The sequence below is a fragment of the Grampus griseus genome (assembly GCF_964374135.1).
Source record: "Grampus griseus genome assembly, chromosome: 13".
NCBI classification, from domain to species: domain Eukaryota; kingdom Metazoa; phylum Chordata; class Mammalia; order Artiodactyla; family Delphinidae; genus Grampus; species Grampus griseus.
The window spans coordinates 14577826-14649914 of record NC_139007.1 but is presented as its reverse complement, the minus strand read 5'-3'; the positions used below and the strand labels follow the sequence as shown (position 1 = coordinate 14649914).

Below are 72089 nucleotides of genomic sequence, written 5' to 3'. Positions count from 1 at the left end.
CTGGAAAGTGAAGTGAGCCACCTGCCGCCTCTGGGCCGCATCCCCGTCGGCCGAGGCGGGCTGCAGGAAGCCCCGCGGCAGCCCCGCGCCACGCAGCCGGCGCCAGTGTCCCTCGGCCCCGGCCGCGCGGAGCCGCAGTAGCCTGCCAACCGTCACCGCCGTCGCCGCCATCCCCACACGCCGCCGAGGTTTGCAGGCTGCGCCGCGGCCCGCTGCCGGCAGGGAGGGCGGAGCGCCGAGGCGGCTTCCACACTGGGTGGACCGAAGGGGCGGCCCCGTGAAGCGAACCAATCGGAGCTCGGAATTCGGGGGTGGGAAAGGCGACGAGAAGAGCCAGCAGTGTTTGCCCGTTGTGCGCATGCGGAAAAGGGGCAGGTGAGCTCCAATGAGATTGTTCCTGGAGGCGGAGTCCTCCCAGTGTCAGCTGCCAGGGTCCGGGAGCAGAATGAGGTTCTGCAAAGTTCCACGCTCTACCTGGGTTTGTTCTTTTCCAACGTAATCTGCGTTGTGAGGTTCCGATGGCTTTTCCATTTTAAGATTTATATTTTCTTTTGAAATGTAACCCTTTTTTATCCTCTCCTGCTCTTTACCTTTATTATCCTGTAAGTAAGGGATGGAAAGGGTTACCGATTGGCATTGGTTACTGGCTTTGAGTTTCAGAACACTGCGGGAATCGCTGCTCTAAACCTGCGCTCTTTAGTCAAACCCTCCCTGAGTATTTAATAATTTTGTATAGATTTTTATTCATTTTGTTTTTCTGGACTTAAATGAGAGTGAAAGAGGTAAATTTAGATTTCATCCTGCAAATCCACTTAATACGAATTCGGATGCAGTTTTGCCCAGGTATAGTGAAAATAGCTGATTAGCTTAGAAACCTGGAGAATTTGAGAATTCATTAATTTACGTTTAAAATAATCAACTTTGTAAATTTTCCTTTTAAAAATTCAGATGTTTAAAAGGATACCTACTCTGTCCATGAATTTACAAATTATAGCAAAATACGATAGAAACAAGAGTGAAAGTGTTTCCATCAGATGAAGGTGGGAAAATACAGGCCCAAAGCAATATGAAGAAGGAAGAGGGGGAAAGATTGTCTCCCTTCTGCTATTCCTGGCCTCCCAATCCATACTTGGTTTTGCAAAGAGGCAAAGGACAAGAGAGAAGAAATGGGGTGAAAGGAGAGACAAAGAGATGCACCAGCTGCCTGTTTTCTGATTGGGATTAAGAGACAGGAATTTAAAACTGCCCAAAGGAGAATCAGAATTCTGTCGCCATTATTCCTACTCCCATGTAAGCCCCAAAATTTAACATTTCGGGGATTTTTAATCTTGTCTTTTGTTTTGTTCACCTCTTCTGTTTCATGGTGTATGTGTGTGCATGTGTACACGTGCGTGTGCATGCGTGCTGTATTATGTCTTTTATTTTTATGTGAGTGAAGGATTTTTTATTTAATTTTAATGAAGGAGGGGGTAACAAAATTAAATTACATTTACATAGTCAAAATTTAATTTTTAAAAAAGAGGATAAAGGGCTTCCTTGGTGGCGCAGTGGTTAAGAATCCGCCTGCCAATGCAGGGGCACAGGTTCAAGCCCTGGTCCAGGAAGATCCCACATGCTGCGGAGCAACCAAGCCTGTGCACCACAACTACTGAACCTGACCTCTAGAGCCCGGGAGCCACAACTACTGAACCCACGTGCCACAGCTACTGAAGCCTGTGCACCTAGAGCCTGTGCTCCGCAACAAGAGAAGCCACTGCAATGAGAAGCCTGTGCACCTCAACAAAGAGTAGCCCCCGCTCGCCACAACTAGAGAAAGCCCGTGCACAGCAACGAAGACCCAACACAGCCACAAATAAATTAATTAAATTAATTAATTTTTTTAAAAAAGAGGGTAAAAAGCAAGGATAAAAACCAATCAATCTGCATTTTCTCAGTTTGCTGATAGTCTGGGGAGCTGGGGTGCTGAGATGATTTAGGCCTGGGGGAAAAAAAGAAAAATAATAAAAGGACTGGTGAGAATTTATTGAACCTCTGCTATGTATACCAGCTGGAAACAAGCTGCCATTGAGACAAATATGTTCAAGATATAGTCTTGCCTTTAAGAATGTCCCAGGTGGCAAAGAAAGGAGACAGATTACATGACAAGTATAATCCAATGTGATGGGGCCCTAGGACAATGTAAATAAAATGAAACATATAAAGAGCAATAAACTCTGCTTTTGTTAAGTCAAGAATGCTTCCAGAAGTAACACTGAGCTGCACCCAAAAGATGAGTAGAAGTTACCAGGCAAACTAGGGAGGAGAAGGCATTCCAAACCAAGAAAAAAATGTGAACAGGCAAAAAAAACATAGTGCCTTCCAGGAAGAGAAAACAACTTGGTACTATCAGACTCAGGGTATAGGGAAAGATACAGGAATTGACAGAAGTAGGGAAAAAAGATTAGAGGGAGATTTTGGAGGTCTTCATATGCTGGTCTAAGAAGTTTGCATTTCCAGCTGTATTCAGTCAGGAACAACAAAGAGAACACCTAACAGATGTGTCTGCCAGCAAGTCACTTTTTGGGGGGTGGGGGGTGGAATTTCTCCTACCCTCCACCACACTATCTACCCAGTAACCATGGAAATGTCTATGTTATTAAAGTGGGACCCACCCTGGCCACATTTCATTGATACTAATTTGGGAAACTGACTGTTATTTTCTGGGAATTTTGGAAAAGTACTTGAGAAAGAAAGATAGGCTATCTTTCAATGCCACTGGGAGATGCAAAGACAGTTTTCAGCAATCTCGTGGACCAGAAAAGGTGAAGACTGTGACTGCATTTGAGTTCCTAACTCTGTTTGTTCTTGAAGCCTAAACACTTTCTGGTGCTGAAGTTCTGTGAGATGCCGTGATATTCTCAAAATAGATTCTTCTCTTTGCTTAAGCTACTTCCAGTTGCATTTCTGACACCGTAACCTCCCTGGACACATACAGAGCCCTGGGGAGCCAGAGTTCAAAGTTGCTGGCCGTTCTTCAGAATGACTCTTGACTTAATTTCTGTCCCTGAGCTGAACTACTTTGCAGCCTGTACCTGTTTGAACTCAGCGTGCTTTTGGACACCCATCATTTATAGCAACATAATATTTCATAGTGATACATCCTTATATCCTGGCCCCTGCTCCCATTCAAACTCAACCAGAGGCATCAGGGAGGCAAGTAGCCAAGGACTCAAACTCTCGCTTTAGAATTTTTAAATAGATTGTAATGCTGATGGCCAAAATAATCATTTGAGAAAAGAGTGTGAGGTTTAAAGACTGGTTTCTGAGTATTAAACCTCAAGAACCTGAATGACTTAGGGAACAAAATGTATGACCTAAACAAAAGATTATAAGTAGCCTGCTAATTTGAGAGCCAGTCTTTCCCACCTTCCATGGAGGTAGAGCCATAGAACGCGAAAAACTGTAGATGGGCCTGGAGGAGCATCACAGGGTCCTCAAACACCCCTCCAGGGCATGGCATTTGGAATAGCAGAATGTTTCTTCTATATGGCCAACCCAGATGCAGATATGGTCTAGGGAACTTGAAGAGCCCCAGCAGTCAGAATGATAAGGAACTTATATCTGGAATATACTTTTTAAAAACTCTTAACAATAAACTGATAAATTACCCAGCTAAAACATAGGCAAAGAATTCGCATTCATTGACAGTGGGAATGCAGAATGGTTTGGAAGACAATCGGGCAGTTTGGGGTTTTTTTAACTAGACATATTCTTACCATATAATCCAGTAATCACACTCTTTGGTATTTTCCCAAAGGAACTGGAAAATTATGCCCAACAAAAACCTGTCCACAAATTTTCATTGCAGCTTTATTCATAACTGCCAAAATTTGCATGCAACCAAGATGTCCTTCAGTAGCTTATTGGATAAATAAACTCTGGTACATCCACACAGTGGAATACTACTTAGCACTGAAAATAAATGAGCTATCAAGTCATGAAAAGATATGGAGGAAACTTAAATGCATATTACTAAGTGAAAGAAGCCAATCTGAAAAGGCTATGTACTGTATAATTCCAACCATATGACATTCTGGAAAAGGCAAAACTATGGAGGCAATAAAAAGATCTGTGGTTGCCAGGGGTTGGGAGTGGCGGAGGGATGAATAGGCAGAGCACAAAGGATTTTCAGGACAGTGAAACTGTTCTATATGATACTATAATGGGGGTAAATATCATTATACATTTGTCAAAACCCATTGTACATACCAAGAGTGAACCTTAATGCAAACTATGGACTTTGGGTGATGATGACGTGTGTAGGTTAATCAGTCATAACAAAAGCACTACTCTGGTGTGAAGTGTTGATAGTGGGGGTATCTGTGTTTGTGTGAGGGCCAGGGGTATATAGAAACTCTCTGTACTTTCCACTCAATATTGCTGTGAACTTAAGCTGCTCTAAAAATAAAGTCTATTTTTTTTTAAAAGAGGCAACGGTTTTGAATAGACATTTCTCCAAAGAAGATATACAGATGGCCAATAAACACATCAAAAGATGGTCAACATCATTATTCATTAGGGAAATGCAGACAAAACCATGAGGTTTCACTTCACATCCACTAGAATGGCTAAAATAAGACATCTATAGCAAGTATTGGTTAGGATACGGAGCAACTGGAACCCTTTTACATTGATGGAGAGAATGTAAAATGTGTAAAATGGTTCAGCTGCTATGGAAAATAGCTTAACCATCCCTCAAAATGTTAAACATGGTTTTATTATATGACCTAGCAATTCCACTCCTAAGAGAAATGAAAACGTATGTACACACAAAAACCTGTACACAAATGTTCATAGCATCATTGTTCATAATAGCCAAACAGTGGAAACAAGCCAAGTGTCCAGCAACTGGTATGAGTAAACAAAGTGTCATATATCTAGATGGCAGAATATTATTTGGCAATAAAAATAAATGAAGTACTGCTACATGGATGAACCTTGAAAACATTATGCTCAGTGAAAGAAGCCAGGCACAGAAGACCACATACTATACAATTTCATTCGTATGAAATGTCGAGAATAGACAAATCAATGGAAAGAGAAAGTTGTGGTTCCAGGGACTGGGGTAAAGGAGTAGTGGGGAAGGGCTGCTACTGAATATGGAGTTTCTTTTGGGGGAGAGGAAAATGTTCTAAAAGTAAACAACAGTGATAGTTTTCAATTATATCTCAGCAAAGCTGTTGCTTAAAAATCGAGTCATAGAAAAATACATTTGTACACCAACATATGTGGGTTAGGGGATCCATCCCCTACAGCATGTGTTCGATAACATGTATGTTAGTTCACAGACTGTTTGAAATTTGTTTCAACTCAGGACTGGGCATGCTTAGATGGAAGAGCTCCATGATTTTTCTTGCTTTGCTGATTACCACAAGGAATGATCCTATTGGGATCAATCTGAAAAGAAAGTCCAAAATATAAAGTCAATGTATTATTTTCCTAAGGCTTCTGTAACAAAGTACCACTCACGGTACAGAATTTTTCTGTGCCACAGTTCTGAGGCCAGAAGTCCAAGATAAAAGTGTTGGCAGGGGCTTCCCTGGAGGCGCGGTGGTTGAGAGTCCGCCTGCCGATGCAGGGGACACGGGTTCGTGCCCCGGTCCGGGAAGACCCCACATGCTGCGGAGAGCTGGGCCCGTGAGCCATGGCCACTGAGCCTGCGCGTCCGGAGCCTGTGCTCCGCATTGGGAGAGGCCGCAACGGTGAGAGGCCCGCGTACCGCAAAAAAAAAAAAAAAAAAGAAGAAGCAGGTCAATAAGAACAAGCAAATGGGGCCATCCACCGTGACGCTCTTCCTCATACCTATTTGGCTTCTGCCTAGACATAGCCGCCTCTGAAACAGTCATCTTAAAGAAAGAAAGGAGTGACATTCATTAGCCCCTTCCCAGCACTCATCTCTCTAGACTGATAGGAAACATTGGACACTCCTGACCAGCCATTTTCCCTCTTTTCGTCTGCCACTTCTCTTTCCCCTACCACTCTGTTACTTCCTTCAGAGGTTCCTCTTCCTCCTTTCACCCTTCTCAGTGTAAGTATCCTTCTGGGTAGAAGCTGACATCCACTTCTGACACATAGGTTGAAGCCTATTCTGTAATTTGGAGGATTAGTGTAAGTTTTTTTCGTGACTCAGAGTGAAACTCAGATTGGGGTAGCTTCTATAATCATTCATAGAGTTTGGGTTTAATTGGCATTCGTTCATGATTAAATTCAGGTTATGCATCTTCTGGGGCAAGGATGCCAAAGAAATTATATTGTGTCCTGCTCATGGGGGGGATATCAGAAGGCAAAAAGGGTATGCCCCAGTCAGCTCTCTATTTTCACCAGGAGAAGGAACAGAAGCACACCATTTGCTCAGGAGACATGGCTTCTAGACCAGGTTTTCTACTAGCTTTTGTGACCTTGGAATAGTAACTGAACACACTCCATGTTTCAGAGTCCTCATCTGTGAAATGCATAATAATTCACTTAGCCTCTCTTAGGAAAATCAAATGAAACTGTAAACACAGAAGTGCTTTGAATAATATTAAATGCCATACAAATGTAAGGTATTATTATGTCTAACAGAACGCTGAGAAAATTGCGATCTATTGGCAATGGGGCAAATTCCATGGCTCTCAGCACTCATCCCTGCCAGTAGGATACTCATGTTGACAGTCACATCATCTTACCAAGTAAATCAAACTCTAGCATCCCACAGGACTGTCATTAGCCTGGCTTTAGATGTCCCAATATCTGGGACATAGCAAGTCTGCCTCTTTATGGAAACGGCATTCAGAAACCTCTCTCAACCCTCCCACTATAGATAATCCCCTCTTTTGCTATTTATTTATGTATTTATTTGGACCCTCCAGTGTAGAGAGTTAATCCATACTCATATTCTTGTCCCATTTATGGCACAGGCTCATCGCTAATACGTGTAAATATCTTCTCTTGATTTTTGTATAAGTTGATGTATTTTTCCTTTCTCCACTACCATTGCCTTTCCCCAAATATGCACCTATTTTAATTTTTGACATGTATCATTTTATTTGTACATTTCCTTATAAAATATGTATTGTTCTGTGTGCCCTTATTTTAATTAAATGCTTTTGTGCCCAAGAGTTCTTTCTGTTTCTCACTTTCTTCGCACTGTTTTCAAGGTCTGTGCATGGTGGCCCATGGACACCTAGTCTATTGCTGCTGGCATTTACCCCTTTGATTCCATTTCCCCTGTGACAGACACCCAGATTGCCTCCAATTCCTTGCCCATAAGTGTGCTGTCATGAACATCCTTGAATGCTTCTCTGTGAATATTTGTTTAGTCTCACAAGAAGGGGCAAAGTCAAGGAATAGATGCACTATCTAATCATCAGAATCACATGATGTGGGGCAAGAAGCTCATTTGTGTATATTAAAATATACCGCGTACCGCAAAAAAAAAAAAAATAATAAACATCAATTAAAAAAGAAATGCACCCACGAGCAGTAAGACTTTGGGTAAGTCTTAGAACAGTTTTGGGCCCGTTTCCTCATTTGTACAATGAGAATATCAGTGAGATTACATCTAAATAAATATCCAGTTCTCCACTTCTTCCACTGCCCACTGCTGACTGCCCTCTGTGCCTGAGCTGTCTTCTTCAGCAGTCACAAATAAATTATGGAAAAGTTGTGTATCTACAATTTTTTTTTTTTTTTTTTTGCAATATGCAGGCCTCTCACTGTTGTGGCCTCTCCCGCTGCGGAGCACAGGCTCCAGACGTGCAGGCTCAGCGGCCATGGCTCACGGGCCCAGCCGCTCCGCGGCATGTGGGATCTTCCCGGACCCAGGCACGAACCCGTGTCCCCTGCATCGGCAGGCGGACTCTCAACCACTGCGCCACCAGGGAAGCCCAAAATAATCCACATTTATTAAGCACTTGTTAAATGTCTGACATTGTGCTAAGTGCTTTGAAGCATCATGACATTTACTGCTCAATCACGCACGGTTTTATGAGTTTCATTTCGTAGGTGGAAAAACCAAGGCTTGCAGAGATTAAACAGCTAGGGGAAAATTACACAGTACATGACACAGCTGGGGTTCAAATTCAGATCTGAATAACTTCAAAGCCAGTGCCCTTAATGATGCAAACAAAGGATATGGAGAAACTTTCAGGTGAGGATCTGAATTATACTTCAAAGTTCAGAAGAACAGACCGGCATTAAAGGCCAAGCCTATGCTAGTCAGTGTGACAATTGCTTTTACATCATTATTTCAGTTCATCTCAGTTATTAAACATTTTTTAGAATTAGGTCTCACTTCTGAAAATTTGGGATCAAGTTAGGTATTAATTATTCTCACCTAGATAAAATAAAGATTCATATAATATAGACTCTTAAAAATCAGTAGTTATTATTTTTTAAAGCTGTAGAGATTTAAAGAAAAAATAAGAGGCCTAGGATGGTCGAGTCAGAAGATCTGGATTCTAGTTTCCACTGTGAAAATAAACAGCAGTGCATCACTGGGCAAGTTGTTAACTTTCAGGGCTCAGTTTCTTCATCTACAGAGTGACACAGAGTGGCCCGAATGATACCATTCTAAGAAGGTGAACTCAGGGAGGAAGCAATTCCCCGGCTCCTGGAGGTTCACGAATGCCAGAATCACTCAGCTTACAAAGTGAGGAGTGAAAAAATAGGAGGGAATCAGGAAAGAAATCGGCACGTGGTTGGGATAGGTATGGGAAAAGCAGGGAAAAAGGGAGACAAAACTGTTTAGACTTTCAATCTGTGGACTGAAATGGCAAGGAAAAACAACAAAAAAGGAGAATGTTGGACGTAGAGCTGTCCTGATTATCAGAAGATACAAAATCAGTCTTTGTTATAAGCAGTGGCTGCTTGAATTGATCCCTTCCTGCTTGTTCCGTTGCCCCCAGTCATAGAAGATTAAGCAGCACCAGCTGATGAGGACAAAATAAACACAAAGATTTGCAAGAATGCAAGGAAAGTGGTCTGGGCAGTGACCCAGACAGATTGGGTAACCTGTGATTGCCAATGTCTTTCAACTTGACCTGACCCACTTAGCAAGCCAGTCCCTGGCTGAGCCCTACAGCATTGTTTCAAGTGAGTCATTTATGCAGACTCACACCCAAACCAGAAATTCTTGCCCAGGACCAGAACCACAACTGCTGTCGCTGCTATGCCACACTGGCCTGGGGGCTGTGAACTTTGACGCACTAAGCCTGGCTTCCAAATTTCTGGGGTGAGCGGCATCTCCACTCCTACCACAAGGGGGCCCTCTCCAGCCAGCCAAGCGCGTGGAGCAGAGCGAGCCTCAGCCTGGGGTGGGGAGAGCATCTGGGGGTGACAAGCAGTCAGTTCTGGGGAGTCTGCATGCGAGAGAGAGCCAGGGAGCCCCTCAGAGTCGGGGAACGATGGTCCCCGCCCTCACCTGCTTCCCAGAGCTGTGGGCACACACAGGCTCACTGCTTGCCCGTTGTTCCTGTCAAACTTCCAAGCGTTTGCTCTCCTGTGGCGTCAGCGCAGACTAGAAAGTCAATGCCAGGACATCTGGGCTACAGCAAAAAAAAAAAAAAAAAAATTCCCTTCATATCTTAGGAAGAGGAGAAACACAGAAATAAGCACCCAGGGGCAGAGACTTCAGTGTACTTCATTTATTTGAACACAGAAATACTGCATCTGGGACCGTGTCCTGTAACGCCTCTGTGGAAAGGCAGATCCTGATTCTGTGTGCAATCCTATCAGTCAAGGGCACACCTGGAAGAAGGGTCTGCCCCTGTGAACATCCTTGGCTCCTTGAGTACCAGTGTCGCAAACCAGGTCACGCTGAACAGGTGATCGCCATCAAGGACATCTCATCTTGTCTAGTGCTCTAGGGGTTATTACAGCCGTCTGCTGGGCTAGCCACGGTTTGCTAAAACGGCTCCTATTGTATATCCTCCGTAAGAAATGTCTTATAATTCTCCCTTTCCAGGAAGAAAAGCTTTTATTCATGTTTCCAACCAGGATGTATCAAGTGGCAACTACAGGCCAGACACTGTGTTCAGCGCTGGGGATACAGGAGTGAACAAAACCAATAAAAAGGTTTGCATTCTGGGACTGGTATTACAATGGAGGGAGATGAACAGTAAAAAATCAATTATAGAGAATGTTAGAAGGATAAATACTATTATAAGTAATAAAGAAAGTAAGGGGATTATGGAGTACAGGGAACAGGGGGATTATGATTTTAAATATGCTGTTTAAGGAGGGTCTCATTAGCAAACTGACATTTGAACAAAGATGGTGTCACGATGTTTATTTATTTGTGGATTTATATTATTAGTTATGTTTTTGGACAAACATTAACTTCCATTCTTTAAAAACAAAACAGCTTTGTTAAGGTTTATTCTGAATTATTTTACACAAAATAAAAAATAAGGAAATATGTTTGTATATTCACGTGATAGGACATTTCATAGGAATTAAAATTATATTTATGAAAGGTTTAAATGACTTAGGAAAATGCCTATGAGAAAGGTAGGTGAAAAAACAGGAGTATAAAGTTATTAACATATTATCTCAATTGTGCAGATATGCCAAATGTTATCAGTAACTAACTCAGGGTGATGGGATTAGGTGTAACTTATGCTTCTTTCTACTTACTTTTCAACTGGATTAAGATGAGACTATTTTCAAGGAAAAAAAAAAAAAAAAGGAATTCCCTGGCGGTCCAGTGGTTAGGACTCCACGCCCTCAGTGCTGAGGGCCTGGGTTCAATCCCTGGTCGGGGAACTAAGATCCCACAAACTGTGGTACACCCCCCCCAAAAAAAAAGAGGAGACCTTTTTCCTTTTATAATAACATTAAAAAACACACTAAATGGGGCTTCCCTGGTGGCGCAGTGGTTGAGAGTCCGCCTGCCGATGCAGGGGACACGGGTTCGTGCCCGGGTCCGGGAAGATCCCACATGCTGTGGAGCGGCTGGGCCCGTGAGCCATGGCCGCTGAGCCTGTGCGTCCGGAGCCTGTGCTCCGCAACAGGAGAGGCCACAACAGTGAGAGGCCCGCGTACCGCAAAAAAACAAAACAAAACAAAAAAACACACTAAATGAACAAACTAGATAGTCCACAAGGACCTACTGTAGAGCACAGGGAACTCTACTCAATACTCTATAATAACCTATATGAGAAAGGAATCTGAAAAAGAATAGATGCATGTACATGTATAACTGAATCACTGTGCTGTACACCTGAAACTAACACAGCATTGTAAATCAACTAGACTCCACTATAAAATAAAAATTAAAAAGAAAAACCAACCCACTAAATGACAGATGCACAAGGAAAAGCCTCCATCTATGACTGCTTTCCATTTATCAAAAGAAATGAACTGGAGGAGGCAACGTCCCAGGTTTATTTGGGATGATTGGTCCCATGGAAGAGAAGAGAGGCAGCATGCTCGAGCCTCCCCAGATATGGCTCCTAACCCTTCTCCAAAGAATCTCACTCCTCTCCCTGCTTTCAATACCCCCCACCCAGCCCCACCATCACCACAGACTCCACTAGACTTTTCTCCCGGCTAGAGTTAGCTAGCCCACCATTGCTCTGTGACTAGTTATCATTTTTCTTCACTGGCACATGCTTTGAAAAAAGCATATTGTACCTCCGACATATTAGATATCCTATAAGGACATAACATATAGTAGCCTTAAACTAAGTGGAGACTTTGTAACAGAGTTTGGGCTGGGCCCTCTGCTTCACTTGCTCCAGTGCCAAGGAGACTTTGTAACAGAGTGTGGGCTGGGCGCTGTGCTTCACTTGCTTGAGTGCCAACTGTGTCAGAATGTGAACGGCCATCCACAGTCACCTCCTCCTTACCCTATCTGTGCCTATAGAGGCCTTTCTGACCTTATTCTCTCAAATGCACTAATTTTGTATATTTCTAATAACATAGCATACAGATTATGTATATATTATATGTATTCTATACATAATTTTTACATTATTATAGCTCTACAAACATTGTAACCCAATAAAGGTTATTTCTTACTTTAACTATTAAGCAACTAAGTAGTGTAATTACTCATACATTTTCCTCTTCGGTACAATACACTTTCTCCAAAGGTAAAAGTGGAGCAGTAGAGGAGAGAGGAAGGAAGGAAGAGAAAGGAGAAGATTCATGGAGAGCATCCCCAAGTTGTTTGTAACTACTTCGGGAAAGTAGCATAAAATAAAACCCCTCCAAAGTGACGTAAGAAAATAGAATACTTCCATTCTCTTTGTGCCACTCAATACCCAGTAGTCCTGGGAGGCCCTGAACTACAGGGTAGGAACCCTTGATTGAAGCAAAATAAAAGAGTATTGCTATATCTTCTGATAAATTTTAATTAGTGCTGTTCATCATATATTTCTAGCTCTTTTTTTCTTTTTCTTTTGAACACATGGTTATTACATTTAACCATGTAAATTCTTTAGCCAATGAATTGTGAGTGGAAGTAAAGGGTGTCACTTTCAAGGGGTAATTTTAAGAGAGAATGTATAAAAAAATGATAAACCACAACCAAGTGGGATTTATCCCAGATATGCAAGACTGGTTCAACATTCAAAAATCAATTAATGTAATTGCTAGAGGACGGAAGAAATGAAAAGTGCCCACTGAGCTGGAAAGGCATCTTGAGACGGACAAACTGATCCATACAATCAGCGGACCAGTTTATTTTATGGTAATTTAATCATAGGGTGGGATTGGGATTGGACAGATAATGACCCGGAAGCATTCACAGCTGCACTCGGCACGCCGAGGGGCCACTGGGACAATTTTATAGTTAACTTAGGGTATGGGGGGTAGGTGCTTGGAAACAAGACAGAGTGCAATCCTGTGCAGGGTCAGCAGCAGGACAGGAGAAACTAGAAGGGCCCAAGATGGTGTCAGTTATAATAACACACAATAACACATCACATCAACAGGCTAAGAAAAGATAAATCACATGACCATTATTGATCGATGCGGAAAAAGCATCTGACAAAATCCAACACCCATTCACGATAAAAACTTTCAGCAAGCTAGAAACAGAGAACTTTCTTAATTTGATAAAGAATATCTATAAAAAACATACAGCAAACATCATACTTAATAAAAACTTGAGGTTTTCCCACTAAGACCAAAAACAAGGCAAAGACTTGGCGTCACTCCTTCCAACATCATACTGGAAGTATTACCTACTGCAATAAGAAGAAATAAAAGGTATACAGATTGGGAAGGAAGAAATAAAACTGTCCTGTTTGCAGATGACGTTATCATGTACGTAGAAAATCCAAAAGAATCCATAAAACCACTCCTGGAACAAATAAGCAACTATAGCAACACTGCAGGATACAAGGTTAATATATAAATGTCAATCATTTTCCTATATAGCAGCAAAGAAGAAGTGGAATTTGAAATGAAAAACACAATGCCATTTACATTAGCAGGCCCCAAAATGAAATATTCATGTACAAATCTAACAATGTATGTACAAGGTCTATATGAGGAAAACTACAAAACTCTGAAGAATGAAATCAAGGAAGAACTAAATAAATGGAGAAATAGTCCATGTTCTTGGACAGGAAGACTCAATACCGTCAAGATGTCAGTTCTTCCCAATTTGATCTACAATTGGGATTCAATATAATCCCAATCAAAATTCCAGCAAGTTACTTGGGGATACTGACAAACAGATTTTAACTCTATGTGAAATGGCAAAACCCCCCAGAACAGCCAACACACTACTGAAGGAGAAGAACAAAGTTGGAGGATTGACACCACCTGACTTCAAGACTTACTGTAAAGTGACAGTAATCAAGACAGCATGGTATTGGTGAAGGAAAAGCTAAATTGATCAATGGAACAGAATGGACGGCCCAGAAATAGAACCCCATAAATATAGTTAATAGATCTTTGACAAAGAAGCAAAGATCTCACTAAAGAAGGTATCAGGTGGATGGCACGTAAGTATATGAAACAATGCTCCACACATCAGCTGTCATCAGGGAAATGCAAATTAAAACAACAATGAGGGGGCTTCCCTGGTGGCGCAGTGGTTGAGAGTCCGCCTGCCGATGCAGGGGACATGGGTTCGTGCCCTGGTCCGGGAAGATCCCACATGCCGCGGAGCGGCTGGGCCCGTGAGCCATGGCCGCTGAGCCTGCACCTCTGGAGCCTGTGCTCCGCAACGGAGGAGGCCACAACAGTGAGAGGCCCATGTACTGCAAAACAAAACAAACAAAAAAAAACAATGAGATACCACAACACATCTACTAGAGTGACCCAGATCTGGAACACTGACAACACCAAATGCTGGCGAGGATGTGGAGCAACAGGAACGCTCACTCACTGCAGGAGACAATGCACAACGGCACAGCCACTGTGCAAGACCGTTTGGCACTTTGTTACAGAACTAGACATACTCTTACCATATAATCCATCAGTCATGCTCCTTGGTAGTCAACTCCTCTGAAGCTGAACACCACACAAAGCCCTGCACACAGATGTTTACAGCAGCTTTATTCATAATTGCCAAAAACTGGAAGCAACCAAGACGTCCTTCAGGAGGTGAATGGATAAACTGTGGTCCATCCAGACAATGGAATACTACTAGGCACTAAAAAGAAATGAGCTCTCAAGCCATGAAAAGACATGGAGGTGCATGTTACTAAGTGCACATTGCTAAGTGAAAGAAGCTAATCTGAAAGGCTATGTACTGTATAATTCCAGCTATATGACATTCTAGAAAGGGCAAAACTATGGAAACAGTAAAAAGATCAGTGGTTCCCAGGGGTTGGGGGTAGGGGAGGGATGAATAGGTGGAGCACAGTGAATTTTTCAGGCACTGAAAATATTTTTACAATAGTATAATGATAGATGCATGCTATTATACATTTGTCCGAATCCCTAGAACATGCACCACCAAGAGTGAACTAGGTATATGTATACTATAGACTTCGGGTGATTATTACAGGGCGTCAACGTAGGTTCCTTAAATGTAACAAAAGTACCACTCTGGTGGGGATGTTGGTAATGGGGGAGGCTGTGCATGTGTGGGGCAGGGGTTAAATGGGAAATCTCTGCACCTTCCCCTCAATTTTGCTGAGAATCTAAAACTGTTTTAAAAGCTAAAGAAAAATTTGGGGAAAAGAATACTACATGGTAATATCCTTAAGTAATCTGTTCGATTCAGACTCAGAAATTCTGGGACCACATTTGTAATTACTCATTACCAAGCAAGTCGTACAACTGAGGTCATGCCCTATACAGACTACATCTTAGAATCCAGCATGATACTCTGAACACCCAAAACGACAGATACTATGAAGAATGAAACGGAGAATTAAGAAAGCCAAGTGAAGCCCTAAAATGCTGGAGTATTATCAGTGCCATAAAACAACTGGAAATCTATTTTAGAATTTGAACACGCTGGAATTTTTTTTCCCCCAAAGTTAATTTACTAAGGTCTACTCTCATGTTTCCCCTTAATCCATTTTTATTAAGAATTCTGTTGCCTCACCAGCAATATATTTGCTTGAAGAAAACAGTTCTACAACTTTGACATTTTAGTGTCATTTTATACTATACAAAGCCTATTTACATAGTTCCTCAGAAAATATTTCCACTTTTCACCCACTATTCCAAGTGTGAAAATGATGTCAAATAGATTAGATTTACAGGGAAGCACAAAAGAGAAAACAATTCTACAATTTAGTACATACAGTGTCATTAGTGGTTTTTACAGTTTTCTTTTGAGGCTAATCCACTGAATTTTTCTGCCAATGACATTTCAGAGTGAAGTTGTCTTCAGGAGTAGATTTCCACACAGAATCAAGAGTATAACAGTCCAATATATTTTACAGGTGATACCTGACAGTTTATGAGTAGGTGCAAATCATTTTTTTCCCCATTTTTTTTCCAAAGTCTTGGATGATGAACAGGAATCATGGCTCTCACCACCACTATAGTGCTCATATAAAGTCTGAAATTAAAAACACACATCTGATTTATAACTTTTAAAATTCAATGTATTACCATATCAGATTAACAATGGTTTAACTCCACATCTTCTAATATGTAACAAATTTCTCCCTTGTTCTTATAATTAGGAAATTATTTTATACACTATTGGAGATAATGAAAAATTTTTAAACAGCTAGCTTGGCCTAAGAATCAGCGATCATGCAATGCAGATCAATCTTTCTGTAAGAAAAATGTAACATAGCTATTTATAAGCATATATATGCATCCTCAAGGCCTTCTTAATCTCCCTTACTTTTTCTTTTTCTTTTCTGTTTCAACAAACCTCTTTTTAAATTGTTTATTTTTATTGAAGTATAGTTGATGTACAATATTGCATAGCAAAACTTTTTTTAAAAATTGAAGTACAGCTGATTTATAATATTGTGTTAGTGTCTGGTGTACAGCTAAGTGATTCAGATTGTATCTATATCTGTATCTATCTATCCCTCTCTCTATATATTGTTTTTCATATGCTTTTTCATTATAGGTTATTACAAGATACCTTACTTTTTCTTAAATAAAGCCAGTCTTAGATAAATTCCTATACTGTAAAATACGCTCATCAGGAAATATACTTTCAGCTGATATTTAAACTAAAGAATGGAAGACATTTAAAAAAAATACAACTGCTATACAAATAAGTATAATTAGCTATATTAAAATCTACATATTTAGTAAAGGACTTAAGGCTAAGCCAACATCTAATTTATGAAGATGAAAGGTATCTTTGCCATCAAGGAACACATAACCTTAGTGATAAAGGTAACTCACCTCAATTTTATTTATAAAAGACTTTAAACAATACACTGGTAGAAATTTAAAACATAGAGATATGAAACATAGAGAAAAATTACAAAACAAATTTTGTCCAATTTCAATTCCTAAAGCCATTGATTTAGCTATCAGAACTTGAGAAAATTTAAGAAAAAATTTATCTTATATCATATGGATACAAATATAATGGTGAATATATAGTAAATTCCTCCAAAACTGTATCCAAGTTCTTAACATCTTAGATTGGTGTTATCCCTATCCATAGAGCTAACAGTGATTTTAGTTTAAGCTCCCATAATTTTACAATAATGTTATAACTGATATATATAACTAGTAACTAAAGTCAATAAGCATACCTAGTGTTCTGGAAATGACTAGGTGTTTGATGTCAGTGAGATCCAAAAAATTATGGTATAGATATAAAGAGGCATTGGGAGACTAAAAGATTTGAGACATTTGCTTTGAGAAATGTACTGACTGCTATATACAGCCTCACAGAAGTCATTACATGTGACAAGTACTGTGATTTCTCTACGATGGTTTAAAAATAAAGTTGGCTAGAAAAAAATGAATTCAAAAGCTGTGTTAAAAATGGTGTTGATTTAAGATTCCTTATTGAATTTATTCCAGTTGAGACCCAACAGCAGTCTTTTCAATGCACCCTATATGACAATCCATTTTCAATTGTGCTGTCTGCACAGTAAGAATATAAATCAAATAAATCTATATTTGTCAAAAAGTACATGTTAAGTATCTAAATACAGAAACACACTTCATAGCTGATCTGATGATTGGGCCAACTTTCCTTTGCATTACCTGTTTAAGTGTCTAACTCACTAAATTATACAAAACGATTAAAATTAGTGTAGACAAAGAATAGACATACTTTAGCAGTTTTCAAAATGGAGTTAGGAGAATTCAGGCCAACAAGTTGGCCCAGAACATATTTCATTTCTTCAGTGGTTCCCTTAGCCATCTGGTTCCCTGTAAAATAATATATATAATCAATAGCACACTGGTATCAAATAAGAAAAATATAAGTTCATATATAAATATGTATTCTGTTTAAAAGCACAATAACTGGCATTCTTGTAACTTATCACTGATCATAGCCCCTTACCTAGGATAGGTAAAAATGAATGACAGCAGGTAGAGAAAGGTGATCTCATTTATTTTAGTATTTAGCATTAAGGAATATCCTTAAGGAAGGAGGCAGGCAGGAGGAGAGCAGCCAGAAGGCTGTTTATATTAGCAATCTGGTAATAAACTTATTTTTAAAGAAGTACCTGGATGAGTTTGAATCTGAACATATGGATGTGCCAGGAGCTCAGGAATGGAGATCCTCTGTTTAGGGTCCCTTATTAAGCAACACTATAAAAATAAAGATAAATTTTTTAAAAAAACGAAGCAAGTTTTCTTATGCAATATTGATACAGTATTTTCCCAGACTGCATCATATTACAGAAGTTGCTTTCTAGAGAACCTACTTAGAAATGACAAAATTATTTTACACGTCATTTTTGCAAAATCTCCAAGTATTCATAAGTTTTAAAAACCTTCAAAGTGAACTTAACACATCTTTAAAAACTAACTCAGTAAGCAATTCCTCTCGATAGACCTCTCAGTTATATCTAAGCCAGTTACATAATTCCAATCATTTCAACTATTTCTTTTTCTTTCTTTTTTCTTTTCTGGGTGTGCCATGCGGCTTGTGGGATCTTAGTTCCCTGACCAGGGATTGAATCCGGGCCATGGCAGTGAAAGTGCTGAGTCCTAACCACTGGACAGCCAGAGAACTCCCTCAGCTATTTCTTTAAGTAAACAATTAAGTACTACATGAAATATAGCTCTTCTATATGTATATACTATTAATGTTACCTTTAACACATCTTGAAGATCTTTCTCTGGAATATCAGGAAATTCAATTTCATGATTAGGGTCAATTATGGCATGTAATTTAGAAATCTGATTAATGATATGCTGAAACGGTGTTTTTCCGTAAGTCATATAGTACAAAATGCAACCTAAGGACCAAACATCACTTTTGGGGCTTATCTAAGTTAAAAAAAAAAAAAAAAAAGAAGTTACTGTTATTTTAACATAAAATTAAAATATTATACACACACACACACACCCTAATATTTAAAATCATAACTAAATCTCAATAAATGTCCAACTATTAGACTATGTTCATGACAAAACATCCTCTTCTCATTTTGATTACACTTGGTTATTTTATCAAAAGAAATGAACTTCAGTTTAAATCTTTCAACAAACTCATAATCAAAATATTTCAACTGAAACAAAATATGACATTCTTGTCAGCCTGTGAAAACACAAAACTAAAAACCCTAAGTGCACATTTTAAATTTACATGTTTTCCCCAAAATTACTGAATTAAAATAAGTTTTTACATAAATTCATAAGTATGTATGGATTTTAAAAAGGTTATTTAAGTTGAGCTATCCTAAACTTAAGAACACAAACTATAGAGCCAGACTGGGCTGGGCTGGGCTTGAATCCTGGTCTTATCACTAGCTAGTAATTCTACATGTCTCTGTTTCCTCATCTCTAAAACAGAAATAACAAAAGTACGTTGTCATGGGCCTTAAATGATGTAACCATGAGATATGGGTAAGCATAGAGAATAGTTTCTGGTATAGTAAGTACTCAATAAATATTACTTATTATTAAATGTTCTTTGTATTAAATAATCTCATTAGAAATAATGTGATATTATAACATAATTATGCTTTTGACTTTTAAAAGAACATGATTAAGACCAAACACAGAAGTGAGCATAATAAATGAGAATGGCTAAATTCCTCTTTTAAAAGATACTCAATATGCATTAAAACAAAATGTAACCACATGCTCTACACAAAGGATTAATCTAAACCAAATGACACAGAAAGGTACAAGGAAAAAAGAAATGGACATCTATAACCAAATGCAAGAAAGAAAAAAAAAAAGGAAATGAAAGCAGAGACAGCAATATTAATATTAGAAAAAGAGAACATGGCAAAATGCTTCTAACATAAGAGAGAAAGCCATTTTACAGTGATAAAAGGTACAATCAACCAAGAAGAGATGACAGTTATGAACTTCTATGCACTGAAACCACATTTAATAGAACTATATAAAGCAAAAATTGTATTAAATTCTTTGAAGGAGGGCAGATTTAAACATGCCTTTCAGAACATGATAGAATAGATCCCGTTATCTGAACACAAAGAAAACTGAAAATTAATAAAAAAATAACCTGCTCTTCCTCCAATTTAACCACTTGGAAATATAAGTCCATTTCTAAATACTAAATCATGAATTAAAACTGGAAAAATGGCTGTGGCCGTGTGGTTTTCAAACTCTCCAAAGCCCCAGATAAGTCAGACAGAGCAGCCTGGTAGCAAAACCATAAACATATGGAAAATATTTACAATAAAAGCGGAACATGAATGGAGACAAACTACCCACAGCCACAGGTCGTGCGTGGTAGAGGCATTTGAAGCAGAGAGGAGAGAGGAGTAATGAATGGGCCCAACAGACCTCAGAACAGGAGCCCCAGATGGCCAAGCCTATTCACCGGAAAGCAATTCAAGAACAGAGGGAGACTGGGAGGGGCTTTGAGCTCTTCCATAACAAGGATTACCTCCCATGTTGGGATAAAAATTTATCTTCTATTCAGAATCACTAGTTGAGATTGACCAATACGACCTATTTAAGTACTGAGTTGATAACTGAAAAGAATCTGAACACTACATGCAGTTCAAAGTAAATTTTATTTTAAAGTAACAAAGAATGAAACAATTTTAAAACTGAAATTAGAAATTTTGGAAATTAATGAAAATAAGAAACACTACCATAAAACCTAGAAGTAGCAGCTAAAGTAAAACTCAAAGTAAAATTCAGTTTTAATGTTTTAATTATAAGGAAGAATACTAAAATTAAATTAGCAATTATTTAAATGCAGGAGCTGGGGGGAGAAACCTAAAGGGAATATAAATAACAAAGATAAAAGCAGAAACTAATTAGAAGACAAATGAAAATAGAATTAATAAATGAAATGAAGACCTGGATCTTTAAAATTAACAAAACCCTGGCAAGTCTAATCAAGAAAAAGAGAAAGACAAATCTAAGTATTAAAAGAAAAGGAGAAGCTAAAGAGGTATAAAAAGAATTTTTATAAGAGAGACTATTTGGCATAATTTTATGCCAGCTATTTGAAAAGATATTTAGAAGCCACAATTTCCTAGGAAGGAAAATATAATTTAGTAAATGAAAGCACATTTATTAAGCAATTGTTTCAAGCTGGACAATGTACTAAGTGCTCTGTATTCTTTCTCATTTAATCCTCAATTACTTTTAAAATAGGTACTGTGTGCAAGCCTAACTTGCAGATGAAGAAACTAGGCAAGTTCAGTCACAAAGAGAGTTGATAAAGAGGCAGATCTATGACTTGAACGCAGGTACTGCACAGTGGTGTGTGCTTGCATCCATTTGAAGACACTGGTATAGAGAAAGAAGGATTAGCTTGGGAGCCAGAGGCACCATGGCAGGCGGAATGGACCCAGCAAGGGGCACCAACGAGGCTAACACAAAAGCTCACAGAGGTGGTGAAATAAGAAAAGTGGGAAGGCACCTGGGAATATTACCTACTAGAGTTGTTCTTGGAAACAGAAAATTAACAAATGAAGAAACGGTAAATAAAATTTAAGAATCAGAAAGGAAACAAAGGTTATCAGTTCACTGTTATCTAATTTAAGGTGCCCGTATCAGAGCTAATTTAGTCTTATTTTTTTTCTTTATTTTTAAAACTCAGAAAACATCCTGTGTGCATTTCTTACAGGAGCACATTGTGAGGCATCACCATATTAAAAGCACAATATTAAAAGAACAATCTCAAATCAATAAAGAAAAGTGAAACTGAATCCCATGACAGTTTGCTTAATAAAGCAAGGTCTCTGTAATGGCCTAAAAAGTTTTAGAACTTAAAGAAATAACTTTTCAGTTATCTGTTAAGTTCATTCAGAGACTAGCCCATTCCCTATTTGTGCCAGAGAAATGGTATGTAAATAACCTTACGGTACCTTCGATTTGGATTTCCCATTTTCTCTTGAGGAAGACATATCTTTGATTGCTTCTGGTGGCATATAATTAACTGTACCAACCTACTTGCCAAATCACAGAAAACACAGAAATCAATGAAAATACTTCATTCTGCTTTAGATTTTTTAAAACACGAATGCCAGATTTTTGGCAACTTGGAGAGTTACAGGTTTCAGTTAATATATTTGAGAAACTCTAATAACTGAGAAAAATATTAAGACATAAATTTCTTCACAATTCCAGCAAAATAAATTAGATTCATAATAAAAATAATTGACTCCTTACAGAATGCTGAGCTATTTCTTACGGTGGGCAGCAACCATAAATCTTTCCAGGATAAAATTATATTAATGGCCATAAACTTTGAAGGAATTGATCAATCGCTCATTTCTGTGCTGGAATAGACCCAGAACACTTTTTTATTTTTTTTATTTTTATTTATTTATTTTTTTTTGCCGTAAGCGGGCCTCTCACTGTTGTGGCCTCTCCTGTTGCGGAGCACAGGCTCCGGACGCGCAGGCTCGGCGGCCATGGCTCACGGGCCCAGCCGCTCCGCGGCATGTGGGATCTTCCCGGACCGGGGCACGAACCCGCGTCCCCTGCATCGGCAGCCGGACTCTCAACCACTGCGCCACCAGGGAAGCCCCAGAACACATTTTTAAATAAACCAAACAACAACCAAAAATCTAGCTTTGTCTCCCTGGGCCCACGTCCAAATAGAGATGAGATGGGTGTCTGCATTATGCAAGATTTTCCACAGCAGGAGTATGCCAACCTTACACTGCATTCATTTTATTCTAAAATGATTCTGCTTTCAAACACAGAATACCTATACTTTAGAGCCTTACCATAGACGATATCGTCAAGCTGATTTACAACTAAATGTTCAGCCATATTTTTGATCTAGAAAGAAGTGATTGTCAAATAGAATTGTTTGAAGGGCATGCTGCCCATCTACTCCTGAAAGAATCCAGTTTTACTGCTAGGATTAAGGAAGATCCACGTCAGCAATCTGTATACATGAAACACACTGTCTTGGCTCCAAGCAGGATTATTTTTAGTCATTCTTTGGTTGTCATCACCTCAGTTTTTAGGGGGACACATTTATTAAGATTGCTATTGCATATCCTATTATAAAAATGCAGCTGAGTATATTTATTATGGTGTTTCCAATAGGAAGGCCCAATTAAGAATTTTTTTTCAAATGTAAGTGATAGGGAAAGCTTTACTTCTCTGGAAGAATGAAATAATTTTACCTTATGGACAATGAAAAACATGAAACTGCAATTCTCTCTTTGGTTGCTACCAGGAAACTGAGACAAAGTTTCAGGTGAATTTTAGATAATGACCAAGATGATTTCCAAGGCAGATATTACTGCTTCTCTACCTCAGCTATAGGAAAATCATTCAAAATTGCTGGATAAATTTCTACCGGATCTTGACTTTCTATACTAAAATTGTCTTAATCATGTGATTAATTTGTTTTTTATAGTTATAATATCTGTTCTTGTAAAAAGGCTTCAAATCCTTTGAAAAATGAAGTAGGGAAAAATAAAATCCTCATTAGCAAAATAATACTTCAAAGGTGAAAAGGAATTGAACTCTACTGTGTGGTAACCAGCCATTCATTACCTGAGAGTCTTTAACAATACTTGTTGTATCTGGTTGCATTTGGTTTGCAATTCCAAAATCAATTAGCTTTAGCATTCCATCAACTATCAGAAAGTTAGCAGGTTTCAGATCACTGTGAACAATACCTTCAAAATAAAAATCCATTATAATATTAGACCATGATAAACATCCTAAGTACAAAAAAATTTCACAATCTGCTGAGTTGATTCCTTTAATTAGTCAATCAAATTAAATATTCACTTTTAATGTACACTACAAACATACAGCACTTGCTACGTGCCAGGCACTATTTGAAGTTTGTCGCTTGTATTGAATCATTGAACCCTCATACCAATGCTGAGGTTAAGTACTATTATTATCCCCACTTTTAGCTGAGGAAACTAAGGCAGAGTTTAAGCAATCTGTTCAAGGTCACACAGCCTAAGTAACAGTGCCATGAGTTGAACCCAGGCAGTCTGGCTTCAGAGTTTATGCTCTTAACAACCACTGTGATTCACTGCCCACGAGAGAGCACTGTAAATTACACTGCCAGGTGGTAGGACCCTAATGCTCCTGACATATCCTTCCCTACAGCCTGGTCTTCATCACTGGTGAATTATCTTTTAACTTATGGGACGGGAGACACAAGGAGACGATTTACAATTACCTACATTATCAGTTATTTAAAATAAGGAAAAGGTAAAGGCAAAGAAGCCATAAAAAGAACCAAGGCCAAGTAAGGTGAAAGCCAACCCAGAATGTAGGGCTAACAGTTAAAAAAAAAAAAGTAAAACCAACTCCCATACAAGGTACACAATACAAAACAACTAGGAGAATAAGTGAAAAAAAATCTCAGATTTTTAGGATACCTGAACCCCAGTCTCATATCTGCTATAATCCAAGTATTTGGAGACCCAGGATTATGGACTATGTTAATACTGACAAAGATACATTTCGTATTATGCATGCTCTATGGATGTGGGGATTTGAGTTCATGCGCTATATCCTCTCGTTAACAGCATTTTTTTTTTAATTAATTTATTTATTTTTGGCTGTGTTGGGTCTTCGTTGCTACGCGCGGGCTTTCTCTAGTTGCCGCGAGAGGGGGCTACTCTTTGTTGAGGTGCGCGGGCTTCTCATTGCGGTGGCTTCTCTTGTTGCGGAGCACGGGCCCTAGAGCGCACGGGTTTTAGTAGTTGCGGCGTGTGGACTCAGTAGTTGTGGCACACGGGCTCAGTTGTTCCGTAGCATGTGGGATCTTCCCGGACCAGGGATGGAACCCATGTCCCCTGCATTGGCAGGCGATTCTCAACCACTGCGCCCCAAGGGAAGTCCCTGTTAAGAGCATTTTAAAGAAATGGTTTTGTCCCTTCATCTTTATTAAACTTCCAAATATTTAGTTTATCTAGCCTAAAGGTGCCAATAACCAATACCTTAAAATTATAGGTGTATTTCTCTAAGATAGCACTACTAATGAATATTTTAATTTTACATACGAAGAGATTTTAAAATACCATGTTGATGAATCGTGTGAACTGCCTCCAACATATTTTTCCAGTAACTCTTGCGTTCCCATGGATTGATGGATTTTTTCTTTTTAAGCCAAGTATTAAGATCAATATTTCCACATTCCATTACCATGTAGATGTACTGATCTGTGATTTCACTGCCATTAAAAACAAACAAAAACAACAAAACAATAAATGGTTAGGTTATACTACTAAGATTTACAAAGTATTTATCTTAAGAATTAGAGAAAAAAAAGTCTCCTTTTTAAGTTAAAAAAAAAATTCTTACTAATCATAAAGTCGGATGATTTTATCACTGTGTTGTTGTAGTTTATTCAGATAAGCAATTTCATTCCGGTAACTATCAATTGTTTGGCTATCTGCTTCTTCTAAGTTCACATACTTTATAGCATGTATCTGTTTCTTTCCATTCAACACCTGAAATACCTATAGAGTAGAACAAATGAAAAAGGTTAGAATACACTATTTACATACTGCCACAATATTTCTACATTAATAGATAAAATCTTAGATTAAGGATTATTGATGTGAATAATTTAAAATGTCTGGGTTTATTTTGAGTATAGAAGGAAAAAAAGCATGTTAGGAGAGTAACAGTACATTCTCAACTACCTATGACAATGGGCATAGGTAGTTGCCCTATCTACGTATAAGAAAGGTAATTTAAATTTCATATACATTCATAACACTCTGTTAGATGTTGCAACCAGAAAAAGACATTAAAAAATGCTAAGGAAGACTAAGGGCTGTAATAAAGATAATTCATGGCACAGATGGTGTTTATTCCACTGTGCCTGGAGTTGACAATTTCATTCACGTGGTCGAGAATATTTTAAAATAGGTACTAATTGTAAGCTATCAGTATACTCGGCTGTAAAAAGTAGATCAGGTCCAATTTTCAAAATCAAGTTGACAGGAACAAGATGTTCCTGTCAGCATATTGAGGTCCAGGTCAAATTGCTCTGGCTATAATGACAGTCAACTTCTAAGCAATATTGATAAGGCAGATAGTACATTTCGAAAACACTGCTAATGTGTCTAACTTTCAGCAAACGTGCAACAGGGATGGGGCTTCTAAAATGCAAGAATTCAGATACAAAATGCTAGTGTAAGCAAGAAAAATTACATTCATTTATCTCCTTGCACCCACTGAAGTAAAACATCATTTATTTAAAAGCCATTAACCATGACTATCCAGCAGATGCTGGCAAGAAGTGAGAAAAGAGCCAAAGTGTAGATGAGGTTCATGCATTTCAAGTGCACTGTTAAGCAGAGTCTGTCAGGTACAGCTGAGTTACCTGCATTTTAAATACAAAACTCTAACAAAGTATTACTAGTTTTACTTGCACAGAAAGCAAATTAGAGGAGGAGGGGCATAAAACAGTGATAGGGCAAGAAGCGGCAGAAAGTAGCAAGGAAGAAAATTTTAAAACAGCAGAAAGCCATTTTGTGTGAGGTAAACAGCCTTATAGTGTCAGAGTTAGAATCTGTCAGTTTCATGGAAAGTTAATGAAAGAACTAGAAAGGTTAGTGTTTTGAACATTCCCACTAGCCCCATGAATTTTCTAAATGCTCTTAATAGGGTATAAGTTGGTCACTGTCTAAACTCTAGCATAGACAGCATAAACGATGTTAGTTTCATAAAGCATGTTACCCTCTTTTCCCTGAGGCGTGATGATTTTGTCAACGCCGTCATAATAATTAAATAATAATTCAATCGCACTAAGAAAATATGGGTCAGTCATAGCTTTATCACTTGGCCCTTGACTTAAGTAAGCTTACATTTTCATTATCCTCCAAGGAAAAAATGTTTAAAACACTGTTAAGATTATTGTACATCTTCTGAAAACATGCTACTAAATAAATAAATATGTTGGTAAAAATCAATTCCATCATCCTTTTATTCCCATGCCTAAAATGTAAGGCAAGGAAGAGAACAAAGGAAATGTACACAGAAATTAATATTATTGAACAACTGCTAAACATGGTAATGTATACACCTTATTTATAGTAAGTTAACAAGACATCTTAAGCAAGTCTAGTTATTGTCAGCTGGCTTAAAAAATTATAATAAAACTTAAAATGAACCAAACAGGCTGTGTTTCATGTATCATCCTTAACAACTTAAGAGTAGCAAAAGAGCTGAGGAGGGCTTTTCATTCAACAAACACTTCAGTGTTTGCTATTTTTCCAGCCACTGTTCTAGATAACGGAGCAAACATTGGTGAGCAAATCAGACAAACACCCCTACGCTGATGGAACTCACATTCAAGTGCAAGGGGACACAAACAACAAAACCAAATAAGTCAATTACAGAGCATATTAGCAGATGAGCTACAGAGAAAAATAAAGCAGGAGAGGGGAACGGAGCTTGCTGGCAACTGGAAGGTAGGAGTTGGGGTTGTAGAGCATGGTCAAGGAAGCACTGATTGAGAAGACACTAGAGCAAAGATGTGAGGGTATCGAGGAAAATCGACTCTTATGCTAAAATAGGCCAGGAGAGCAAGGACTGAGTCAGCGAGACTAGTTAGAGGGCGACTGTAACAGTTCAGGTGAAAAGATGAAGCTACTTTGGCCGAAGGGATAATAGTGGAGGTGGTGAGGAACAGTCAGATTGTGGACAGACTTTGAGGTAGAACCAGTAAGACTGATGATTGGCTGGGTGAATGTCGAGAGAAAGTGCAGTCAGTGACGACCCCAGGCTGCTTGGCCCAGCAACTGGAAGAATGAAGCTGCCATTTACTGAAATGGGAAAGACTATGAAGCAGCAGGTAGGCTTGGGACATATTAAGTTTTAAGTATCTATAGACACCCAAGAAGAGACGCTGAGCAGTCAAATTGGATACGTAAGCCCGGAATTCAAAGAAGAAGTCTGAGCTGGAAATACAGATTTGGGAATTGTCAGCATGTACATGGTACATGAAACCACGAGACTGGATGAGAACGCCAAGGGAGTGAGCGAGTTTAGAGAGAGAAGAAAAGAGAAGAAAAGCCAAGAACTGAGCTCAGGGGCTCTGCACCATTCAGATCAGGGATATGAGGAGGACAGAGAAGGAACGGTCGCTGGCCAGGAGGAACACTGAAAGAGGCGGAGTGGGAAAAAAAGCTTCAGTGAGGAAAGAAAAATCAACTGTGCCAATTGCTAGGTAACCCACAATCAAGGCTAACAATTAGTTTTGGCAAAAGCATGGAGGTCATTAGTGATTTTGATAACAATTGTTTGGTGAATAATGAAGGTAAAAGTAAAAATCTGATTTAAGTGGATTTAAGTGAACAAAATGAGAAGAATTGAAGATGGGAGGTTTAGACAACTCTTTTGAGATCCCTTCCAGCCAGAGAATTAGAACCATATACATTTAGAACCCAGATAAATTTAGGAAATGATCTATTCCAAATCTAGAAATTCATGTGTTGCTAAATTCTGTTTCTGAAAAGAAAAACTCAGAACAAAACAAAACCCATTAATCAAATACCTTGCTGAATCATCCTAGGCATAGCAGTTATTCACATCACAGTCTGACTCACTTTTAGAAAGACTCTGGTGATAATACGAAGCTGTCATTTGCCACCCCCAAGTCAATGTTAATGTTATTTAGAGAAGAAATATGGAATCATAGGACATTGGAGGGAAGAACAGGGAACTGAAATTAAGAGGTGGGTCTAAAGAAATATGCCATTTGTTGAGGGGAGGGGATGGGGGGAAGGGATGGGAGAAGGGGATGAGAAGGAGTTTTTGGCTCAAGGGAAATACAGGCCCCTAGAAGTTAAGAAAAAAGGCCTCAAAAGGTAAAAAGACAAAGAGAGGAAAGTTTAAAATATTTTTATCCATTCCTTAAATATTCAGGATACCTACCTTACTTGAACCTCCACTTCCTAGCTGCTTCAGTATGGAATACATTTTTCCGTTAACTGAAATGCATTCATTTGCTGAAGAGGATGCTGAAATCTAAATCATTAAAATAGATAAGGATTCAAATGTTCAGAGAACATGCCTGGAAACTAGCTTGCATTTAGTACGGTGAAATGCTTCCAATTCTGAAATTATCTGAACTCTTAATTAGATGTCACAATATTTCAATATTTTAAAGAAGCAATTTACATACTTTAGTCAAAAAAATAAACTTATTAAATTAATATATAGGCAAAGTTCCAAAGTCTCCGCTTCCAACTTGCCTTTACTTCTTAACATAATACATAAATAGAAAATTTAAGGGGGAAAAAACCCTCTTAATGTCCAACACACAAACTCACAAGCTATCGCTTTTCATCTTTCTTACGTGTTCTTTTTTCTTACACAAACCTTTTTACTTACATACGTACATATATAAACACACAACTTTAACTAAATATTTTTTTCTCCTGGAGCATTACATTATAAAGGAAGCAGCATGCTAAGGTGCTAAGAGTTCCAGAGTCAATCAGACAAATGCAGATTTTAGTGATGCCCCCTTTATGCTGAGTGATATTCAACAAGCTGCTTATTTTGAACTTGAGCATCTTCCTCAGCAAACTCTCAACCGATGTACTATATACAACACGCCTCCCCTCTCTTCCCTAATGCTAGACCATCTGTGGACCTATAAACGCTCTGAACAGATGGAGTGTGTGAGGACTTACTCTGAGCTGACAAGGAAGCTGGAGACACAGAGAGTGCCTGATTAGCTGATTAACCAAGTTGAAACAAGGTCTGAATAAACCTCAACTCAACTAAGTCCTGCTTTACAGCCCAAATGGTAGAATCTTTCTCACGTGCTCTCCTTCTACATAACATAAAAGATAAGCCTTCTCATAATTCAAAAACAGTAATGTATGTACCCCAATGTTCATTGCAGCACTATTCACAATAGCCAGGACATGGAAGCAACCTAAGTGCCCATCAACAGATGAATGGATAAAGAAAATGTAGCACATATATACAATGGAATATTACTCAGCCATAAAAAGAAATGAAATTGAGTTATTTGTAGTGAGGTGGATGGTCCTAGAGTCTGTCATACAGAGTGAAGAAAGTCAGAAAGAGAAAAACAAATACCGTATGCTAACACATATATATGGAATCTAAAAAAAAAAAAAAAAAGGTTCTGATGAACGATTTTAGGACAGGAATAAAGACGCAGACATAGAGAATGGACCTGAGGACACGGGGAGGGGGAAGGGTAAGCTGGGACGAAGTGAGAGAGTGGCATGGACATATATACACTACCGAACGTAAAATAGATAGCTAGTGGGAAGCAGCTGCAGAGCACAGGGAGATCAGCTTGGTGCTTTGTGACCACCTAGAGGGGTGGGATAGGGAGGGTGGGAGGGAGACACAATAGGGAGGGGATATGGGGATGTATGTATACATATAGCTGATTCACTGTGTTATACAGCAGAAACTAATACAACATTGTAAAGCAATTATATTCCAATAAAGGTGTTAAAAAAATAAAAGATACGGTTTCTAATTTCTTTAATCTAGGGCTGAACAACACTGTTGAGTCATGAAGTATGTTTTCTGTAAGAAAGTGTTAGGCTTTGAAACATGTACCCATTATTTGTCATTGAGTTGTAACTTCATCACAAGTCTTCACTGCTCCCTCCCCTCTCTTGCTTTTGGAGCTTCCTCTCCTACTTAAACTGAAAATTTCTGAGAGGAAAGGAAGCCCTTCAATAGTCTTTCCCCCTAGCTGCTGAAAGTTATTAGATAAAGTAATTCTGACCTATTTCGGATTCAATGCCGATGTGACATTCAGTCTCCTATACCGGACATCCCGCAAGGCGCTTAGTCTAAGGTCACTTCACTTCCCTTCTCCAACCTGTGCCACAGCTTCCTATCTATCCCTCTTGGGGCAAAACTTAAAGGGCCCAGCAGAACCCTCAGGGTCACCCCTGCCCCTTGGGGAGCTCTAGCCACACTCTGGCCTCCTTTAGTTTCCTCCCGACACTGGCCTCTTCTAGAAGGCTCCTCGACCCTTCACTCGGTCATGTCTGCTTGGCTTTCAGAGTTCAGCTCAAACAGGCTGAACTACTACTACATAACTAGTAGCTCAATGAATGCTTTTTGAATGAACGTGTGGGCAAACCTGGTCATCCTGCTCTGTCTCCTTTATAGTTATTATACTGCTGAGTCAATCAGAGTTCAGCTCAAACAGGCTGAGTTACTACTACATGACTAGTAGCTCAATGAATGCTTTTTGAATGAACATGTGGGCAAACCTGGTCATCCTGCTCTGTCTCCTTTATAGTTATTACACTGCTGAGTCAATCAGAGTTCAGCTCAAACAGGCTGAGTTACTACTACATGACTAGTAGCTCAATGAATGCTTTTTGAATGAACGTGTGGGCAAACGTGGTCAACCTGCTCTGTCTCCTTTATAGTTATTATACTGCTGAGTCAATCCTCAAAGCACTATTACCTCTTTCCACAGTTAGTATACTCTACTGTTGGCTAAATTTTTTATGCCATTATTTTTAAAATTATGGTAAAATTTACATAACACAAAATGTAACATCTTAACCATTTTTAAGTATACTCTTCAGTGGGGTTGAGTACATTCACACTGTTGTGCAACCATTACCACCATCTACCTCCAGGACTTCTCATCATCTCATACTGAAAAAACCCTGCACCCCTCAAACAGTAACTCCCCATTCCTCTCTCCCTCTAGCCCCTGGTACCCATTGTTCTACTTTCTGTCGTCTAGTTTTTTAATCTCTTGATTTGTTTAGTTAATCACTTGTAGTTTATTTGGGGTTTTTTTTGCTGTTTTAGTTAAACAATTGCTGCTAAATTTTATTATTTACTAAGCAGCAGGCTCTGTTGTAAGAACTACGTATATATTAACTAATTCAATCTTCACAATCATCCTATGGGGTAGATAGGTTCATCACCCCCATTTTAAAGATGATGAAATGAGCACAAGAGTTTATTTAACTTGTAAAAGGTCACATAGCTGGTAAGTAGTGAGGCCGAGAGTCAAGGACAGGCAGTCTCCCTTCAAAGCCTATTCTTTCTATCAATAGTAAGCTGCTTTTCAGATAGTTATTAGAAACAAATTTTAGTATTGATGTCGAGGGAGTCTCTAAATAATTTTTTTCCCAGATGGCAATACCTTACCAGCAAAAAATTTTTTACCTTATCAATACTTTATAATAACTACTTTATAATATATTCTAGTAGTATCTCATATTGCTATTCTGATATTCTTAAAAATTTACTTGTATATTAAACAGCCAGTGAAATGAAGCTGCTCACTAACAGCTGGTTTACATTGTTAAACAGAATAAAAAAATAGCCTAGATTACAGAAGAAATTTTATCTACCTACTCAAACTAGATACTTCGGGCTAGTTAGTGAAAAAAAGCTTCATTAGCTTCTTCAATAACTAACCTCTCAAAGTCATAAGGCACCTTTATGAGAATAGCAGAAAAGAGTTTTGCCTAATGGGACTAAGAATGGACAAGTCTTTAACACCATTCTTAAAAACTAGATCCTGCAAAAATAAAACCTTTGAAACTGATCATACCTTAACATGTACCATTATAAATAAAGCTTATCAAACCTGCAAATTTTGAAGTGGAGTAACGGGTACTTGCTGCTGTTGCTGCTGGAAATAGGGAAGGTGGCTATATGGTGTTGACAACTGACAAGCAGGTAGAAAGTCGTTCTTTACAACTGGAGTCCTGAAACTGGGAAAGGTATTTTTCAAAATTTAAAACATTAAAGCTTTGAAAACAAGATTCTGACTCAGATTTTGTATGGTGGATATACATTTACACGTGTTACATCAAACAGAATCCAAATGAGTTTTCCTAGTACATCTGAATTATTTATCCTTGAGACACCATCACCAGAAATTTCATTTTGGGGGAGTTCTTTCTGAAAGTAATTTTTTGTCCCCAGACAAGAAATCCTTATTAAAATAAATAAGATGTCATTTAAAATATAGAGTTGGGGTTATTTTATAAAATTTAGCCAAGGCAAATCTCAGCCTATGGCTGATCACAGATTTTATGAGTGCTTCTTAACGATAACGTTCTACACAGCCTCCTGGAAGTATGTGAAAGCCAATTACATCAGAGGAGTTTGGCCTTTGAGCATAAAGCAGCTCAGCTCCCGTTCGTGCTTTGCTTGTCTTGTCCACTGTTGTATTCTCAATACCAAGAATGGTGCTTGGCACAAAGGAATTCTACAAGTATTTGTTGACAGTAAATAGTTTCGCAAGAAATAACTATATACCTTGTTTAGTTAGCTGTCATTGTTTAAAATATTCTAAGTATAATAAAATTAGGTAATATATAGCAAAATTGTATTAAGTAGGAAAGAGACTAGGTTATAAAACCCCAAGGCCAGTTCTAATTAAGATCAAAGATTACATTATGAAAATGAAAAGCAAAAGGCATCATGGATTTCCGTTATCCTCTAAGACATTAAAAATATAGCCCCTAGTTATAGGATATGCCACATCCCTTTCTTTCTTTTCTTAGAAATGCCATTGATTTGCTTTTCAATATCCCTTGTGTTTCCTGTCAATCAACACCGACCAACTTCTTCACTCATCCCTCACTGCCCGCCGCTCCGGTCTTGAACACCACCAGAACTATATGAGCTGCACCACCAGCAGAGACCAGCACGCTCCAGTTAACAGCTCCTTTGCCGTGTAATGTATCCACACTTTACCCGCTCTAAGAATGCTAACCTTTAAAATCTCTCTCTCAATTACAGAGAGTTATCCATGTGGCAATGCATGATTATCAAGAAGTTTTGCATACTTAGAGTATTTAAAGGTACTGCCTATAGGTAAGCATAAAAAGTATAGAGTATATATAGTAGGTACAGATTACAATATGACAGAGACTTTCATTACAATCCTTAAAAATATATCGTAGCCACCTTCCCCTCCCCTTTTACAGATAAAAAAACTGATGCTGAGAAAAATAATATGAATTTGGAAAGTGTTTAAAGTAAAAGAGGGGGATCCACCTCCAGATCTGTTTGGCCCCGAAGCCCATATTATTTCTATTGTACCAAGCAAAGAAAAGTAATTACCAGCTCATGTAATCATCCAAGACACTGTTGCTGGGTGTCTTGCAAATAGATTTTGGGTCAATCCATTTAGGTGTTGATATCAGTGGCGACTGCTTTGAAACCGAAAGGGCAGGTTGCTCAAAACTGGTTTGTTTCTGCTAGACCAAAATAAAAAACATCACGATTTCGGGTTTTTAAATTAGTCACCTGTTCAACAGTTTCACAAACATAACTTCTAAAAGAAAATTAACATATGAAATACAAAAGCATGCTAAAATAGGTAGACGTATGTGTTCCAGACTTTCAATAACTTTTTAGTACAGCTCTTTTACTCTAAATTTTGAAGCCTGTTATATTTTCCTCAAAGGGACTACAAGTAGAGGGAAGGTACACAGCATTGTTTAACAAAACAGGATCTAATATCCTCTCCCATTAGGGCTACTATGACTAGCATTGAACTTTTATAATCTAAGTAAGTACTCTGTGCTTCAGAAAACTAGTCTTTCTTTAATCAGTAAAATCATTCCCTACTTTTATGTTTGGAGGGAAAATGACCAAATACTAATTATTTAGCAAAATTTGAAATGGCAAATACCTATCTAGTGTTCTTCTTTCTTCCTTGTAAAAGACATAGAGCTTGTAGAATTTATCTCATACAAATCCCAAAGCAATAATGAACATCCTCTACAGTAGAGATTGGCTGAATCTGGCCTGCTGCTTGTTTTTGTAAATAAACTTTTATTGGAACACAGCAATGTCTATTTGCCTACATCTTGTCTGTGGCTGTTTTCATGAGATAATGACAGAGTTCAAGAGTTGCAGCAGTGACCATCTGGCCTGCAAAGCTTACTAGGCTTTTGCAGAAAAAGCTTGCCAACTCCTGCAAACCACATTTTGCTTGAACGCTATTAGTGAGCGCTCACTACCTCTACTTCAATTTGGGGACAGTTTTAGCTGTTAGCAAGTATTCACAGATATTTAGGTTAAATCAGCTTCTATATTATAAGTTCAACCCACTGGGTCCACATTATGCTCTGGAGATCCACAGTGGATAAATCTATACTATTTTCTGCATTTCAATCCTTTGAGTTTTTGAAGATAGCTAGCATGGCCACTGTATCTCTTTTCCTGGGTAAATTTTCCCCTTGCTTTAAGACTTCCTCATATATATATCTGGATTAGTGGTCAGGATGGTATTAAGAATCTGTGATAGTAAGATTATTAAGCAAGGTAAGTGGAATGGTTGTACTCATAGACCGGGATGTTTGCATTTGAGATTTTGGAGATCAGAATTGAGAATATAGGAATGGGTAGCTAAGGTGACATTAAGAAATGGGCATGAGGGAGGAAGAAGTTATGAATCTGGAGGCCAGGTGTAGGACTAGCGATACATAGGGGTGAGAAGCTAACAAAACGTGATGATAGATGTTGGGTTGAAGCTAAAAGAAGTGATCCAGAGCCTAATGTTTTCAAAGAATGATGGGGAGTCACTAGGATGTTCAGAGATGATGGCAACGAGCAAGACAGGAGAGCATATCCAGAAGGCAGGCGCCTCAAAAGGACAGGGTTTTGGCAAGAGAAGAAATGGTCTGGACATAGCTTCGGGGAGCTTGTAGGTAAGTGAGATGGGAGACAAAAACAGCCTCCACTTGAGTGGGCTGCTGCAGAAGTAGCAACCTCAAGAAACTGCCTAGTCTTTTCTTCTTTACCTAAGTGTACTATTCAGTGGTTTTTAATATATTCACAAGAGTAGGCAATCATCACCACTATTTAATTACAGAACGTTTTCATCATCCTAAGAAGCAGCTCTGTATTAGCAGTCACTCTCATTCCCCACTCCTCCTGGGCTCTGGCAACCACTAATTTACTTTCTGTCTCTATGGATTTGCCTATTCTAGACATTTCTTATAAAAGGGATCACAAAATATATGGCCTTTTGTGACAGGCTTCCATCATTTAGCTTGTTTTCAAGGTTCATCCATGCTATAGCATTTATCAGTACTTCATTACTGAATTTATTGAATAAAAAAATGAAATAATAAAATCAGAGTAACACATTTGCTTATTGACTCACCAGGTGATACATATTTGGGTTATTTCTACTTTTTTACAATTATGAATAATGCTGCCATGAACATTCATGTACAAGTTTTTGTGTGGATATATATTTTCAATTCCCTTGAGTATATACCTAGCAGTAGAATTGCTGGATCATATGGTAACTGTATGTAACCTTTTGAGGAACTACCATACCATTTTTTTTTTAAATTCAGGACATTCTAATTTCAAATTAAGCACAATTAGTAATTATGATAGATGCTTTACTTTTTAATATCTTCCCCCCAAAATTCTTAGGAATTAAATATGTTATAATGAGCACTATAATTGATATGATCATAAAAAATGCATGAATAAACATAAAATAACTAAGCGTACAAAGCAATTTTTATGAATAGCGCAATGCAAGTTGGTGGTTAATGAAGGAGCATATAGATGCAAACCTGGAGGGCAACTAGCAGGCAGAGGAAAACTAGACCTCACGTGCAACCAGGAGTAAAAGGCAGAAAATTACTAGTAGGAAATCTCTTTTAAGAAGGCACATTTAGATTTTTTTCTTAAGTGTAAATTTTCTCAACCAGCACCTCATAATAACTCTGGTAAGGTGATCACCATTTATTTAGGTCTCCGAATGGTCCTCTTCTGCCTTGACCCAAGAAGAAGCAGTGGAGGTAAGTTATACTGCTATGCCATACCATTTCAAGTGACTGCACCATTCTACATTCTCACCAGCAGTGTATGAGGGTTCATTTATCCACATCTTCATCAACACTTATTACTGTCTCTTTTTAATGATAGTCACCTTAGTGTGTATGAAATGGTGTCTCATTGCAGTTTTGATTTGCATTTCCCTAATGACAGATAAATAGTTTTAAGTCCCTTTACCATTCTACCGGTTTACAAGTTTTAAAAAGAAAAAAAGAGGAAATGCTGTTTGTCCAAGGTTCAACCTGTCAGGATTCTTCTCATCTAACATTTGTTACCTACTCCATTACTTAGATCAACAGTTCTCAAAGAGTGATCTAGAAATAGCAGAAAGAGAGGGGTTCCCAAGATCTTTTCCTGGAGTCTGAGAGGTTAAAACTATTTTCATAATCATACTAGGACATTATTTGCCTTTTTCACTTTCATTCTTTCATGAATGTAAACTAGAGTTTTCCCAAGGCTAGAAGGCATGTGATAGGGAAATAGATTGAATGCAAAAGTAGATACAAGAAATCCAGTCTTCTGTTAAGCCAACCATTATAGAAATTGTAAAAATTGTAAAACAATATCACTCTCTTCACTGTAATTATTTTGATTTGAAAAATACTTATTTTTCAGAAGGAACATAGCTCAACATAATAAATCCATGTATGACAAGCCCACAGCGGACATCATACTCAACGGTGAAAGCTTTCCTCTAAAATCAGGAACAAGACAAGGATGCCCACTCTTCACACTGTTACTTAACATGGTATTGGAAGTCCTAGCCACAGGAATTAGACAAGAAACAGAAATAAAAGGTATCCAAATTCAAAAGGAAGAGGTAAAACTGTTACTATTTGCAGACACGATATTATATACAGAAAGCCCTAAAGACTCCACTAAAAACACCTGTTAGAAACAATCCCATTAAAAACAATAAAATACCTAGGAACAAATTTAACCAAGTAAGTGAAACACTTGTATACTGAAAACTGTAAGACACCAATGAAAGAAACTGAAGACCCAAATAAATGGAAAGATATTCTGTGTTCATGGATTGGAAGAATATTGTTAAAATGACCATAACTACCCAAAGCAATCTACAGATTCAATGCAATCCCTATCAAAATTCCAATAGCATTTCTCACAGAAATAGAACAACCCTAAAATTCATATGGAACCACAAAAGATCATGAATAGACAAAGCAGCCTTGAGAAAGAAGAACAAAGCTGGAGGCATCATGCTCTCTGATTTCAAACCACATCACAAAGCTATAGTATTCAAGACAGTATGACACTGTCATAAAAACAGACACACAGATCAATGGTGTTGGGAAAACTGGACAGCCACATGCAAAAGAATGAAACTGGACTACTTTCTCATACCATACACAAAAATTAACTCAAAATGAATTAAAGACCTGAATATAAGACCTTAAAATATAAAAATTCTAGAAGAAAACATAGGTGGTAAGCTCCTTACCACAGGTCTTGGCAATGAATTTTTAGATCTGACACTTAAAGTAAAGACAAAAGCAAAAATAAACAAGTAGGACTACATCAAACTAAAAAGCTTCTGCACAGCAAAGGAAACCATCAACAGAATGAAAAGACAATCCATGGAATGGGAAAAAATACTTGCAAACCACATATCCAATAAGAGGTTAATATCCAAAATACACACGGAGGGGCTTCCCAGGTAGCACAGTGGTTAAGAATCCACCTGCCAATGCAGGGCACATGGGTTCGACCCCTGGCCCAGGAAGATCCCACATGCCATGGAACAACTAAGCCCATGCGTCACAACTACTGAGCCGCACTCTAGAGCCTGTGTGCTACAACTACTGAGGCCCATGCGCCTAGAGCCCGTGCTCCGCGACAAGAGAAGCCACAGCAATAATAAGCCCACACACAGCAACAAAGAGTAGCCCCTGCTCGCCGCAAACTAGAGAAAAGCCTGTGCACAGCAACAAAGACCCAACACAGCCAAAAAAAAAAAAACCACAGGGAACTCATTACAACTCAATACCAAAAATCAAATAACCAACTTATAAATGGACAGTGGAGGTGATTAGATATTTTTCCATAGAAGACATACAGATAAATAGCCAACAGATATATGAAAAGATGCTCAACATCACTAATCATTAGGGAAATGCAAATCAAAATCACAATGAGATATCACCTCACACCTGTCAGAGTGCCTATTATCAAAAAGAGAAGAAATAAGAAGTGTTGACAAGGATGTGGAGAAAATGGAAGTCTTGTGCAGTGTTGGTGAAAATGTAAATAGAACTACCACATGACCTAGCAATTCTACTTCTGGGTATTTATCCAAAGAAAAGGAAAACACTAACTTGGAAAGATATCTGTACCCTCATGTTCATAGCATCATTATTTACAATAGCCAAGAAATGGAAACAACCTAAATATCCATTGATGGCCGAATGGATAAAGAAAATGCAATACATAAACACAACGGAATATTATTCAGCCATAAAAAGGTATGAAATCTTGCCATTTGTGACAACACCAATGGACCCTGAGGGCATTATACTAAGTGAAATAGCTAGAGAAAAACGAATACTGCATGGTATCACTTACATGTAAAATCTTACATGGGGAAAAAAAAAACCCAACAACAACAAAACACCAAGCTCACAGATAGTTTGCTGGGGGTGGGGGTGGGTGGGTGGGAGCGGGGCTGGGTGAAGAGGATCAAAAGGTACAAACTTCCAGTTACAAGATAAATAAATCATGGGGATGTAATGAAAAACGTGGTGACAATAGTTTATAATACTGAATGGCATATTTGAAAGTTGCTAAGTGAGTAGACCTTAAAAATTCTCATCACAAGAAAAAAATTTGTAGCTATGTATGGTAAAGAATATTAACTAGACTTATTGTGGTGATCATTTTGCAATAGAGTTGATCTTTGAGCAACTGGGAGATTAGGGGCACCAACCTCCCATGAAGTCAAAAATCCACATATAAGTTTACAGTTGGCGCTATGTATCCACAGTTCCACATTCTCGGAATCAACCAACCAAATATCATGTAGTACTATAGTACATATTTATTGAAAAATATCCATGCATAAGTGGACCCACACAGTTCTAACCCATGTTGTACAAGGGTCAACTGTATATACAAATATAGAAATATCGAATCATTATGTTGTACACCTAAAACTAATATAATGTTGTATATCAATTATATCTCAATAAAACAAAATACTTATTTTTAAGTGTATCTACATTCACATGTAAAAAATTTATTCTTGTTATTTTTAATAAATTAGTAAATATTTAAAAAATGTATTGGCTTTACTTTCTAATATAGCAAATACAGATAAACATAGCCTACGTAAACCAAAGCTCTTTTTTTCCCCATTTTTGGCCACGTCATGCAGCTTGTGGGATCTTAGTTCCCCAACCAGGGATTGAACCTGGGCCCTTGGCAGTGAAAGTAAGGACTCCTAACAACTGGACTGCCAGGGAATTCCCCCAAAGCTCTTTAGGAACCTCGATAATTAAGAGTATAAAAGAAGGCACCAAGACCAAAATATTTGAGAACCGCTGAGTTAGAATACAACCGAAAAGTAATAATGACAAGAGTATGGCCATGGACTACATACAGGTATGGCTCTCTACCAGATCCTTGCTTCTGAAATGGAGCCCAGCCAGTGGGAATGATCATTCAACCTATTATGAATTCACATTATCTAGTCTATATTTTTCTATTTTATCCATGAGGACGACAATAGGAAATTGTCAAATGCTTGGTACAGCATTGCACTGGTTCAGCCATCTGCATACTGTTTTCTGTAAAAGGTAAGATAGTAAACATTTTCAGCTTTGCAGGCCAGGTGGTCTCTGCTGCAGTTACTCAGCTCTGCTGTTACAGTTCAAAAGCAAGCACAGACAGTAAGTAAATAAACGGGTATGGCTGTGTTTCAATAAAATGTTGTTTACAGACAGGCTGGGAACTAGATTTGGCTCCTAGGCTGTAGTTTGCTGACCCCTGCCCCAGTCTACCAGCATCCAAAAATACTTTTGAAAACAGAAAAGAATTCAGCTTGACATATATTCTTACTAAACTAAACCTTTATTACTGATCATTGTTTTGTGAATTAAAAACAAAACACCACACACTTGAGCAAACTGCTCCACTAAATATGGTACACAAGAATTTAATAAAAGAAGAAAACATTTAACATGATCATCACATTATGAACAATAGCAATGCTACACTTGAAAAGGAAAGTTACCTCTGTATCAACTTTTGAGATTACCTCTGAAATTTGCCACTGATTTGAAGATGCAGCAGGATTCTGGTTTACACATTCTGACTTTCTCTTAGATGGCCATTGTTTCTGGTTACTTTCTGGAGCCTTTGGTTCTTGATGTTCTCTAGTTTCTGAAATTGTATTTGTTGCTATTGTCATTAAAAGGCAAGACTATTTGATAATAACAAAATAAACCTAAATGATAGAACATGTTAAAAAACTGTATTAGCATTTTGCTCTTAAAAAACAAAGAAACTAAAAACTTTAAGCCAGCTGCTGACAATTTGCTTTTAGCAAGTTAATTTTTCAAAGCTGCAACAGCCATCTTCCTTGGTTGTTACCTAGAGCTTTACCAAAGACCATTCTGAATTTAAATGCTTCTGGTCTTTACCAGAAAACAAGGAAATAAATAAGTAAAAATTTAAAAACATGTATGTCTTACTAATAAAGAGAAGCTAGTTCACCACTTTTCATAGACCTCTAGCTTTTTAACAAAATTTTTACGTTAAACTAGCCTGTAATTTACTTCCTTAAGCGTCTGAACAAAAGAGCCTCAACAATAACATTGACTATTTTATGAATGTCAATATTCTGTCCTTATCATAACAGATGCAAAAATTCTAAACAAAATATTTGCAACTGATATACAAAATATATAATAAATTATGACCAAGTTGTGTTTATTCCTAAATGCAAAGTTGCTTAACACTTGAAAGTTAATTCAATTTGTCATAATAATAGAGGAGAATAGTCTGTGGTCAACTCCAAAAATGCGGAAAAGGCATTTCATAAAATTCAATACCCAGTCACAAAAAAACTTTTAGTCTAGCTATAAAGCAAAACTCACTCTGTTTTGATATTTGATAAAGAATAGCTGTAAGACTCTAAGGCAATTATCATGTGAGGGTAAAATAATGAAAGTGGCTCTCTAAAATAAGGAGTGAACAAAAACGCCACCTATCATTCCTTCTATTCACCATTATGCTAGAGGTTATAAGTGCAATACAGCAAAGAAAAGAAAGTTAAAGGACTGGAAGGCAAAAAATGTTACATTATTTTCAAACAACATGAAAGAATTTATAGGAAAATATTAGAATTATTCAGTGACTTTAGCAATGTCACTGTAAATATGATAAATAGCTAAAAATCAGTTGTATTTTTACATATCAGCAACAAAGTAGAGGATAAGTATTTTTTTAAAAAAGATCCCATTCATTATCATATCAAAAAAAAATCAGATCTTTAAGTACATCTCTAGCAAAAGATAAGCAAAATCTCTACACAGAAAAGTATTTCTTCAATAATCTTTTAAAGATTACTTAAATGAATGAAGGGATATGCCAGGTTAGTGGACTAGAAATTTCATCTGTTAAGATGTCAACCTGTCCCACTAGATCTCAATCAAAATCCCATTTAAAAAAAAAAAAAAATGGGGCTTCCCTGGTGGTGCAGTGGTTGAGAGTCCGCCTGCCGATGCAGGGGACACGGGTTCGTGCCCCGGTCCGGGAAGATCCCACATGCCGCGGAGCGGCTGGGCCCGTGAGCCATGGCCGCTGAGCCTGCGTGTCCGGAGCCTGTGCTCCGCAACGGGAGAGGCCACAACAGTGAGAGGCCCGCGTACCGGAAAAAAAAAAAAAAAAGGAAATCTGACAGATTCTAATATTTATATGGAAATCCAAAAGGCTTAGAATAACTAAAATAGCTTTGACAAAGAACAAAGGTGGAATTTACACTGACAGATAGGAAGACTTAACTGCAGTAATTATGTCAGTATTAGCACAAAGACACAAAGGACTATGGAACAGAGAAGAATTCAAGACCAGACATCAAACACAGACTCATCTAATTTATAACAAATCACTGAGGGGAAAAAGGGTCTTTTCAATAAATGCTTCTGGATCTACTGGATATCCACATGGGGAGAAAAGAATGAATCCAGACACTTGATCTTAGCTACACACAAATATTAAATTCAAGTAGAATATAACTCTAAATGTGAAACGTAAAATGATGTCTTCTGCAATATATGGAAAGGGCTTCTTCCCTGGTGGCTCAGTGGTTAGGAATCCGCCTAAAACCAACTAATAAAACCAACAATAAAAACCAACAGAAACTATCAAACTCTTAGAGGAAAACATAGGCAGAACACTCTATGACATAAATCACAGCAAGATCCTTTTTGACCCACCTCCTAGAGAAATGGAAATAAAAACAAAAGTAAACAAATGGGACCTAATGAAACTTAAAAGCTTTTGCGCAGCAAAGGAAACCATAAAGAAGACCAAAAGACAACCCTCAGAATGGGAGAAAATATTTGCAAATGAAGCAACTGACAAAGGATTAATCTCCAAAATTTATAAGCAGCTCATGCAGCTTAATAACAAAAGAACAAACAACCCAATCCAAAAATGGGCAGAAGACCTAAATAGACATTTCTCCAAAGAAGATATACAGAGTGCCAACAAACACATGAAAGAATGCTCAACATCACTAATCATTAGAGAAATGCAAATCAAAACTACAATGAGATATCATCTCACACCAGTCAGAATGGCCGTCATCAAAAAATCTAGAAACAATAAATGCTGGAGAGGGTGTGGAGAAAAGGGAACCCTCTTACACTGTTGGTGGGAATGTAAATTGATACAGCCACTGTGGAGAACAGTATGGAGGTTCCTTAAAAAGCTACAAATAGAACTACCATATGACCCAGCAATCCCACTACTGGGCATATACCCTGAGAAAACCATAATTCAAAAAGAGTCATGTACCAAAATGTTCATTGCAGCTCTATTTACAATAGCCCAGAGATGGAAACAACCTAAGTGTCCATCATCGGATGAATGGATAAAGAAGATGTGGCACATATATACAATGGAATATTACTCAGCCATAAAAAGAGATGAAATTGAGCTATTTGTAATGAGGTGGATAGACCTAGAGTCTGTCATACAGAGTGAAGTAAGTCAGAAAGAGAGAGACAAATACCGTATGCTAACACATATATATGGAATTTAAGAAAAAAAAAATGTCATGAAAAACCTAGGGGTGAAACAGGAATAAAGACACAGACTTACTAGAGAATGGACTTGAGGCTATGGGGAGGGGGAAGGGTAAACGGTGACAAAGCAATAAAGAGGCATGGACATGTATACACTACCAAACGTAAGGTAGATAGCTAGTGGGAAGCAGCCGCATAGCACAGGGAGATCAGCTCGGTGCTGTGTGACCGCCTGGAGGGGTGGGATAGAGAGGGTGGGAGGGAGGGTGACGTAAGCGGGAAGAGATATGGGAACATATGTATATATATAACTGATTCATTTTGTTGTGAAGCTGAAACTAACATACCATTGTAAAGCAATTATGCTCCAATAAAGATGTTTAAAAAAAAAAAAAAAAAAACCAACAATAAAAACTATTGGGAATGCAGGGGACATGGGTTCGAGCCCTGGTCCGGGAAGATCACACGTGCCACGGAGCAACTAAGCCCGTGTGCCTCAACTACTGAGCCTGTGCTCTAGAGCCCACGAGCCACAACTATGGAGCCCGTGCGCCACAATACTAAAGCCCGCACGCCTAGAGCCCAAACTCTGCAACAAGAGAAGCCACCGCAATGAGAAGCCCGCGCACTGCAACGGAGAGCAGCCCCCACTCGCCGCAACTAGAGAAAGCCCGCCCGCAGCAACGAAGACGCAACGCAGCCAAAAATAAATAAATAAATTTATAAAAAAATAAATTAAATAAAATATATGAAAATATCTTTATGATCTTGGAGGAGGAAAAGATTTGTTTAAAGTCACAGAATACACTCACCACAAAGGAAAAGACTGATAAATTAAAATGCATGATAATTAACAATTTCATCAAGTCTTCACCACATAATAGGAGAAGTTACTTGTAAAATATATACCCAACAAAGGAGCTGTATCTAGATCATATTAATGTCTCCTAACATCAATGCGAGAAAGAAAGGAAACCCAATGGAAAAACTGGGGAGGCTTGAACAAGTACTTCACAAGAGGATACCCATATGGCCGATGAACACAAAAAGGCCTTCAGCATCGTTAGACATCAGGGAAATGCGCATTAAAACCACAGCGAGATATCACTTAGCAGAATCAGAATGTTTAACATTAAAAACCAACAATAAAAACTATTGGGAAGAATGTGGAGCAAGAGTAACATAAGTGCTGGTGAAACACAACACTTTGGAAAACCGTCCAGCACTATCGATGAGACGAATATATACAACGTCCTGTGACCCCACAGCCCCACTCGGAATACACTTGACGGAAATGTGTGTGAAAGAAATGAAAGCATTAAATTAGGTGCCAGGTCAGTACTATAAACAAGAATTTTTGGTAAAGATGATTTTTCAATCATATCCGTTTGTAATAGGTGCCATGAAAATACAGAATATGAGTTTCCCCCAATTACTAGCAAGAGGAATCTATAGTTGGCCCTCCATACCCGCAGGTTCCACAGGGCTGACTATACCACATCAATTTACAGAAGGGACTTGAGCAACCGCGGATTTGGGCAGCCGAGGGGGATCCTGGAAACAATGCCCTGCTGATCCGAAGGGGCGCTCATGTTCCCAATCAAAATAATGGCCGCCCAGTTTGCAGGGATGGAGGGCTTTCCTGTGACATGGGACTTTCCGGGCTAAAACCAGAAAAGTCCCAGTGTTCCTCTTCAGTCCAATCAAAAGAAAACATTACACCCAATCTGGCAAACTTTGTCTGGACAATGGTCATCCAATTCTGGATCCCATTCAAAAACCTCTGACGGTGCTCTGACATCTAAACAAATAAAAAATTTAAGCCCGACATTCTAAGTCTAACTAGTCTTATCTCCCACGTCTATACTACCTGTGTTACAGTTTTCAGCATAATGGACCATCTTTGTTCCTAGAATATTTTATTCTTTTGCTTATGTTACTCCCTCCATCTGAAATACTCTATCACTGCCATTTCCTCCTATTTAAATGCTAACAAGGCTTCACGTGTCTTCTCCTCCACAAACTATTTCCTTATTTCCCCTAAACCGAATTAGCTCCTCAGATTTCTCCTTGCACTGAATCCTCATAGCATTTTATTGATGTGGTTCTCATGATACTCTATATTCTACCCAGCATTATATTTATCAGCAGATGTCCCACACTGCTTGGCAATCTCCTTGGGACCCTGTCTCATTCATGTATATATCCTTAGAACATGCACCACAGTACTCATATATTGGAAAAGCAAATGTTTGACAAAAGAGGAAAGGGAGAATTATTATAGAAATACAGCCTCTGCGTCCTTTCCAGAAAGTATTTATCAGGCCAACTGAGAACAGTAACTCCGTGCCACGGTATTTTCCCTCCAACCTTCCTTTAATGCACCTTTTAGGCAAATAAACTTTCTTTGCTATACAATTGAATACTTTTCATACAATCTATAAAATTTAACTGAAATACAAGATAAAGGGACACAGTCATAGATAGTCTTACATGGCAATTGTTAGGTGGCCGGTCAACTTTCACAAGTACAAAGTGATTCTCTTAATTAAAGAAGTAGTCTGTTTTGTCACTCTTACCTTCTAATTTTGTTAGAAGGCTTGATTCACTTTTATTCTTCAGGGTTACTGAATCAGTAATAAGTTCAGAACTCTTCTCATCTGACATCTGAGGTTCCTTGGAACGAATATTTTTAACAGACTACATAAAAAGAATAAGATTTGATTGGATTTTATATAAAGTCTCATCAACGGAAGTAGTACTAATCTGTCTTAGTGTTCAGTATACTAAAGTCTCGCCTATATGAAAAGACTGCTAGGAAGATTATCTATTATACTTGCACGTGGACTCACGTGCAAGGAAGATAACTTCTTGAATTACTGAGTAGAGCAACGGGAATGGCCACAACCATAAAACTGGCCAATTTACTTTCAATAGACATATTAATCAAATGGTAAAATTTAGTCACTTAAAACGAGAGGTTGGAAAATTTGAATCTAACATAAAACACACTTCATTATTTTGTTACTGTGATCATATTTTATCACCAAAAATAACAGCACTGGTCAAAATTAAGATTTGCATAAGTCTAAGACAGTATTATTCTAAATCCAGAAAATAAACTTTTGACACAACTATGCACTATTCTCTAAGATAGCTGTAAACTAGTTAAACTCATTATTTAAAAGCAAAGACCATGAAAGAGAGAGACAAATTACAAGGAATCGAAAATCAAAAAGACCTACATTGTGATGCCAGGGGTTTAACTCAACTATAGTAACAATAGTATAACCCCTAAAAATCCACCAGGGATTAAAGCTGTTTCCTGTCTTTAAAGTTCACACATCTGCCATATCAGGACGCCAGGATTATCTAAGCCCTCACCTCTGCCCCATCACAAAGCCACTCCCTCATTTTTGTCTAAGATGCCCTGCCAGGTCATATGATTAAACACACCAAGAAACAAAAGCTGGGGGGCATGGCTCGCCCCGCTATTCCCAAATCCAGGCCAACTAACCTGCTAAAACACTATATAATAATTGCTAATTCAGAGTTACCCCAGAAGATCGCTGATCATTGCCCTACCACCTCAACTGAGGAGAAACAGTTTAGGACTTATGTGCCACTTCCCGTCAGTGGTCCAGCATATCTTGGGGCTTCAGGAGCACTGCTGGAGATACATAAATCATGGACTCCTTTCCCGGAAAAAGCTCCATGGACCCTGGGTCAGGAACCCTTGCTTCATGGAAAGATTTAAAAATGGACATACCGTTAAATGTCTCAAGTCACTGGAATCATTTCCACTTGATTTAGATCCAGAAACGACTGTATCTCGGCATTCTGATCCAGAGATCTGTCTGTTACCCATGAAACAAAACAATCGTAATGTTTAACCTGAAATCAATCATTTCAACGAATTATTTTTTCAATTTTAAAGTTGACTTTTTAACAATATGTACACCTTTTAATTGGAAAAATCACTTGGAAAGATTTTTTTAAATAAATGTATGAATGTATGTATGTATTTATTTTTGGCCGTGTTGGGTCTTCGTTGCTGCGTGCAGACTTTCTCTAGTTGTGGCGAGCGGGGGCTACCCTTCATTGTGGTGCGTGGGCTTCTCATTGCGGTGGCTTCTCTTTGTTGCAGAGCACGGGCTCTAGGCATGCAGTCTTCAGTAGTTGTGGCACACAGGCTCAGTAGCTGTGGCACACGGGCTTAGTTGCTCCGCGGCATGTGGGATCTTCCCGGACCAGGGCTCAAACCCGTGTCCCCTGCACTGGCGGGAGGATTCTTAACCACTGCGCCATCAGGGAAGTCCCCTGGAAAGATATTTTTAAAAATAACAAGATTCCAGTATAAACGTGACTAAAGTGCTGGGCAGTGATAAAAGTGAGAGAGATGAGTAGTAAGTAGGTGATTGCCTACCCTGTTATGTAATAAGTAACAGCTGGAGTCAAGGTATGAATGTGGGAAAGGACAAGGGAAAAGCAGTATGTAGATCAAACTACACTTCAGGTTGCAAATAGCTTAAGGATAAGAACTAGGGTGTAGGCCCTCCTGTGGGAGACTGCCTAGCTCACAATCTATCAAAACAAGCACCAAGAAAATGGCTGGCTTGTTTATTTTTTTGAGTGGGAGAAAATCTCCTAAGCTAGCACTTGAAATGGAGATGACAAGAAAATAGTCATAAGATTTTGGAGCTTAACCTTGACATCCAAAATGCTCTTTAATATCAATGTTCAGTCAAGCCCTAAGTATAATAAGAATTTAAGTATAGAAGACACCAGCTAAAAACAAACGGTTATATTTCTAAAGTTTACTTGTAAAATGATTTTCTAGGATCCAAGGAGCCTTTCCCATTAGAAATAATGTAATGAATAGTGGTTATAGTTAAAAATAGAGTAGAAAAATGAGGTCCCCTAGCTAAGCTGGAATACGAGATTCTCAGTTTTCAAGTTGAAGGAAGGAGAACACATTAGATGTAGTGAACAATACTTCATCTCTACCTACCCTGCCCCACTTCTTGAAGCCCTAGGCTCAGAAGCAAATGAGTGGGGACTTCCCTGGTGGGCCAGCGGTTAAGACTCCCTCCCAATGCAAGGGTTCAATCCCTGGTCAGGGAACTAAGATCCCACATACTGTAACTAAGCCTGCATGCCACAACTACTGAGCCCATGCACTGCCAACTAGGGAAGCCTGCATACCGCAATGAAGACCCAGCGCAGCCAAAATAAATAAATTAAAAAAAAAAAAAAGAAGAAGAAGGGCTATGCTGACTGTAAAGTGAGGTGCACATGTAAAAAAAGAAGGAGCAAGTGAGTGAATTAATCATCTCTCCCACTGATAGCTGCGCCTTTCCTTGAACTAGCTGCAAAAGAAATTGTTCCCAGACCTCCCTTCACCCCTATGGAGACTTCCATACCCACTAAAAAGAGTCTTACCAGAGAGGCTACCATAAGGGAGAAATGTTCAAACATCAGGAGTTTTTACCCCCGGGCTGTTTGCATAGTCTTTTTAAGCTTCGTGTTGACTTAATCTTTTTTCCTCTGTGTTTCCTAATTCTTTAATAGTTCTTTTAATGAATATTTTAATGAGTGCAAAAGCAAAATAAAGTCATATCTCCCACTCATACTAAATAAAAATGTAATCATAATTACTTTCACATAGTAAAAGACTTTAAGATCATTCTGCCATCAATCTTCAAGTTTTGAAACCAAATTAAAAAATTAAAACTCAAACATACCTTTTAGTAAAAGGTGGTGCAACTGAAGCATCTGTCTTCTCATGGTAATCCGGGCTACTTAGAAGGTTAACTGGGACTCTTCCGAACGGGCATGACTAAAAATGTTTTGAAAGATTAAGTAACTAACTAGGAAATAAGTATAGACCTCACCACTACCATTTTAATCAGAGTTAAAAATAACTTACTCGTTTAGCTTTGTTTGTTTGTTTCAAAGGATTTCGATGGCCTATCTCTGCATCTTGAGGGGGTATGTTCTCCCTAAACAGAAAGAAAATAGTCCTGATTTTTAAAAGAATAATACTGACACATGCATTTTCATCAACTGTTAAACACTGTTATTATAACATGAAAATATATATGCAGATGTATAAATAATATAAATGTAGGACGAGCATTTAAAAAATGGATTCAGTTTCCTTACCCATACAAAAACCTGGCTTTAGTCTGTGCTCTGGAATCACAACTGATGTTCCTATTCGGTAAATGTCCAAGTGTACTGGGGAACGGTTCTTGCACATTTGATACTGTAGATGCTGTAAACATTTGAAATTGTAATTAAATTTATAAGGACATAAGAAATACACAAAAAAGTAATCTCATAAATAAGAATGTTTTAAAAGTCAATTCATAGTAAATATTTGTCCCCAAATAAGATATGCAGACATGAAGATGTTATGAAGATAATTCTCTACCTATACTTCAAAACTATTCCATAATTATATAACTGTTTTCTCAAGAGTAGACACATTCCTTATTTCTAATAGCAAAAAGTCATTCTCTCGCCTAGATCAAGTTTTTGTTTGTTTGTTTTTAACTGAAGTATAGTTGATTTACAATGCTGTAATAGTTTCTGGTGTACAGCAAAGTAATTTATATATATATATTCTTTTTCATATTCCTTTCCATTATTGTTTATTACAGGATATTGAATACAGTTCCCTGTACTATACAGTGGGACCTTATTGTTTTAGATCAAGCTGTTTTTAATGTGTTACCAATTAGAGTTTGATTAGGGAAAACAAAATTCCAACAAGAAAGTAATGACTTTGTTACTTCTAAAAGTCTTACCTCCTTTACATCTAAAACGTAATCTTAGATTTTGATCATTCTAAATAAATGATATTTTTCTATAAAATATTATCCTGAATCCTTTTTTGCAGGACAAAACACCACAGAAAAGTATTAGCACACACTAACGTATTTACCTGATAAACTCTTCTTTTCTTCCTCTGAAAGCAGCTGCTTTTTTTGAAGGTTTAAATTCCGAATGGCAATTTCCAGCATTTCTAGGGGTACTGCTCCACATTCCACAGCTTTATGAAGAAGTTGCTTACTTTTTTTGAAATTACCTAACAAAGTAAAAAATAATCGTCATTTTAATGCAGCAACCTTTACTCCCCAGAGGCGTATTCATCAGGACCTAGGAAAAAAATTGAAAAGTCTCAGGCAAAAATGTTTACTCCAAGGCTCACGCACGTTATTCATAAAAAAATAAGCAATTTCTCATTTCTGATAACAAGTCATGTCAAACAGTTTACTTGTGTAAGATGTAACTGATGTGATTATGTATTGGTTTATTGCCACGGTCCATTTTCACAAGTAAAAGAAATGTTAGCAAAGCAGTTACAAAATGGGGGCAGCAAAGGTCAACTCAAACAGAAACTTGAGAGAATTTAGTAAAAGGGAAAACTAAGCCTTAGATGTTGCAACAGTCTCAAGAGCATCAATCTGTTACAACACAGCATAATAATTATCATTTATAATAACATTTAGTCATTAAGGTTGACACCTTTTGCTAAAGGGAATTCCCATCAAAAGGATTCATGTGAAAAAATGTAACAATAAAGATTAATCTTCAGCTACCAGACTTAGCTACACCACCCCCAAAATGCAAAATAACTGAGAAACTACCAAAATCACCTTTTGACTACAGATAAATTACCAAACAAATTTTCTTTCAACTGCAAACTTACCCAATACATTTAGTTTAGAATTTCATTTATAAATATTAAATGTATACTTCATGTATGTTATGAAATGTGTTAGCATTTTTGGGAGCCACTAGGCTATGCTATGCACTTGGCACTTGGGTGTAAAAATGGTTAAGAGTCAGCCTCTAGTTTCTCACAGTTTACAAATTTTAAGAACATAAACATATTTGATAGAGACTAAGACTACATTTATTCAGAGTACTGAGATTTCATATATTGAGCATTTCAGGATAGCAAAAGAAGAAAGAATGGCTTGGACAGGAACTAGTAATTAGGGAGCTTACTAAGGTCATAGACCCCTTTGAGAATCTGATAAAAACTATGGAATGTCCTCCACTCCTACAAAAATACACATACACACCAAAAGCACATAGGACTTTGGGGATTTTGCATTTTTCCTGAAACCCTGTTCATCAACCTTGTTCAAAATAATCACAATTTGGACCTTGAGGTTACTACTACATCCCAGTGGTACCAATGAGGTTTATTTCTTATTTAAAGATAATATAATTTGAGATTTTCAAAATTTGTATTCTAAAGATATAAGTTTATAGCTGCTGTGGATAGGCCATAACACCTCAAAAATTTTAAAAAGTAGAATGAAGGAGAGATAGATGATCTTAAAGGCCTGGCCATACTCTAACGAGCAGTGAGTCAGTTCTCCTAGGCAGGAAAGGGATGATTTTTTTTTTTTTTTTAAGTCACCTGATAGTGCACAGGATAGACCAGAGAAGATGATTCAGATAACTAGGACTCAGAAATCATCTGCATAAGTAGAAGTTCAGGATTTGAGTTTATACAGTGCTTTTCTCCAACCTCGGTCTTGGCGAACACTCTCTAAGGAGTTAGCCCTGCTTTGGACACGACTACAAGGATTCCGGCTGAGCCAAAAAGAAAAAATGGTAATGATATGTGTATTACTGGTGGGAAATGGGATCAGGGTTGGAGCAGCAACAAGGCAAATGGAAAAACAGGAAAACATGGCCAGAGGGCCAGCAGGATAGATCCAAAGGCCCCAGAAAATGAAAGGAGTAAAGGCTAATGGCCAGGCTAAAAGTGTCTGAGGAAGAGACTGCCCTTGTTCTATCTAAAATGTCCAGACTAGGGAGAACCAAGTGAGCAAGAAATAAAAGCTTCTACAGCAGGTTACTTTTTTTAAATTGAACTACCAATTAATGCTACAATTATATTCTGATATATATTTTGGTGCTATGACACCATCGCACAAGATAAACTTATCTAAGCTCTGGTTTAAATATCTTATATCCTCATCCCAGAAATACTCAGTAAAGAAGCCACTTTCCTTTAGATGTTTCCTGAATCTAATAGCACACACGTGATGTTCATGCTTATCTTCCTGGGTTACTCCTCACAAGTGGAAGGGCCAGTATGACAAATATTCTCCACATGTACACTTAGGTAGCATTCTTCCCCCATATTCTCACCTGACGTTTTGCCTCATACTTCTATTTCATACACATGATTTAATATTCGAATGTACGTTACAGTAGGAAGTTATCTTCTACTTAAAATTCGGACTTGACATTTTCAGATTACCTTGTGATAGTTCAAATTGTGCAAAAGATATATGCACGAAAGCAAATTTCTTGCAGTTTGCTCTGGCCATCTGAAAGTAGTCGCGTGCGTCATCTGGCTCTTGAATACTGAAATAAAGATTTCAGAGTCAAGCTTTAAGAAAAAAGACACATTTGCCTAAGTTTGATAACTCCTCATTCTATTTTCCAGAAGACACAGGATATTGTTCTTTTTTCTGTATGTAAAATTAAATAAGTTAATTTTTACAATCTTTTTAGGCAGAGTCTAGAGTATGTAACTTTGTGGAAATATGTACATAGTAAAGATAAAGAAGGTTTACATTACTCGTTAATTATAAACAAAAGGATTTCGTCAAAAAATATTAAATTTCTTACAAGTAATTCTGACAACATGTTTTCATTTTACCTTTTGGTGATGTAGTTATGTGTTATGTAATGTAGTTAGCTAAATGCAGTTAAAATGGTAATACTTACGCTTTTAATTCAGCAAATCTCACTTGAATTCTAGCAAAACTCTCATTTTGGCCATATTTATCTGGAGGAAGTGCTTCAATTGCTTGATTGTAACGACCAATCAATTTATTTAAAAGGGCATCATTTAAAGGGACACTGTTTTTCTCTAGTTTGAGCAACAAGTTCAACCAGTCCTCTGGGTTGTTTGCCATCATCATAATTTGGTTAACAGTTCCCGAGTTATCTGAACAGGGGACAAAATATACCACAACAGAGGAAAGACATAAAACAAATGCCAAATTGCACTTTTCTTTCAAATTACAGTTAATCACTGATACTCTCAGTATGAACATACACAAACTCCCTAAAATACTTTTTTAAAACTTTAACAACTCATGTAAATATAAGCAAGCTTATTTACTGTATATATATTTTTATGATGGTATACTGTACTACAAAAAGCTATATATTTTGAAGGAAAAAAAACTTGGAAATAAATGTTTATGAGGAGCTTTAGAAAACCATATGCAGTCTAAGAATATTGTATGCTGCAGCAGCATAATTCTACCTTAGCGTCCTAACGATGCAAAGAAAACCTGAGCCTCTCTCACCACCACCAGTACCAACTTTCTTGGAAAATTCTTCATGCTTATTCATTAAAAATTTAGAAACTTACTGCCCTAGTCCTAACATAACCTTTACAACCTTATTGATCCAACATTATATCCATATTCCTCAAACTTAGTTTTAAACCGATCAAACAAAACCAATTTACAAAAGATAAGCAACTAGTATGGTCATTTTCCTCTCCCTCCAGTTTACCCACATTTCTCCAAAATTTTCATGTTGTTAATCTATTTTTAACCTTCTTTAGTGTTACTAGTTGTCCTGTTCAGGATATTTTAGTCATTATTAAACATTATTAAATTTAGATTTCTCAGAGAAACTATCGTTCCTTCTATTAGTTTCAGTTACCTTCAACAAGGGTTAAATATTTGCTTTTACAAACAAAATTACTGTTTCTGCTTTTTACTAAAAAAAAAACCAAAAACCAAAAAAACAGATTCATAACTTTGTTTTTACCCTTAAATTTAATCTGGTCTGATCTTAACTTCATTTTCAGTTTTACCTCTCATCGCCTTCCTAACAAGTTAGCCTTCAAGGTGTCTAAAAAAAGGTCTTTGAAGATGTATTTTTCATACCCCATTCTCCCTCTGTTAAAACCTTAAAGCATCCTGTCTTATTGTGTTAGTATTCATTCGATGTCAAAGAGATGTTACAATGCAGCATAGTAGATACTAAATTCTTCTCATCTAGAAACCACGGTTTTAATCTTCCTCAGTATCATGTCTTACATCCCAATTATCAATATATGGTAAGTATTCACAGTTTTGAGCAACTAAAGATTTTAAATAAGGACTTATCTACCTTGGCGTACAAGCTTTGTTACCACTGTTTAAATACACAAAGTGTGGTGATAGAATATCACCATATTAAGAATTTGCTTAACACCAAAATGATCAGTTTCTAAGTGGTTTCAAGTGAATATGACCTGCCATCATGACTAGTTATAGGTTCTTCCATTTGCTTTCAATCCCTCGTCCACTTAATGGTTAGTACAGATACAACAAACTTATCCAAAGGTCACTTTTCAAAAATCTCAACAATCTAAAATATAGTAAAGAATTCGGCTTCTGAGCTAATACTTTTCATAAAACTAGGGCATTAAACTTTGGGCACTTTCACTCATTCATCATTCAATAAACATTTAAGTACCTACTACTTGCTAGGCACCATTCTTAGTTCTGCAGACACAACACAACAGATAAAAGCCACACCCTCAGAGAGCTCACTTTCTAGTGGAGGAGAGAGACAATAAACACATGAGTAAATGAGATATAAAGTGATTAGTGCTATAGAGAAAAATAATACAGGGAAAGGAAACAGGGGACACACACCCAACCCCACAGGTTGCTATTTTAAATAGGTGGGTTAGGGAAGGCCTCGATGAAATGACATTTGAACAAAGACTTGAAGGAGGTAAGAGTGGGCAGGTAGCTGGGGAGCGGTGTTCCAGGCAGAGAGCAAGGACGAAGGCACTGGGATAGGAGCTGGTCCAGCACACAGGAGGCATAGCAAGGAAGCTGCTGTGAGCAAGGGAGAATAGGAAAGGCCAGGAGAGTAAGAGGAAGATTCTTCAAATCAAATACTGAGTGTTTAACCTTAAACCTGTACATCCTTTTATTGAGATTGGTGAGGTTTTCTCAGTTTGCAGCAAAAAAAGGAATGGAAAAAAAATGGCATACCTATTGATAGCAGGCATATCAGCAGAAATGAGAGCTGCCAATAATGGAAGAGTTATGAAAATTACCTCTGCGCACACTGTAATATGTGATGTTAAGTGTCTTTTCTTAAGAAAGTGGAAAATTGTGGGAATATTTCCACACAAAAGGGTTAAAACATAAAATGTTTGTGCTCTAACTGGTGAGCGTCAATTACTGAGAAAAGTACACCATGTGAACACCCAGTGGTTAACATTTCCTTCCTTTACCGCAGAGGTATTCAAAACAAGGGAACTCACCTGTAGTATCAGCAGAGGCTTTATTCAAGCTTAGCTCATCAGTAAGGTCTTCGTTTTTAAATTTATTTTTAATATCTCTCACTTTGTTCATTATGGAATCAATTGTCAATTCTCTGCCACTTAAATCCTCAGCCTCCATTTCTAAGGAAAAAAAAAATCGAACTATTCAGAATTCCTATTTTTACTAGCATTAAAGAAGAAAATGTTGCAACTAGCCTTTTAGAACCCAGGAGACTAAAGCATTATAAATATGAATATCTCAACACAGATATTATCAGGGTAGTATTTATGAAGCTATGTGCACAAAAACAACAGCATGTCTTTGTAATCTGCCCAGCAAGGATTCCAACACGTAAGTCCACCTCTTCTTTCCACCAGAACGTCAGTGAAGCCATTGCACAACACAGAAGTTGCTGCCCCCTTTCAAACTTTCCATTTTTCTTCTCTGCCTTCCTTTCACTCTTTTTCCAGAATTATTTTCTCTGGGCCATCTGCAAATTCAGTCGTTTAAAAAAATGTGATGGTATGTTTGCTTGGATTCTGGTAGTGACATATAGGCATAAAAAAACCCTTTTGGTAGTGAGAATAACCATTCATTTATTCATCTGCTTTATGTCAGTAAACCTGCACATTGCAAGTGCTTTCAAAGCATGATACATACAACATCACTGCCCTTTATTGATAAATGGGGTATCAGCAGCTTGTTCTTGTGCATATCTGGCAGAAACATGATGTGCTACCTTAATCATTCTAATACCAAGAATCTACTGTATTAGTACAGTACTGAGCACTTGCTCATCTGCATGGTGTTGATGTTTAGTCCGCAAAGTGTCCGCAGTCTTTCTTCCTGTCAATCTCATCTTTGTGATTCTCAAACCCATCAATCCAGTAACCCAGGGCCACTGATATCAATGGCGCCCCAACCTCGAGCGTAACAATGAAAAAGGGGGATAAAGCGGGCAGCTAGGTATCACCCCTTGAAGCCAGGTTCCAAAGGTAACTGTCAGAATCACGGCCACCATCTCCTCTCCCTGTTCTAAAACACCAGACAAGAGAGGGAGTCTCCCCAGATGCCCTGCCAGGCCCTCTCTCCAGCCAAGTCCACATCTACCTCTCGTTTCCCAGGTTCTCAACAAAAAAAAATCTCCGGCACTACCGGGAGGATTGGAGGGGCAGAGAGCCCGCCCCTCCCCCTCCAGCCCGTTGAGCCGCACCCTACGTCTTCTGCCAGGCTGTGAGCCCTCCCCGCCTCGCCCCCACCGCTCACCGGCCCGCGCGGCGCGGCTAAAGAGCCCACACACCGGACGCCGCCGTCCCTCCGTGCGCCGGCAAGGTCGGACTCTCCGCCGGAAAGCTGAGTTGAGAACAAAAGATGGAATCCCAGCCCCGCTCCGCAAACACGTTTGAATTTCCCCGCCGCGGCCGCCGCGGCCGCCTATTGGTCAGTGCTAGCTACGTAAACACGTCTGCCATGATTGGTTCGTGTGCCCTGGCACCGCCCCTTCTACTGCGGCCCATGAGCCCAGCCCCGCGGGGTCTTCCGGTCTGACTCTGCCCGCTCGGCGCCGGGAGTCAAAGGGATGCTGGCCGTTGGCGGGTGTCCCCGGGGCGCCGGTAGACTGGCTTTCCTGCACCTTCCCGTTTAACCAGGCCATAGTTTTGCCCGAGAGGTAGCCACTCCCGGGCAGAGTAACCCGGTGAAAGGAAAATAGGAGTGCGGACGCTGCTCCCAGCATCAGGACCTAAAAGGGGCCGTGTCAGTCGGCCCTTCCCCGCCACCGCCCCCTCACTTTTCGGTTCTTCAGGCTCCTCACTGCCCGACTTAGGGAGGATGCGGCCAGGAAGGATCGTTCACAGCGCCAACTCAAGAATCTCAGTGCTTTTTGTCCTTGAGCTTCCACTAGCCTTAGTTCTTCCACTATACTTAAATGACTGTATGCCTCGTCTTCAAGCCAAGGCCCTCCCGTTTGTCAGAATTCTGCGCAAAACTCACACGCCCATCACTGTTGCTATTTCTGAACTCGCCTTGTTAGCCCCCCTCCCTCCGGGCCTGTCCCACTTTAGAGCTCAAGTGCCCTCGGGGGAAGGGCACCTCCCTGGTAATTACGCGAGGGCGAGGCTCTGCGGCTAAGTGGCTTTGTGGTCCAAGGCAGTGCTTCTCTTCATTTGCGAAACGAGATGCCTGTTGTACCGGCATTATGACATATGCTCTGTGGCAGGACAGGTTGGTTAGTTTTGTGTACGTGTAGGAAACTAACTGCAGCTGTCACTTGTTAACTCCAAAGCTGTCCTTAGAACCCTCGCATTCCCAGCTCTGACTAGCCACCCGGCCAGCCTGAAAGCCCTTCCTCACCGAATACATCTTTCCATACCTTCTGGCTCTGTATTTTTGCTTCAGCACAGCAAAATGATTTGCTATACCTGGTTGGCTAATCACTACCTTTGCATCATTGAGCCTAACACTGATTTTAATTGGAGGAATATACTATTCCACCAATTCTTGTTGATCTCTTTGGGGCCTGATCTCAAAACTCGCATTTTGAAATGCATTTTGAAAATTGCATTTTCCTGAAAATTCTGCTACTAACTCTTCTTTCTGTACACTCACTCCTTTGGTAAGCTCCTCCAATCTTACTTTTTTCTTTTTTGGGGGGGGGGGCCGCACTCTGTGGCATGCGGAACTTCCCTCACCAGAGATCGAACCTGTGCCCCCTGCATTGGAAGCAGGGGAGTCTTAACCACTAGACCACCAGGGAAGTCCTCAAATCTTACCTTTTAAAATACCACCGTTGGGGACTTCCCTGGTGGTCCAGAGGTTAAGAATCTGCCTTCCAATGCAGGGGATGTGGGTTCGATCCCTGGTCAAGAACTAAGATCCCACAGGCTGCGGGGCAACTAAGCCTGTGTGCCACAAGTGCGCTACAGCTGGAGAGCTGGGGGACCCCAACGAAAGGTCCCACGTGCCGCAACCAAGACCAACACCTGACGCAGCCAAAAATAAATAAATACTTTATAAAATAAAATACTATCTATGTGTTAATGATTCCCAAATGTATAACCCCAGCAGAACTCTCTCTCCTGAACCTCAGACTCAAATATCCACTGTCTACTTAACGTCTCCACTTAACTGTCTCATAGGTATTTTAAACTCAAAAAGTTCAAAACAGCCCCTGATCTCCCCACTCCCAACATACTTCCTACAAAGTCTTCTCTGTAAAAGACATTCCGTGTTCCATTTTTAAGCCCCAAATCTTGGTGTCATTCCTGACCCCACATCTAATCTGTAAGCAGATTGTGTCAGGTCCAACAAGGTAGTCCGGGAATCCTACCACCTTTCTCCACCTCTACTGCTACTGCCCTAGTACCGAGCACCTTCCTCACTCACCTGGGTTATTGCAGTAGCCTCCTGGCTGGTCTCTTTGCTTCTGCCCTCACCTCAATTTGTTCTCCAGCACAGCTGAGTAATCTTCAATGAGTTCATGTCACTCCTTTGCTCAAAACCCTTCAGAGCTCAGAATAAAAGCAAAAGTCCTTACAGTGGTCTAGAACTGCACTATTTAATATGGTAGCTGTTAGCCACATAGGGCAATCGTGCACTTGAACTGTGGCTACTGCAACTGAAGAACTGAATTTCTTAATTAGTTAATTTAAATTTAAAAACTGATAGTGCAATTATTGGAAGAATTTTAAGTATATTGGAACAACTGGAGAATGTGAATCTACTTTTTCAACTGTAAATTTTGTGAGCTCTAAATGCAGATGAAGTACTTCCAATGAAAGTGTCTGAGTTTAATTTGTGTTGTAAGTATACACACTAGATTTTGAAGATTTAGTATGAAAAATAATGTAAAATACATTATTGATAATTTTTAAAATATTGATCAGTTTTAAATGATGTTTTGATATATTATTATCATATAATATATTGTGTTAAAATATATTATTAAAATTAATATCCCCAGTCACAGACCAGAAGAGACTACGACTTGACAAATAAAAGCAAGGTAGTATCATGGATTGGATCCTGGAACAAAAAGTGAACGTTAATGGAAAAACTGATGAAATCCAAGTAATAGAGGTTTAGTTAATAGTGATGTACCAGCGTTAGTTTCTGAATTTTGACAAAGGTACCACAGTACATATGATCTTAATAATAGGGAAGTTGAGAGAAGAGTGCACATCAACTCCCTGCACTTTTGCAGCACTTGTGTAATTAAAAATTACTCCAAAATAAAAAATTTCTTAAAATTTGGAATTTTCAAAGGAAAGGTAGGAGAACTAAAGAATGTATTTGAAGGAAATATGGCCAAAAATTGTCCAAATATGGTAAAAGCTATAAGCCAACAGATTGAAGAATCTTAATGAACCCCAAGCACAAGAAACTTTACAAAAATTACATGTAGGCACATAATTAAATTGCTCAAAACTGGTGATACATACATACAATGGAATATTACTCAGCTATAAAAAGAAACGAAATTGAGTTATTTGTAGTGAGGTGGATGGACCTAGAGACTGTCATACACAGTGAAGTAAGTCAGAAAGAGAAAAACAAATACCGTATGCTAACACATATATATGGAATCTAAGAAGAAAAAAAAAGGTCATGAAGAACCTAGGGGTAAGACGGGAATAAAGACACAGACCTATTAGAGAATGGACTTGAGGATATGGGGAGGGGGAAGGGTAAGCTGGGACAAAGTGAGAGAATGGCATGGACATATATACACTACCAAACGTAAAATAGATAGCTAGTGGGAAGCAGCCGCATAGCACAGGGAGATCAGCTCGGTGCTTTGTGACCGCCTGGAGGGGTAGGATAGGGAGGGTGGGAGGGAGGGAGACGCAAGAGGAAAGAGATATGGGAACATATGTATAGGTATAACTGATTCACTTTGTTATAAAGCAGAAACTAACACACCATTGTAAAGCAAATATACTCCAATAAAGATGTTAAAAAAAAAAAAAGATACGTGTACCACAATGTTCGTTGCAGCACTATTTACAATTGCCAGGACGTGGAAGCAACCTAAGTGTCCATCGACAGATGAATGGATAAAGAAGATGTGGCACATATATACAATGGAATATTACTCAGCCATAAAAAGGAACGAAATTGAGTTATTTGTAGTGAAGTGGATGGACCTAGAGTCTGTCATACAGAGTGAAGTAAGTCAGAAAGAGAAGAACAAATACTGTATGCTAACACGTATATATGGAATCTAAAAAAACGGTACTGATGAACCTAGTGGCATGGCAGGAATAAAGACGCAGATGTAGAAAATGGACTTGAGGACACAGGAGGGGAAGGGGAAGCTGGGACGAAGTGAGAGAGTAGCATTGACATATATACACTACCAAATGTAAAATGGATGGCTAGTGGGAAGCTGCTGCATAGCACAGGAAGACCAGCTCAGTGCTTTGTGATGACCTAGACGGGTGGGATAGGGAGGGTGGGAGGGAGGCTGAAGAGGGAGGGGATATGGGGATATATGTATACTTATAGCTGATTCACTTTGTTGTACAACAGAAACTAACACAACATTGTAAAGCAATTATACTCCAATTAAGATACAATAAATAAATAAATAAATAACTCAAAAAATAACAAAAAATAAAAATTGCTTTTATCATGAGTCATCATTTTTTGGCTCCTTTTAAAAAAAATCTTGGATGTGATAGACTACACTTTGGCTTTAACTTTACTCATTTATTTATCCTCACTCTCCACACTCCCTGGGCATTCAAACAATTTTAATACATATAATTATGTTCATATTTTAGAATACAGAATACAGCAACGTTTTGTTTATTACAAATATTTTAATTTACAGGTTTGTATAAGTTTACTAAGAATATTTTAATTTACAGGTTTGTTCCACGTAAGTAACTTAATTAACCTACAAGTGAGAGAGAAGGAGGCAGAAGAAATCTTTTGGTCTCTGCATTTATAAATGCAGCTATAGTCTGCAAGTCCACAGGCTTGTGGCAGGGCTCACTTGGAGGCCGAGATGACTAGCTTCTCTTTACATGCGGTCTTTCATCTTAAAAGAAGCTAAATGGGCCCTTTCATGTGACCATAGTATCATTCTAAGAATGCTGAGTGGCAAGCCCAGGTCTAAGAGCATGAATGCCTGGGTATGGTTGGCCTACCACGGTGACTAGGAATGAACATAATCCATTAGGTTTTGCTAACCTTCTAATTTTCCTTAAGTAGCCAAATATCTAGATGCAGAGTCTCTTAGTGATTATTATTATGATTCTGACTTGGCAGTTAGAGATATCTGTGACATTTCAAGTAAATTGTACTATTTGGTGATCTAAAGCCTCAACATACAAACACTTACCAAGCATCTGTTTGTATCATGTCTGCTGATGTCCCCATGGGCCAATGCGGACACATGGCCAAATCCAGAGTCGATTCGGAAGGGGATCCACAAGGGCACAGGTACTGGGAAGAATGATTCATGGGGCATTAATGTGGCAATCACCACAAGATCATTGAAAATTGTAATGTATAATTTTCTTAATTATTAAAGTGGGAGCATATTTTGTCAATTAAAGATATCAACCTCAGTGCATGGATTTCATTTTCCATATTTAGTATTTGAATTTAATTATCTCCTTTAACTATTTCGTTTTATTATCAATATCATTTTGTGTTTCATTGAATTCATAGATTTTTTTTTTTTAAACAGCATTGCTATTTCTTTTCTCACATTATTCTGCTCTGGATTTCATTGAATGTAATCAATTAACAATATAGTCATAACAATTATATGGAGAGTCAAATGTTTTCCTGTTTTTAAATTTTTTCTTTAGTAAAGAAAGTTTAGCATGTCAACAGATCAAAAGAAGGTTAATATTTCTAAAGTATTTTTATGGATGAGGTTCCAACTGTAAAATACTATGACAAATAAACAACAACAACAAACAAGAACTACATATGCCACAAAAAACACATCTAAAGATCGACTTGGGCCCAAGAGCTATCAGTTTGCAAACCCTGCTCAAACTAAAAGTAAATGATAAAATTAATATTTTAGCATAACAAGCCTTTTTTTTTTTTTTTTTTTTTTTGCGGTACGCGGGCCTCTCACTGTTGTGGCCTCTCCCGTTGCGGAGCAACGCGCAGGCTCAGTGGCCATGGCTCACGGGCCCAGCCGCTCCGCGGCATGTGGTATTTCCCCAGACCGGGGCACGAACCCGTGTCCCCTGCATCGGCAGGCGGACTCTCAACCACTGCGCCACCAGGGAAGCCCCAACAAGCCCAATTTTTGCTCCATGCTATGTGGTCCAGATAGGTCTTAAGAGAATTTAGAATGTTAATGTTTTCCACCATCTGCCATTTTCAGAATGAAATCCTCAATCTAATTTGGAGAAAAGATCTGCCATACAGCAGACTGTTACAGAGTTTTATATATATTCATTAGTGATAAGCATAAAATCAGTTTAATTTATAGTTAAAATGCTATTCAAGAAAACTTGAATGCAAGTCTTTCAGCCAGAACAATTTTAATTTCATGCCAATTGATAAAAGTTGGCTAAATTAGGCCTGTTTTACCAGTAATCACTGGTCATCACTTCGTTTGTGGGGACAGAAATGGGATGTGTAGGACCCTCAAAAGTGTGGTCTGCAGACCAACATCAGCATTACCTAGGAACTCCTTAGAAATGCAAAATCTTGGGTGCCACGCCCAACATACTGAATTGGAATCTGCAATTTAACAAGATCCCCAGGGGCCTGTGTATGCCTTAAAGTTTGAGAGGCACTGGCCTGGGATACATTTCTTGATTAAGTGGTGTCTTGTTCAAAACCACCAGGACGGACCTCATCAGTGAGCTTTTGTTGGGAGATGAGAAGCATGATCACTTGGGGCAGGGCCCTGGCTCTGGGCCATCCTGAGACAGAAATATTTGAATTGGCTCCAGAGCCCCATGGACATTTTGCTATGCGCCCTGTGCAAAAATGTCGGTGTAGCATACTACCGCTTCTCCAGCAGCTGAGAACTGTTTCTATATGAATGCTGGTTTTCTGAGGGGACACACAGTCTCCCAGAAATACTTGCTGTCAGTACATTTTGCTCATACCCACTCCTAAAACTTTCACCCACACTTCATTTTATGACTCAACCTAATAGTTCCCCTGAGAGCCTAGTGAAAAGGAGCCATGGAACCACTTGCCCTTCTAGAGACACATTGCCATGTAGTATTACATATGCAGTGGCCTTTTCAGTGCCTCACTTCAGAAGGCATATGGCATCAGTCTGTCCCATTACTGGTCATATTAACATGATCATTTTGTTAAGGTGCTATCTGTCAGTTTTCCACTGTAAAACTTCCTTTTCTCATAGAGGTTCGGGAGAAAAGTATTTGTTGTGGGGGGACAGATAAAAATTCTAAAGAAAACTTATATTGTCTTTTCCCAGTATAGCCCTCTGTGAGAGAGAAAATGTTAACAAATATCTAATCAAAGATTAGAGAATATAGTTCATGTTATTTTTTTAAGAACAATAAAAACAATTAACAATGCTAAGTTATCTAAATTACACTTGTGGTGGCCAAATCTATATAATTCTTTTAAATTACCTTGGTATTGGGGGTGGTTTTTTCAACATGAGAATACACTATAGAATATCCATATTTTTCCCCATGGGAAGAAATAGCGATGGTTATTTCCTTTTTGTACTTACAAAGTAAAATTCAGAACATTATATATGGTTACTTAATTCAATTATTAATGAAAAGATATATCACAATAGCTTTTTTTAAAATAAATTTTATGTATTTATTTATTTTTGGCAGTGTTGGGTCTTCGTTGCTGCATGTGGGCTTTCTCTAGTTGCGGCGAGCAGGGGCTACTCTTCATTGTGGTGCACGGGCTTCTCGTTGAGGTGGCTTCTCTTGTTGCAGAGCATGGGCTCTAGGCGTGCGGGCTTCAGTAGCTGTGGCTCACGGCCTTAGTTGTTCTGCGGCATGTGGGATCTTCCCAGACCAGGGCTCGAACCCATGTCCCCTGCATTGGCAGGAGGATTCTTAACCACTGCGTCACCAGGAAAGCCCCACAAAGTTTTTAAAAAATCTTTTCAATATCCACTAAAGAACTTACTCTCTTTACAGTAAAATTATGGGTAACAACCTCAGTGGTTAAAATGCCATGCTTTTTGTTTTTTGGCCAAGATAAGGCACTCAGTTTTACTCTTCTTTCAGTGGCAAAAACATATAATCAACATGAATTATTACATAACATTTGGGCATGTAAAAATATTTTTCTAAATAAAGTTAAATCTAATACTGACTCCATTCTCCTGGACTTTGGAATTAAGTACAAATTTTCCTCCCTCCCTCTCTTCCTTCCTTCCCTCCCTCCCTCCTTCCTTTTTTTTTTTTTTTTTTTCCCTTTTTTAAGACTTCATTTTGTTTTAGAACAGTTTTGGGTTAAAGAGATTTCCCATATACCCCCTGGGCCCACATATGTATAGATTTCTCTATTATCAACTTCTCCCACTAGAGTGGTACGCTTGTTACAACTGATGAACCCATGTTAACACATCATAATCACCCAAAGTCCATAGACACCTTAGGGTTCATTCTTGGTATTATACATTCTATGGGTTTAGACATGCATAATGGCATATATCCATCATTATGGTGTTATACTATTTTCACTGGCCAAAAAATAAAAATGCCATGCTTTAACTATACTTTAATAGTCATTATCTCATTTGACCCACACCACAATTATATGAAGAAGATAGGGAATGCATTATCTTCATTTATCAGGTAAGGAGAACCTTAAAGAGACCAGTGATTTGCCCATGCCCACACATGTGAGGGCCAGAAATAAAAATAGAACTGAGGTCTCCTGATTCCTGGACCAGGATGTTTTCCATTATAACATAGTATTTATCTCCTTAGTTGCTCTTAAAATCTATGATCTGGGGCTTCCCTGGTGGCGCAGTGGTTGAGAGTCCGCCTGCTGATGTAGGGGACATGGGTTCATGCCCCAATCCAGGAAGATGCCACATGCCGCAGAGCGGCTGGGCCCGTGAGCCATGGCCGCTGAGCCTGCGCGTCCGGAGCCTGTGCTCCGCAACGGGAGAGGCCTCAACAGTGAGAAGCCCGCGTACCGCAAAAAAAAATAAAATTAAATTAAATTAAATTAAATTAAATTAAATTAAAAAAAAAATCTATGATCTGTTGCAGACAAAGTGCCAAAGGAAAATTCTATCAGTAAAATAAGCAACCTACTAGTTAGGATCTAATAAAATGTGCTCAAACTATGTTGTTTTCCTTTGGTCTTATTCTTACTTATTCTAGATCAAAAAAGAACAAATGAATGCATACCACCACAGATTTACCAAGAAACCAGTTATTTCACAGTTTTGAGGATTTTGTGCCAACACTAATTCACATATCATCCTTTATTTGGACATCTTTTGTATGATTCTGGACCAAAATCTTACTAGTGATATAAGAAACGTTGCTGAGGGCTTCCCTGCTGGCACAATGGTTAGGAATCTGCCTGGCAATGCAGGGAACACGGGTTCGATCCTGGTCCAGGAAGATCCCATGTGCTGCGGAACAACTAAGCCCGTGCGCCACAACTACTAAGCCCATGCACCTAGAGCCCAAGCTCCACAACAAGAGAAGCCACCGCAATGAGAAGACCCTGCACCACAACGAAGAGTAGCTCCCACTTGCCACAATTAGAGAAAGCCTGTGCACAGCAACAAAGACCCAGTGCAGACAAAAATAAACAAATAAAAATTTTAAAAAATGTTGCTGAATCTATTTTTAAAAAATGTTGGTGAATCTAATTCATCTTTGACAATTAAAATTTGTGAGTTTGCAGACCAGCTCTACCAGATAGACCTTATTACTTACAGACTTGATTTAGTTTCTTGGTAAAATGATCTTCTCAGTAGGGCATGAGAGCATAATATTCCTTTCACTTTCTAGCTTGACTTTAAAACTTGGGTTACTTTTATGACCGTTTAGGCCCTATTTACTGCCAACCCCCTGCAATTTAATTCTATATATGCTCTGGACAACAGTGTCCAATTTACAAAGACATTTTTCTTTAAAGAATGCCTGTTAGCTCCAGATATGAAATTGACTAATGTCAATTATTTAAAAGAAAAATAAAAATTATTAGAAGGCTGAAATGTGATGGGGAAATCACTCTTGATTTGATTCTCAAAAAATGATGGGGGAGTGCCTGATAAACAAAGTAGAAACTCATTGAATGTTTGTTGAATGAATATATGAATTAGTTAACATGTATTCATGACATATATCTTAGCTATTACCTTTTTTAGTAAGCCACTGACATCCCCAGTCTAGGTTAGGAGATACTACTGTTTCCATTGCGCCCCATCATACTTCTGTTGTAATTTGTCATCAATGGTATTGTTGAGATTAGTATCATTATTATTGCTATATTTATTGGGTGCCAGAGGCTGAGGCACTGAGATTAACTCAGGTTACAAGGTCACATAGTAAGGGAGATTAACTCAGATTACAAGGTCACATAGTTAGTAAGGGAGATTAACTCAGATTACAAGGTCACATAGTTAGTAAGGGAGATTAACTCAGATTACAAGGTCACATAGTTAGTAAAGGAAGACTCATTTGTCATCACTTATTACCCTTTATTATACTCATCTTCTTACTTGTCTCTCTACTGCACTGCTGATTCTTTGAGGATTGAACCTGAGTCAGAGTCAGCTTCCGTAATAACAAGAACAGTAGCAAACAACATTCACTGAGTAGTCATACTACTTTACATGGTTGACCTCATTTAAATTTCACAACATGCTTATGCTTAGGTACGATTCAACCTATTTTACCATAAGACACATTTGGTAGTTATTTCTTTAAGATATACCATATGGGGCTTCCCTGGGTGGCGCAGTGGTTGAGAGTCCACCTGCCGATGCAGGGGACACGGGTTCGTGCCCCGGTCTGGAAAGATCCCACATGCCACGGAGCGGCTGGGCCCGTGAGCCATGGCCGCTGAGCGTGCATGTCCGGAGCCTGTGCTCCGCAACGGGAGAAGCCACAACAGTGAGAGGTCCGCATACTGCAAAAAAAAAAAAAAAAAAGATATACCATATGATTGAAATTATTGCAAAAGTCTATAATTATTTTTCACATTTTATTTATTTATGATTTTAAAAATAATCTTTATTCTTTAGAACAGTTTGAATTTAAATGAAAATTGCAAAATACAGGGTTCCCATGTATTCCACACATTTTCCCTTATTATGAATATCTTACATTCATATGGCACATTTGTCACAATTATTAAACCAATATTGAGTCAGTAGTTTATTCAGACTTCCTTAGTTTTTACCTAGTGTTTTTTTCCATTCCAGGACCCCATCCAGGATACTACATTACTTTCAGTTTTCATGTGTCTTCAGGCTCCTCTTGGTTATGACAGTTTATCAGACTTTCCTTGCTTTTGATGAACTTAGTTTTGCAGAGAACTACTTAGATATTTTGTAGAATATTCCTCAACTGGAAACCATCTAATGTTTTTCACATGATTAGGCTGGGGTTATGGGTTTGGGGGAGAAAGACCACGGAGGTAAAATGCCACCTTTATCACATCAGAGCAAGGGTACATATTATCAATATTTCTTATCACCATTGCTGTTGACCTTGATCACCTGGCTGAGGTAGTGTTTGTCAGATTTATCCACCCTAAAGTTACTGTTTTCCTTCCCATTCCACATTGTACTCTTTGGAAAGAAGTCACTACATGCAGCCCTTACTTAGGGAGCAGGCTGTTATGCCCCACCCCCTTGAGCGTGGAGTAGCTACCTAATTATTTAGAATTCTTCTGCAAGAGATACTTATCTCTTCTTCCCCATGTATTCATTCATTCAATCACTTATTTCTATCCATATGGACTCATGGGTATTATTTTACACTTCGGGTTACAGTTCGATACCACTTTATTTTTTTGCTCAAAGTGTTCCAGCTCTGGGCACTGGAGCTTTTCCAGTTGTTTCCTGTGTCCCTTCTCCATAACCTACACCAATTTGCAGGTTTTTTCTTTGAGCACTTTTTTACTTCTTGGTACTAAAAGATGTTCTGGGATCCTCTTATACTTTCCTGCCCCAGTCCTAGAATCAGTCATTTTTCCAAGGATCCCTTGTTTACTTTGGTTGGAGAATAGTGTTAGAAACCAAAATCTGGGTACTAAGTGTGCTTGTTGCCAGTAGGGTGTCTATGCTTCTAAACCCTCTCAGCTGACAGATCGAAGACATATGTGTGCATATACTAACCTGTGTATATACACATATCTATACGGAACCATCTGTATCTAAATTAACCTAAACATGACATTATACTTGTGTCTCCAACTCTGATCTATTGCCACATGGATTACTCTAGCCTCCTTTTGTTGCTTACCTATAAACTTTCACTTCAACAGTGAGAAACCTGGCTCATACCATTTGCCAACCATCCAGTTACTTAATTGTTCAGTTCCAGCAGATTCATAGAACAATATCAGAATTGTTGACTTGTACGCCTGTGGGAAACAACCTTATAAACTAGAGTACATTGCCCATGTGCGGTCCCTTTTGCCTTTAGTCTTACAGACTCTACTCATTTCCAAATCTACTAGGTCAGCAAATTTCACCCTGACCTTCTTAAATACATTTTATAATACAATTGGATTCTTTTGTCACAGTCTGTATTCCATCCTGGTATTCCCCAACCTCCTAAATGGATAAAAAAATTTCATATGTTAAGGCTCACTCTTTGCAGAAAAGGTCTATGGATTGTGAAAAATGCTTAGTGCTGTTTATCTACTATTACAACTGTCATACAGAATAGTTACATCACCCTGCAAAATTTCCCGTACTAGACATATGCAACCTCTTCCCATCTCCCTAAGCCCCTGGAAACCACAGATCTTTTTACTATCTCTATAGCTTTACCTTTTCAGAAATATGAAATAATTGGAATCATATAGTATGTAGCCTTTCACACTAGTTTCTTTCACTTAGCAATATACATTTCAGTTTCATTCATGTCTTTCATGGCTTGCTAGCTTATTTCTTTGTATTGCTGAATAATATTCCATTGTATGGATCACCACAATTTCTGTATCCATTCATCTATTGAAGAGCAGATTGGTTGCTTTCAATGTTTGGTGATTATGAAAAAGCTGCTATACATATCCATGTGCAGCTTTTTGTGTAGACATAAGTTTTCAGATTTGTTGAGCAAATATCCATGAGTACAATTTCTGGGTTGTATGGTAAGGCTATGTTTAGCATTGTAAGAAACTGCTGAACTGCTTTCCAAAGTGGCTGTACCATTTTGCATTTCTGCTATCAGTAAATGAGAGTTCCTGCTGACCTGTAACTTCACCAGCAACTGGTATTGTCAAGGTTTTTAAAATTTGTTTTTATTTTTAATTTAGCCATTCTAATAGGCATGTAGTGGTATCTTGTTGTTTTAATTTGTTGTTCTCTAATGATACATGACATTGAACCTCTTGCATGTTTATTTTTTATTTTTTTTAACTTTTTATTTTATATTGTAGTATAGTTGATCAACAGTGTTGTGATAGCTTCAGGTGTACAGCAAAGTGATTCATTTATACATATACATGTATCTATTCTTTTTCATATTATTTTCCCATTTAGGTTGTTACATAATATTGATCAGAGTTTCCTGTGCTATACAGTAGGTCCTTGTCGGTTATCCGTTTTACATATAGCAATGTGTAGATATCAATCCCAAACTCCCTAACTACCCCTTTCCCTCACCTTTCCCCCACCCCTGTGTAACCATAAGTTCATTCTTTAAGTCTGTGAGTCTGTTTCTGTTTATTTGCCATCTGTATATTTTCTTTGGTGAGGTGTCCAGATCTCTTGTTTATTTTTAAACTGAGTTTTTTTTTTTATCATTGTTGAATCCTAAGACTTCTTTGTATATTTTAGATACAAGTCTTTATCAGAAAAATGTTTTGCAAATATTTTCTCTAAGTCTGTGGCTTGTTTTTTTATTTTCTAAACAGTCTTTAACAGAGCAGAAGTTTTTAATTTTAATGACTTATCAATTCTTTTTTCATGAATCGTGACTTTGGTGTTGTATCTAAGAACTCATCACCAAAACCAAGATCACCTAGATTTTATCCTATGTTTTCATCTAGAAGTTCTATTATTTTGCATTTTACATTTAGGCCTGTGATCCAATTTGAGTTAATCATGGTGAAAGATACATGGTCTCTGTCTAGGTTTTTGTTTTGTTTTGTATATGGACATACAATTTTTTCCAGAACAATTTGTTGAAAAGACTACCCCTTTTCCATTGAATTGCCTGTGTACCTTTGTCAAAGATCAGTTGACTATATATGTGTGGGTCTATTTCTGGGCTCTATAATTTTTCTATTTTACTGTGTGTTCATCCTTTCCGCAACATCACACTGTCCTGATTACTGTAGCTTTACAGCAAGTCCTGAAATCAAGCAGTGTAAGTTCCCCAATTTAGTTCTTTTTCAGTATTGTGTTAACTATTCTAGGTCTTTTTAAAAAATTGAAGTACAATTGACCTACAATTATGCTGCACAACATAGTGATTCAATACATCTATACATTACAAAATGATCACCAGGATGTCTAGTTACCATCTGT

At 38.4% G+C, this 72089-nt stretch overlaps 2 protein-coding genes across 9 annotated transcripts in view; both read right to left on the bottom strand.

The window, feature by feature from the left end:
* Positions 1-171, bottom strand: part of BCKDHB (branched chain keto acid dehydrogenase E1 subunit beta) — a gene marked incomplete at its 5' end in the record, with an annotated part of 288838 nt that extends 288667 nt beyond the window's left edge. For all 5 annotated transcript variants that reach the window (XR_014297651.1, XM_082669419.1, XM_082669422.1 and 2 more), the window contains one exon: positions 1-171. This exon is cut by the window's left edge and continues 25 nt beyond it. Coding sequence is in view for 4 of the 5 variants with exons in the window: in XM_082669419.1 (XP_082525545.1) it covers positions 1-171 (171 nt within the window).
* Positions 172-15910: 15739 nt separating this feature from the next.
* Positions 15911-56566, bottom strand: TTK (TTK protein kinase; the record flags this gene model as incomplete). Of its 4 annotated transcripts, none has more annotated exons than XM_082669244.1 (21): positions 15911-15997; positions 17699-17796; positions 18099-18183; positions 18691-18867; positions 21900-21980; positions 23551-23675; positions 25044-25195; positions 25327-25484; positions 28912-29004; positions 32603-32729; positions 34090-34226; positions 41084-41250; positions 46682-46802; positions 47872-47959; positions 49847-49941; positions 50032-50104; positions 50268-50379; positions 51052-51195; positions 53395-53501; positions 53868-54090; positions 56428-56566. In XM_082669244.1, 21 exons carry the CDS (start codon positions 56564-56566, stop codon positions 15911-15913), a joined length of 2589 nt encoding a protein of 862 aa, XP_082525370.1. The 4 variants fall into 4 exon arrangements, with proteins under 4 accessions (XP_082525370.1, XP_082525373.1, XP_082525371.1 ...); XM_082669247.1 differs by having other exon boundaries at positions 41108-41250; XM_082669245.1 differs by having other exon boundaries at positions 41084-41232.
* Positions 56567-72089: the final 15523 nt, after the last annotated feature.